The following is a 52,116-nucleotide window of genomic DNA, read 5'->3' as shown; positions in this document are numbered from 1 at the left end:
CATGTATTATGGTGTCTGGTATATGGTGACTACAAACTTGAAATCCTTCGAACCACATGTTCACGACTATCATAATAATCATAAAATAATCCGATACTAACAGTAATTTATATTTGACTAATATTAAAAATGACCAACTCTAGATAGCGCGCGCGTATTTTCAGTTAAAAAGGATAGCTCGCATTTTTTAATAAATATTTTACCTAATGAAACCTCCCCCACCCCACCCCTTTCTCTTAACTATTGATACAAACCGAAATTTCAATTTATGAATTTGATGCCACATTATCAGTTTTCTTATGTTGGAACCTCTATATATATGTTCTTTACAGGTTTTCTTAATGTCGATTCCTTCGATCGTGACCCATGGGGAAGTTATGAATATTGAATTTACAATGATATAAGTACACATCGAAATTTTGTTATAATATGTCCTTACCTGCCTCTGAATAAGAACATTTTTAAAAATCTCACATTTTCTACCTTTTAAAGGCGGCCTTGCCTATCATTTCAAACAATTGCAATGGTCTTAAATTGGGCGGCGAGTCTGGAAGTTTTTGTAGTAATTAGACGGAATTATAAATCTCTGAATGAATGAAGTATATCATCTTTATGTAACTTATAATACTGCTTTCGAAGGCGAATCAATATCTAATACTTGGTATTAGTCCAAATCATGTCAAACTTGGTCAACAATCACAATAAACACGGTCTAACGAATAAGGCGGGTAATATCTCTAAAGCGTATATGTACAGCACACATAATATCTAAATATATAGGGGAAAGTTGCATCACTACAATTACTTCATGAGAGCGATTTATCATGAGATGTTTCGAAGCTGCTTTTATGTGGCTATACATAGATCAAATAGATTGATCTCTCTTCTCGGAAGTTTTGTGTATATATACACATCTAGACTAAAGATCCAAATGGCTTTTCTTTAAAGTCAAAAGGGTTAAACACAAATCTAATTTCGACTGAATTTTCAGACCTCTTTATCCCCCCCCCCCCCAAAAAAAAAATGAAGCTTGGAGTTTTATTAAAGCTTATTGTACATTACGGCTAGCTAGAAGTGAGTTTAAGTTTTAAGTTTTAAAAGGTTATATGAGTAGATGTCAAATAGAAGACAAATAGGACCTACTCTTCCTTAATGAAAACTAGCGATCAAGATTGTAGCAATTCTGAATCTCTCAACACGTATGAAAACATGCAACAACAACGAAAGAAATGAATAATAATTTGTAGACATTATAGAAGTATATTTTTCATTTTTGATCTAAAGGGGGCGGGGGGGGGGGGTCCAGACCCTTCCCCCTGCACAATTCAGATTTCTTTTTATTACATTATATAGAACTACCAAAAATATGCCTCCGACCTCCCCCCCCCCCCCCCGGCAAACTTAAATAATCGTCGGACACCCCCCCCCCCCTCCCCGGAAAAACGGAAAAATATTCTGGATCCTCGCATGTTGCGATTCACCAAGGAAGTATATGTAGCCTATGTAGCCTATGTAGCCTATAGCCTTCTTTTAATAATCAGAGGTCACTCTGGTATGTGTTGATTGTGTAGGAAGATGTAAAACGAAAGGAATTGCGGTTTGAAATACAAGATTGTAATGTTTTAAACAAAGAAATTGATATAAAACCGTGGTTTGAATATAAGAATGTGTTTAAGGAATACCCAGATTTTAGTGGACGCCTTTGATATCATACATTTTCTGTAAAAAAAAATCTGTGATTGACCGTTCACGTTCTAGCTGCACTAACGTCATATTATTAATTTACATGAACTATTCATTTCAGATTTCAGTTTCTATCTTTATACATGTTTATAAATATATATGCGTCATTATTCATCACTTGACAACATATTATGACTATTCACAAGGTGTCTACCTGCAATCGTGATTATATGAATATAACTTGTAAAATTATTCTCTAGAATTTTTTTTTAAAAAGTTTAAAATTCAGGCGAAACGAGCACACACACACATGGATGACACATAAATAAAATCATGTGTTATTCAGGTGAGAATTTCAAGTGAAGTGAAATTTACGTAAAGCACAGTTTGTTGTGTATGAAATATACTCCATTGACGCAAACCTTCGTCCGATTTAGTCAACTGTCGATCTCATTCTCAAAAGACGACAAACATGTATAGTCTGTCTCTTCCCAGAAACACAAAGCAAGGCCTCCAGTTACCAGTATTCTATACAGAATAAGATCAAGCAAATACCAATCACTATTATAACTTATCCTAGGGGCCAGTTCCCTTCTGGGAATGACAGATACATCACAGATCATGTAGATCATTAGCATTTGAATGTTGAACAGCTGAAAGCACGAGAGAAGTGCTGCAAAGTCACACGTCAAAATCACTGATGATTTGCAACTTGTGAAATTTGATCCACGTACCACAGGCACCTGAGATTATATCTTTTTCTCATGATAAAAATATATACCCTATATCTATTAATATTTTTATTATGAGAAAAATATATAACGTCAGGTGCACCTGCCATGCATTTTCCTACTTCTGTAGATAACTGCCTGAGAAGCGATTACATAATTCATTATTTGTGCAACTTAGGTAAAATAACACTGTATATGCATTGTATCCAAGCAGAGTTCCCTTGACCGAATCATTGGTAATACACATACTCCTCAGTCCTCCTCATCACTGAAGCTACAATTTAATATAATAGATTTATAACTTTGTTCAATGAATTAGTCTTCCTTTTGCATGGTTTACAAATAAAGTTGAACAGATCAATTAACCACGTCTGGAGTTACATGTACTAGTAGATGACATGTGTATTCTTTATTTTGCCCCGAAGCTAACACATATAATCGGCTTTTCAGGAATTTATATACGGCATGTGTATTATATTAGGGATATGACTGTGTATTACTTGTAAAAATGGCAGATGCCATTACTTGAAGTGGGTGAGTACTGCAATTTTAAGCTGATAACTGATTTTGTCATTGTGCTTTCATCATTTATCACCAATCGGATTATTCCTATATTGATATGTCTTTGAGCCTGGATGCTTGGTTATTTACATACGTGTAGCTGCAATAGTGCACCAAGTAAATAATGGAAGTGTTATATCAATCAATTTTTACAGGAAAAAAAATGAGATTTTGGCATTATTTAAAGGCATTACGAACAAAAAGTTCATATCTTAAAGAGGCACAAATCTGGGGAAAAAATTAATTAGTTCATTTTAAAGCTCATTCCAAGATGCTCTCACGACCGACACTTTCAACAGATTATATAATTTGGAGCCTTGGGCCAATTGAATCTTTTCAAAGCCAAACTTGAGCACGAAGTATGTGACGGTTTCTTCGGAAAACGACACAGAAATTTATAGGTAGCAAACCTCTAAATGCAGAGGGAAAAAAATCGATACAACCTCTCAGGCAAAGTGATTTTTACAGCCTCCATAAAACTCGAGCCAAATGTCTGCTGTGTGACACTTTCATTAAAGACTCCGAGAAAGGTAGGTAGACAATTATTTATTTCTCACTGCAAAATTTTGTAAAGTTCATTTTAGAAATCTTTCATCGATATTAAAAAAAACCTGATTCACATTTTTTTGACGATAAATATTTAAAGGAAGGAAAATTGTGATGATTTCTGCAATGCGAAAAAATTCATTGCACTTGTAATCGAATTATTGAAATTTTGTCAGAAAACGATAATGGAAACCATAAATTTCAAAATTATCTAAATTATAGCATAAAAACTTCTTTTTCGGTGTTTATCATTTTGAGTCAATTCATTATAAATTCTTAATTCATAAGTTTTTTTTCATTACATAAATTGATCCTAATGTCTTGGTTATTGTTATTGTTTTAAATCCACTGAGTGGGTTCAATTTAACTGTAAGCTGATCGAAGCGTGATTGTAGTTTATAGCAAACACAACGGTCTGCTCCACACTCCTCCCAGCTTACATAATAGTCGAACAGAATAAACATATTATACCGATTTCACAAAACGGTTTGTGGACTCTGTCAATAGTGAACAGATGGATAAAGCATGCACTCACGCGCTTACCTGATTTTTTTCTATTGTTTTACTTAATGCTAAGTATTATTGCTCAATTTTCATTTATCGCAATCAACACAACGACAGCTGATTCCTAATAAAAAAAAAGTCTCATTTTATTTCTAGAAGATGACGTTTTGGATTTCTATCGAGAACAGATGAATTTCACGACGGCGGAACCGGAAACAGAATTTCATTCAGAACGAGTGACGACTCCATATCTATTATACAACTCTTTCTCACTACCAAAGAAAAAGTGAGTACTAATTTGTTTTGTGTTAACGTTTCGCAGTGCAGTATGTTTTTTATGTTCATTTCATTTCAACAGTGTTGATCTTTCATCTCATAAATATCTTCGTAATAAAAAGTAGAATTTGTAATTAAACTTATTTATTAAATATTGAATTATTTTGAGAGAGAGAGAGAGAGAGAGAGAGAGAGAGAGAGAGAGAGAGAGAGAGAGAGAGAGAGAGAGAGAGAGATTTCAGTAGAGTAGATTATCTCATAAATATTCATTGATACCATTAAGACCTTATCATCATTTCTCGGGATACTCCGCAAAATGATTTTACTGCGAGTAAAAAACCCCATAGAAATGGCCTGTATCCAGCGTCATTCTATTACGCTCCGGAAGCGTGACGTCTTAATTGTGTCGTCAGAGGATTTACTCCCGGAAATGTATGTCGAGGTCTGTAGAACTCCTGACAATCCGAATTCCATCCTTTCTCTCGAACGTTCAGAAGCCTAACACTATTCTGTACTTGCATTTAATTCCAATACTTCCTCATTCAAAAGACTTATTGTTCTACATTTAACTTCAAAGTGGGTTATTTGAATTCATATGTCAAAAAAATCCCATTTCAATATGTTATTTAAGCTTGATTACATTTCTTCTTTTACAAAATTTGTGTAAGAACGGACAATGACACTTTGAAGGTGAGTACGTTTTTTCTCTTCAAGAGAGTAGTCAACGTTTCCCGTGACGTTGTTTGTTGTTATTTATGTTTGAACAAACCTTAAAAAAACTGCTCAGTGCAATAAAAAAAAGTACAAGTCTGGTTGATCGCACCGTATTAAGTTTCGTATGCATAAAGTGTTTCACCTATTGACACAATGTTAATAGTGAGGTATAACATATATTTACTTTGATCATTTGAGAAGGAGAACGAATTTACCCGCTTACGTGGGTTACGTATTTTTTTTTTGCAATGTCGCTGCTTTCATAACCCACGTGAATCACCAAAGAAATTATTTTATTGCTTAAGTAATAGTTCTGAAAGATATGGACATGAATAAGTACTCTGCCAAACTAATATGCGTAAGTAAATTAATAGCACGTGCTTTGCAAAAGCCTACACGGCCAGTTCCTTAATTAGGTCGTACTTTCCGCGGTGTATCGTCATGTATGTATACAAAGATACACTAACCTGGTAATAGCCATCTATGTACGGGAACTTTAGCTAGGTAATACACTGAACAGGTTATGTTAACAATGAGGAACTCGCAAGCTGTTAGAACTTGTTTCCGATCTGTTTAATTGATTTCAATAAAATATCATGTTCAAACCAACTAGTTATTGGTATCTAAGTACAGATACTATAGCTAGGTACAGTGAACTGGTGATATAGCCTTTAAAGATCTGGCAACATCCATCTAGGCACGGGTATCATAGCATGGTACAATGAAATGATTTGGTATCTAGGTACGGATACTCTAGCTACATGTAGGAAGTGTAAACTGGTTTCATTTAATTTCATGACATCTTGGATTTTTTGAAACTTTCATGCAACTACTGAATTATACAGGGAATGAAGGATATAATCACGTGATTTGCCCGTATTTATGGAATTAGTTCGCTGAGAAAAAAGCCACAAAGGGTTTATTAAAATAATTTTGCGTACTTATGATGGTGAATTATACACAATCAGTTCATCTGTAATTAGTCTTATTAGATGTTAGATCATTATACGGAATTATCACGGCAACATCACGTTTACATCCTCTATACTGCATGTTTAAGACTATGTTTAACTTTGTCTAATTGTATATTAAAGGAATTCTACAGTTGTTACTCTATAATTAAATTTTGATTTATAATTTGCAAATTAAATCCATGACAACATACTTTGTGAAATTAAACAAAAACTATTTTATTTTCAACAAACAGCTATAATAATAAAAATAGCATACTGCAAGGACGATATCAGTGCCTCGACTGGGTATGAAATTATAATTCATTTATGATAGATAGTATCGTGAAGAAATCCATCACTATTGCTTCAAACTAGAGTCAATGTAGATTCACCAGTATTTAACAAATCTACAGAATATGGACTCAAAGAATATTTATGTCCTTCTCACAAGCACCTGTAAATAGCTGGATGAAATCGAGACAAAATGATTCCCGATAAAACGAAACGAAACCCAATGAATACCAAAAATAGTAAAACAAACAAACAAATAAACAACCCAAAACATTAAAAGGAACCCAAAATTGAAGCGAAAAGATTTAAAAGATCAGATTAATTTTCTTCATGTTAGTTTAATTTTTAAATTTAATGATTTGACGAATGCATCATTATAAATATTTGGTTTTGGATAAATTACGCAAAAATATCCTACTTTTCTGTTGCCTTAATTTGTGCAAATGTATGTAATGAGAAATATGAGTCTGAAGTCCCAAGTAAAAATCAATATTATCCCCAAACTCAGAATAAAAAAATCTTCAAACCATGATTTTCTTTTCGATAGAAAGTTAATAGCCATCTGCCTCGTCGTGCAATTTGCTGATTATTTTTTCAACTGTAGTCTTATGTAATTAAATTTGAATTTTCCTAGTCTGTTGATAAACATATTCCCTCAAACAGCAATTACATGAAATATATAATTTTCTTCTATGGCAAAATTGAAAACAGTAGTGGCGTGTAGACATTAGATGTTAGATATTCGATGCAATGTTCTATTATATCTAATTACGATATCATAACATGCAATGTTTTAATATTTTATTACATACCATTTTCATTATGATATTTACTGGACATAGAAAGATTATCTTCCATATAGAAAGGACTATGTGAGGTTTGGTCAAATATCTGCCCCCGATTTTAACCAATTTTTGAATAGTGTCGTATAAAAATAAAATCTTCACAAAACATTGTATAGAGGATGCCTATAACTTTAATCTTGATTTTAGTCATCATTGCTCATTTGCTGTTTATCTATGACGTCACCTAAATGACCTAATTCCCGCAAATTTGCAAACAAATGAAAATATTCTCATTTTTGCTCTATATTTAGCATTCGGAAGTATAGAGCGCAGGTCTGCTCAAGTGCGATTTTAACATATATTTTTCGTCAGATAGATATACACATTATACTAAAAAATTGTACTTGAGCAAGCCTGCGCTCGATGTTTCTGAGTCGAAAAACCATCGGAAAACACCCATATTTTGCTACAAAACATCAATTTATCAAAATAATGCAATCTTCATGACGTCATTTCTACATTATGGTGTCACTGTGGTGATAACCTTTTACACCTTTATTTCCAGTATGGTTTTAAATATCTTTCACCTTATTTTTAAAGCTCTTTCTAAAACTTTGTTTTTGGGGGCAAAAAATGCATAAAACCGCACATAGTCCTTTGCAAAATATATAGCATAACAATATTTCACAGCAAAAAAAAAATATGCTCTAGGGCGTCATAAAATTTACATAATTTAGATATCACTGATTGTCAGTTCTTTTGTTTTCTTCCTTCTTTTTTTTAAACACGACCTTTTCATCATATAGCTTTATTTCAATGCCACAGCGGTATATTGCACCACTGTAACACTTGTATAACACTAAAGATACAGCCATTCAAACAAAACACAAAGACTACTATAGAAACCAAAACAAAGTACAAAAAATGATAAGAAAGGGTTCTCGTGCATTATTGGTTTTGCTTTGGACAAAAGTACTTCACTTTTGTCATAAAAAAGTAACAAATCTTTCAATTTCCATGACAAATACATTACAAAAAAGGCCTTTTTTATGATAACGGACGTTGAGAAGAGGACCGGATCTCGAAAAGCCGTAAATATTCCTCCGTTCATAATCTCTATCTTTGTCATCATCATCCTCGTCATCACTGCATTAGGGTCCCCTGACCCGATCCAGCAGATAACGTAATGGACAGAGGTGATAGATAACGTAATGGACAGAGGTAATACGTCACTTGTCGTCTGCTTTCTTTCAGTGAAGTCGACGTGGTAGGGCTGGGAGTCGGTGTCTTCTTTTGTGTCCTTGGCGTTACCTTGGTGATCTACTGCATTACGAGGGCGTCCGGCTGTTACGGGAGTGGGAGAACTCCATCCGCAGAAATCAAAATAACCTACTTTGAGGATGGTAATACATTCACAGTACATCCACGAATGCATGTTGTATAAATGTATTTTTAAGTGTTCTCGTAGTTTATTGGATGGTATTTGTAAGAACACGATTTCATTTTATACATATAAATTGTTAAAGAGACAGTACAGCTAAAACACCCGACAATGTGTGTTTAACTTCAGATTTACCTATTGTATCGTTAGGAAATAAGAAACAACTTTGATTGTGACAGCTGAAGTAAATAAAAGTCCCTTTCACATACCTTATTAACGTAATTATGAGCTTCCGGAAATTTAAGGGTCGTACAAACCACATTAATCTTATATCATTTATTTGTACCACGTGGATTTTGATTGACAGTAATTAACATTGGCTGAAAACTACAAGATCTTTGCCCGATTACGGTCATCATGGAATACGAGATAAAATAGGCCCTGTAAACGGAACATATCATCACTTCCTCGATAATTTATAAATGGTTTACCAATTTCAGTTCATTTCAAAATGAAAAGACATAAATATGTCAAATAACCCCTCAAGGGGCCTCACTTACAAAATGAATTTAGATTGTAGCAACTCCTGTGTATAAAAACGCAAAATACATGCTTACAAAATAATAATTCTGGTTAATTTAGAAAACAATTATCACCTGGGAGAAGTAGAAAATACATATTTCTATCAACAAACCTGTAAAGGCGAATCTTCGCGAACCCTGCATGTGTTTTGTTTATAATCGTAAATACGCATGCGTAATAGCATAGAAGGCGGAACCCTGTAACACGTTGCGATGTATATATTTATTGGCTATACACAATTATTAATTTTGATGAAACAATTAAATTGATTTCATAAGAAAGAAATTTGTAATTTTTTTGAAAGTTAAATATACATTTACGAGTAGTACAAAAATACCGAACCCGATCGGAAGTTTTTTTCAAGTGAGTTTTTTAATAAGATGTGGTGTACTGTCTCTTTAAGGTATCACGTAATTTGTTGGATATTGAGTACAAAAAAGCAACAGACGTTTGTAAGATCGTTGTCAATCCTTCCATCCTTTGAAGTGGTGAAAGACTGAAGTATCAATTAATGTACATGTAACTCTAACGATAATTGCTTTTATATTTAGGTGTAAAAAGGTATTCTTTATACACGCAGTTCCAAGTTTTGGTGCAATAAAGTTAACGTTTAGAGGGCAAAAGTTATTAATATAAGAATACATCAATATGATTATTCTTTTGATGCGTAATCTGATTGCTCTAGAAAGTCAGGTGACAAGGCGAACAAAACGCTGTGTCTCCCGGAGAATACAGTAAAACACACTTATCATAACGAAGTCCCTGGGATGGGCGATTTTACTTCGATATAAGCGTTATTTGTTATATCCGTCATGTTTACAACATGTAATAACACGGGGAATGATATTCACTTCGCTGTAAGAGTCAATTCATTATAAGCGTGTTCGCTTAAAACGTGTTTTACTGTAAATATCGTATCATATCTTTGGAGAAATCTCGTGTTGTTTGTCATTTCAATTCTTTGAAGAAGCCGATATGAGCATACGATATAGACAAATATGATTAAATAAAAAATATTTAATCTTTTTTTCTTTATATCACAGAAAACAACAAACAATATAAGTATATAATCAGAATTTATGAAAGAAAAGAGAAAAAATTGCATAAAATCAAACAATTGCGACGTTATTGCTCTCGAAAAGTAAAGAAAAATACTAATCGACATATTCTATATAAGTATATAACTCTCACTGAAAAGCGTTTTGAGTACTAGTATATTATGGTAAAACATGTATTATTACAATTCTTTAAATGTATTACCGAGAAACTTCAGAACAATATTTGATTTCTAGACAATCCTTGAACATATACAAAGCCGAGTGTTCTTAAAAGGTTAATCAAATATCTAATACATAAATGTACCACAAATTTTCCGTTCTCGTTATTGTAAATTTATAAATTGACTACTGTTTAAGGGCAAGTCTCGCGAGATTCAACAAGAACTCCCCTACAATATTCTCATCGATAGATTATTTCACGCGCCCGTGTCACCAGAAGATGGAATCGCGTCACCAACTTCTAAATTGATATCCAGTCAAATAGCAGAAGACAAAAAGACACTACCAGAGGAATACGTTAATGATTTGCATTGTTCAGGAGTCTGGTGCATTGTGTACTAGCTGTGCCAAGCTTGGCGACCTGATTGTCACTCTATGATTAATCTTAATCGAAAAGCCCAAGAATGTTATTACATTGACACCGCAAAACAATTATTTTCATTATGCAATTCAAAAAAAATGTTTTACTCTCTTAGATGTTGCCCCCGAAGATGAATATGACAAAAAGATAAAAGCACTCAATCTTGAATTTATTTTTGTAATTATGTTGGACAGAATAGTTCTTTTTGTGAGTGATTTGGTACAAATGCAGTTTTCCGGGAAAAAGCACGTTTGATTGTTACATCACCAATAGCTTGAATGACTCATTTATAAAACATATTCCATATGACATTGTCTTAGAGAAAAAAATGATTAGAAAAAAGGTGACAACAATTAAAATACTTAATATGTAATATAAACTTCGAATGCTTATATATACATTTAAAAAAGGAAAAATAAATATGCCCAGCAATGATGTTCATCTATCGTCGAAACCCACGGGTTTTCTATGCGTTACACTGCTTTCAAAAGCAGTATAACGGATAGAAAACCCGGGGGTTCATACGATGGGACAGATCCTAACATTTCACAACCAGGCACATGTAGGTGCATATGTATTATCTTAAAATAAGAAGGCTCGATGGTATTGGTCATTTTTAGACTATCTTAATCTTCTTAAGAAGAAGAGTTTTGTATAAAGATAGGAAAATGACCAAGTTTCACAGCTAATATTTTTGGGTTAGTTTATGACCATTACTATCACATGTCAAAGTGTAAGGTAGATCTGATGGTTAGCTTGTTGACCACCCAGCCACCCTAAATATCTACGTGTTAGAGAATGCAGTACTTAGGTATAAAATGACAAAAAAACCTCATTGTCAGTGCTCTCAACAAACCTCATTTCATAAACAAAGAAAAGAATGATAACGTAAAGGTAAAATTGATTAGAACGAAGTACCCCTAATACAAATAAATAACTTATACTCCCAAGGTCAGATATGGTATTGTTTATGCTACTAACTGATTCGTGCAAGTTACCCTAATTGACATGTTGGTTGTTATTTTTTTCTCGAATTAATTTTCCAGATGCCATTACCGGCATTGCTGTTCCTGTAGATATGAAGAGTGAAAGCACTTCTGATGATAAAAGCAGGCCGACCCTGGATACGCTGGAAATACCACGCGAACACAACATGTACTCCCTCCCGCCAAACGTGTTCCCCGAGCCCAGCATGGAGACAGACTGTTTTATACATCAGGAAAAGCCCACGGAAAGTGACACAATTGTCGGCTTAAAACGAATGGGAATACTGTAAACCATGGACTATTTTGTCATTTTTTTTTCTCAGACACCAATTCACTTACATGTATCATTGTCAAATCCTTTGCATAGCTACGTTTGTTTATTTGTAACTGACTAGAAGGCCAGTGATAAAGCAATAACGCATAATATGACCTTAATTCTTCGACCTATAAAACGAATGTAAGACTTTTATAATGGATTTTTTTTTATCTGTTTGCGTATTTGTACAATCTTTCTAGATATTGTAGTTCATTAAGACGGAGCAAGCCGCACTCGTCGTACCGATACATGAATCCTGGGTCCCAAGGCGTTCGATCAATCGCCAGGCTCACATCTTGCTCGTCAAGATCACAAAAATCCCAGACTTTGCGTAAAATCTGCCGAAACACAGACACCTCGTCTTTCAAACCAGGCCCATTTTTATTTATTTCTTTCAATAATCTTTGTAAAAAATGAGAATACAACACGCCATCCCCTCTGTTCCAATTAATGATGTCGCCTTTGTCCCCATCCGTCAAATTTGCGACCAAATTTTCCCTACCCTTGTTTTGGGGAAAGTATAAAATATCTTTAAACGTCCAGTCCAATAATCGTTTAACTATGATTAGAGACTCGTCAAAATATTCCATTATCATAACAAACTGCAAATTATTTTCCAGTTCCCTGATAAACTGTCTGACATTTATCAGATTCCTAGGACTCTTCCATGGTGGAAACCCTAGATCAAAAAGTTGTCTGTTGTTTGTAAACGACAAATACACATTCTTTGGCTCGTACCTAGGGAGATACTTGAAGACAGAAGTGTTAGTTTTCATCAGTAGGCTTTGGATATACCCGTCTGTCAACCCAAAATAATTCACTGCCGACAACACATTGGTCACAGGGTCCCGGATAATAGTGAAATAAAACGTCTTCCTCTTGAATACTTTCCGAAAAGCTGCAGCGCTGAATATCACGTGGTTGCACAAAATATCAAACGTCATGTTTCCATGGGGATCATAAATGTGATCACGTGATAGAGACTCGCCTACGTCACCAAAATAGTTATAACGTAGTTGTCCAAATGTTTTATTTGGTAATGCGACCTTTAAGCTATGGTACTCTGCAAAACGTTGAAGCACGTTTGTTATGGTTGATCCGCCAGTTTTGTGTGTTTTCAGGAACACAATTGCATCGTATGCCCTTTTGTAATTATGGGGGACGTTCAAAAAGTCATTTCCTTTCATCCATAGGTAGGATATAAGCGTTGCAATGGAAACGAATAGGTACAATATTCGTCTGGAAAAAGTAAAACCTAATTAATACTCTTCTAGCCCTATCTACTCCTATACTACACATATTTACACTATTTTGAAGAAAAAAAAAACCCGTACAATTACTACTTCAATACATGATTTTTTAATTGTACTGCAACAGGAAAAATAACTTTGATTAAAACCCGTTTTATTTTCTGAAGAAAAAAAAATATAAGTGTTTAAGATAGAGACAAAATATAAGATCAATTTCATTATAACTTACAAATTGTAAAAGGGTAAGTTTCATTCATTACTCATCATGTATCGACAAACTGCTCTGAATCAAAACTATCTAGTTCAAAACAAAGCATCAATCAAACACTGTACTCTCGAGAACTATTTAAGAATTCTAATGAACACTGCGCCTTTCTACTTTTCTGATATTCAATCGTTCATGTTTCACGAGATAACGACATCATTGGGAAAACGAAGCCGAAGAAAAGCACAATAGATTTCTAATATAATATCGTCCTTTTTTGCGCAAAATGATTCATGGTTTAAAATAGATAAAAAATGGTTGATATGATTTGAATTTTGGTGTGCACCTGTATCTAGGGAAAATTGTTACTGCAATCCTTATACTGTAAGTTTATTATATCACACACATTACCCCGCTGAGGATATGATTTCATGGAAAACCACACATTAAAATGAACTTAAGACAACCCCAAAGGAAACTGCTTTACAATATGCTTTGATATCAATACCATTTTCAAAAAGATAAATGAAAATAGCACATATAAAAAATAATAGAACTGTACTTTATTGAAATTTAACAATAATGTTTTTGTTAATAACATAGTGAAATGTAGTTTTCTTTTCAATTTTACCTTGCACGACTTTTCCATTGCATAGTAGTATGAAACTGATGACTTGTGGTTGACCCAACAGGTGAACTGGTGATCCACGGGTGATTTGCAGGTGAAAATAAAGGTGACCCCAGGTCTAGAATCCTAGGTAATCAGCATTTCCTGATGTTATCACCTTTGTGGAGGAGATAGTGAACTGTGTAGTGACATAGGGTGCAGCTGTGTGTGTAAGTCTAGATATAGACAACCATGCACGGTATTGACAGCGTACAATTCACAGCTGGCATTGAAAGTACAACTTGTATCTAGTTTTGGGAGTTGATTTTAATCAACTCTCCTATGCAGTCACGCAGACAAACCGAAAGTGAAACAGTGTTTGGACCTCAGCACAAATCATCGCTGTTGACAAGACTTAGTTCTTGAAAATATTTGATAAATTCGATGTAATGTATGCTAAAGCATTATTTTTCAAGGAAACTTATTTATAAATACCTTAATAATAGTTAGATTTTAAATAGTACGAATAATTTAGGTATTTTTTGTAGTCGTATGTATTCCTACGCCAGAGTTCAATATAGTCTAGTTCAACTCGACGCTCGGCTGTTTCCGTAAATCTCCGACAAGCAGAAAGTCTCTCTAGCTTCTCGGAGATTTACGGTGTCAGCCGAGCGTTTGGTTGAACGAGACTAGAGTTCAATATTGCTTGCATTGGATCCATACAATTTTCGAGAAATGTTTCTATTACTGATACATAAATGTAGTTTGATTGAATTAATTTTATCTTTAAATATTATTTAACGTGATTCATATGGGGGTTTCTCGACATTCTTGTCGAAAAAGTCCAAAAATTCATATTATAAAATTGTGTGTAATTCAAATAAAAATTAGAAACTACATGTACTTGTCATGCAAAATAACATCATTGATTTTAAAATAAATAAACATGGACAAAATCAACTCTCGTCAGTTCTTCAGTACTTTGATTTTAATTGTAAATACAAAATGATTGTTTCATGAATAATTCTAGTCTCAAACAAATATTATCTTGCATTGGGTGTATTTTAAATTTCATCTTCCATCATTGTGTACACGTTAAAAATAAAAACTCCTTCATTTCAGAGCATATAGGTACAACGATTTATGTGGCCGTAATTTGCTTACCAGTATCATATTTCAGTTTTCATCACAGTACCTTAAGGGAATATCAAGGTAGAGTAAAACAAATCTCACATATGAATCCATATTTTTCCTCATCATTCTATAAGGAATATACTGCATTGTTAAGGCCATCGGAGTGTATTACAGATGATAAAAATGTCACTGACCTGTTAGATAGTAGAGACGATACTCTTTTTTTTACACTTTTACTAAGGACTTAGTAGTTTTGCAAAGATTAGATATGCTTCTGAAACAGTTGCTAGCACACTACCTTAAACTATTTTTAAGAATTTAAGAACGTTTTGCGGTATGCTTCTTTTGAATTTTGAAGTTTTCCCCTCTGTTCGCTTGTTTGTTAGCGCGATTCCTGTGGAAGTCCCAAACGGAATATTGTGAAATTTCAGTATTGTACACAGGGACAAACAATGCAGCTTACCATATTTGCCGATAATTCTGACTACTGTACTTTCCCTGGAGTTACGCCACTTCTGTTGTGCTGAAAACCATTATGTGTTTCATTCTCAAGCAGTATGCGAGCCGAAGGTATGATAGTTTGCTCTCCTTTATCTGGTTATAACTGTATCCAATGTTATTGCCAAAATAATGTTTCAAATGATCAATAACACGGCACGATTATTAGTGCTTTTGTTTTGTTGACTTTTTTAACATTGGATTCACTATCTCTTCTTTCAAGTGTCACGGTACTTTTCGTAGTAACACTGTTGACAACGATGTTAAAGGCAAATATATGATATTTATTATGCCTTAAATTGATAACTTTATTAACAACTGAATTTCCCTCCTTTTATTCAATTTATCTGGATACACATGTTCTTATATGATGTACAACAATTTTGTTTTTAGTACCGATTTTACCACAAAAGCAGTCCGTAGTAGAGAAATGTAACTATATAGACTGATATAATAAGATTCGATGAGATAAACAAAAAAGGGTTACGTTACATAAGACAATCTATTAAAATTATGAGCCCAGATGTCATAGAAGATTACATATATATAAGAAAGATTAGAATGAAAGTCAACACACATATAATTAATGAGCTGTGTCTATAGGGTGCTACACTAATATGTGCAGATGCAGACGTTAGGGATATCTAGTGTGTAAGCATGTACATATACTCAGCATTTTAGTCCTGTTGAAAATATGTTTATTTTTGTTACAAAAAGAATTTTTTAAATGAATAGTTAGTTGATGTGAATTGTCGTAAAATTTTTAATTATCATTTCAAAAGAGCACATTTTTTTAAAAATGCTTAGACACAAGTTTTTCTTCCTTAAGAACAATATCGACGTTTTCATAAATGATAATACATTTGATGAACATTTTGTCCAAAAATGTCACAGAATTAAGCAAAAGTGTGTTCATATTTAAAGGTTACATGTGCATATAAAATCCCTCTTCTTGTTTTCTGTGTTCAGTAGTTATTATTGTAACCGTAGTTATTAATAATGTCTTCTTCGCTCTTCAAGACTGTGGCGTACAAAACGATTATGAGGATGTAACAGGCCACTCCTATCCCGATAGAGGTCAAGGTCAATCCTTTGGCCCAGCTGGCACTCGATCTACCACCACTTGTATCCCCACAATCATAATTACTCCTCGCCTGAAGAAATATGATTATAATAATATTAATTATAAACTCTAATGAACATGTAATACAAGTGATAATATAAAATTACTAACTAAAGGATAATTGCTATTTTTACATCCCGTTAGAATCACACAAAAAATCAAGCTTATGTTTCATTGACTATCTTTAGGATTGTATAACTTTGTTTTTTGCAGATTAAAGGGTGCTGCTTGGGGGGTCAGCAAATTAGCCACCAGAACTACCTGAAATATTTACTTATGATTTGTTTCGCCATAAACTATCATTTAGTAAAGAAAAAAAAATCCGCTTTATTTTAGCTTTTACTTTTAATTTTGAGTACTTTACATTATAAAGATCTCTTTCTCAAAAGGAGATCAATAAGGTCTAAAATGGCCACGACCATCCAGTCCTCTTAATATCTTTTTATGTAACACTTACGTTGACGGCAGCAACTATGGCACAGATCCCAACTAATGGGCAGCAGAAAAAACAGCTCAAAATGGCGGGAACGAGCCAGTCATTTCCTCTGGGGGGTGCAGCAATGATCACTGGCCCCGGTGCATTATTTGTCACCTACATAAAAAGGATCAAATGAAAAGTCGCAATGATATTGAAAGAATGGTTCGAGACAAGACTAATATATTCACTTGGTAATCTGTTACTTATCTGGAAATGTGATAATTTGCAGCTTTTATTTTCTTAAAATAGTATGATGTGGTTTCACTATATTGGAGCTCCACTTCCGCCCAGGCCGGGGCTTGATTTAACGACCTATGGAACCCTCTCTCCTTGCAGTGAGCAACCAATGCGCAAACACTCGGCCATCTTAGCAAGACAAACAATCTTGCTTTCAATGACCAAAGGAACCTAGCGCGCTGGTCGTTCACTACACGTTCGTTTGAGACAGGCACGTAGCATCAGGGGGGGGGGGGGGGGGGCAGGGAGGGGGGCCTGGCCCCCCCACTTTTTCTCACAGCAAACAATTTTTTAAAATTTACATATACAAAAAGGAATTATAATGGAGTTGGCCCCCCACTTTTTTGGAAGTTAGTAAAACATTGATATGAAAATAAGGAAATGAGTAGTCATATTGAAGTTAACACCCCCCCCCCCCCCCCCCCACGGATTAGGAATTTCATGGTTTGGAGGGGAAAAAATTTTGGTAGGGAAGAATTTTTTTTTGGGAAGTATAGTTGAGTCTACCCCCCCCCTCCCCCCACGGATCAGGATTTTGAAGATTTTTGGAAACTTTAAATTTCCCTTTTTTTGTTTTGTTTTGTTTTTGTTTTGCTTGTCAAGAATTTTTGGATGGGTCTGGCCCCCCCACTTTCAAAAACGATGCTACGTGCCTGTGAGATACAGGTGGAATTCAGCTTAACGACATACGTTTGTACTTACTGATATTACATAATTCAGCAAATTTTGAAAACATTTATACTGGTTGTAAATTATGTGGAAAAGCGGTATGTTTACTTAAAATATAGATAAAGCATGTGTTTCCTAAATCGATATTAACCTGACAAACCCTAGATACGTAACGACAAGGAATCAGGTGTAAACATTTGTCAGTGGCAGCCCTTGAACATTATTTTATAGGTTCTTTCATGTCGTATAGTTTTTACGAAAATTCAACCCCCTCCTTAACTTTATATGATACCAATAATCCGACCAAACCTTCCGTTAAAGACCTAAATACCAATGTAGGCAACCATATGTATATTGTCGTTTTGCAGTTGTGTATTTATCTAATAGAGTTTTCTCGATTCTGTTCTGCATAATTTTAAAAAGATTTCGTCTTTAATTACCACAACTGTATTGTTGGTGTGATGGCCAAAACCGGTAGGCTGTTGGGCATAACCGGTAGGCTGCTGGGCATAACCGGTAGGATGCTGGGCATAACCAGCAGGATACTGGGCATAACCACCGGGCTGCTGGACATAGGGAGGAGGTTGGTTGTATCCTGCGTTGTACTCTAGAAGATAAAGTCTCATTATGATGCATCTCAACTATGATTTTAAAAACGAAGCATGGAATATCTGTATACTAATGTTAAAGGCACTGGATTTTATGATTTATGAATAAACATTTTATGAATTTTTAAAAACATGTAATATAATTTAAACGGAAATCAAACCATATACACAAGAATAGTAAGTCATATGAAATGGAAAATGTAATTTTTATTTTTGTCGATTTTTTTTGGCTATTTTGTGTCCACCAAACATGTTACTTTTCATACTTAATGTTAAAATGGCAAATTTAAAAAAATATCACTTTATCCTTCGGTGTTTTAATTCGAGCAACTACATTTAGGGGAAATATTAAATAATACATTGTTTAAAAAAAAGTTAAAATTATATATTAAAAATACACAATATCAAAGAAAGGAAGAACTTCAAAAGGATTTAGAGCATTATGTAATTTGGTAAAATTACGATTCGAGAAGATTTTCAATAAACTGATATCATTAAGACTGGTAGACCTACGTTTTGTGAAGACTTTCAATGTCCGATATCATTAAAAATGACCAATTTACGAACGGTAAAATATTTCTATTGACTGATATTATAAGGACTGGAAAACTTTAAAATTTGGGAAGACTTTTAATAACCAATATCATTATAACTGATAAGTATACGATGGGTGCAAATTTTCAATGACTGATATTATAACAACTGATACACTTACGATTAGTGAAGAGTTGTACTTGACTAATATTTTAAGAAGTGATAAGATTAAAAGCCGATGAAGACTTTCAATGACTGATATTATTAAAAACGATAAAGTTACGAATTTAGTGGACTTCCAAAGACCGATATCACTAAGACAAGTAAAACTACGATCGATGAAGACTTTTAATGACTGATATTATTGGTACTGATATGCGTTCAGTGAAGACTCTCAATGATCGATGTCGGTAAGACTGATACAACTACGATCGATGAAGACTTCAATGACTAGTACTGATATTACTAGAGATGATACACTTACGATTAGTGAAGACTTTGATTTGACTCGATTAATAGGAGTGCTAAACTTACGATTTGGGTTCGGACCTGTCTGCTTCGGGGTCTGGTCGTACCCTGCATTACTAGCTGAAATAACAACATATCAAAAATTTAGTCAGCATATCCATAGGCACGCAGTATTTTTGGTAAAGGTTATCAATATTGCAAAATTCGAAACAGGATGAACTGATGCCATCTGGTCAACTTGAAAAAGTCATCTGAAAACTACAAAAAAATACAGCATGTTGACTGGATAGCATGATTCTCCTACTTAGTCATCTTTTCAGATCTCTCACTTAATAAAATCCAGTTGACTGAATGGCAATGTTTAATCTATCCATTCTTAGTTTAGTTAATTACCTCAATACTTTATGGTTTAAAGGCAATGCTAAAATAAATGTCCAGTTTGCAACAATTATCATATATCACTACGCACATATGTACATAAGACTGATTTTATAAAAATGATATTTTTTTTATCACCATGTTAGTAATGTTAATCATTATTTCCGATCTCAGTTTTTTCCTGATTTATCATATTACAAGTTTAAGTTGAAAAAAAAAACATAAGGAAGTGAATGTTTATTTTTGTCACATTTTTCAGCAAATCCAAATTCAATCTATATGTTCCTGGTATTTTTTAATGACCAATAGCTGCGGGTATTTAATGCATATACTTTACAGGTGTAAATGTTCTTGCTTGCGTACAGGCAATGTTATAAATCAATTATAAATGCCATAGCCAGATTTAATTCAATAAGTAAAGATAATAACTGTTTTGTAGATTGACAATAACAAGATTGCTTTTATATTTCTGCTGTAGAATTTTTGAACGTCTTTCAAAAATGTTCAATGGATTGCAATTGGTTGACACTCTTAATAACGACATCTTCTCTGGACAATGAGTTATAAACACCTGTCGATATTGTTCTTTAGCGTTTTGTCGATCTTGACTCAATCACATAACGAAAAATAGCTTCTATTGCATCAGAACACTATTGCTTTACATTTTGATAAAACTTGGCTCAAGTTCAAATATTTCATATTTGTCTAGAATTTCGGTAAACTTTAAAAAACATTGTGCAGCGGACCATTTCGATTGAAAACCTAAAACTGTCATCTTTACTGATGCATTGCATTAACTATGATAAGATTTTTGTCATCGATCTTTTCCCCGGACAGAAAACCTGCATGTAAAGATGCATGTAGAAGTCTTACTTAAGTTAATGGGTTATCTGTTTGATTGATATATTGATTGATTCATAGCCAAATTTGGATAACTAAGTACATGTAACACACTGCCAATTACAGTCAAAATAGTATTATCCAATGTGATTTACACAAATTAAGATATTGACAAAAGAGATCTTTGATATCACATGAAAGCCACACGGATTCAGAGTTTCATTTTATCATTTTTTGTTGTGGAAAAAAGGAACAACGCAACAACAACAAAAAAACCCCAACCCCCCAACCCCCCAACCCCTCCCAGCCCCCCCCCCAAAAAAAAAACCAAAGTAAAAACTAAAAAATCCAACATCTGATGAAGAGCCTCCCAGAATAACTGTTAGTTGGAAAATCATCAAGCTTTCGTAATAAAACACTTACGGTCAACTTCGTACTTATTTCCACTGGCCATTTTATCAACTTGAATGATTAACAGATGCTCAAGTCCTGGTTTTTCTATATATGTAAATCTGGATGCGTCTAGTTTTACTGAACGCCGAGCTGTTTTGTTATAGTCTACTGCATGCGAACCCGGAAGTTTTAAACATAAAGATTTACCTGTGGTTCATTTTACCTGTTCTTTGCCAAAATATAAATCTTTTATCTGTTTGAAATATCCTGTAATGCGATATCTCAGGTTTTTAAAGTTTTTTTTGTAATATACCATTTGAAACACAATATCCCATTTTTTAACAATGCTTTGTAATGATATTGAAAGATTGAAATTTTAAGATTTATCAAACCTGCAAAAAACTATAGTTATAATGTTTACAGTAAACAGTTCTGAAAAATCTCTCCATAGCTTTTCAACTCATGGCCTGGTTTAAACAACTCACCGGTGCAAATTCAACTGGTTATATGAAAGGTAAACTATATGATTGAATGCGTCAATACATATATATTCTTCCACTTGTACATTATATTTGAAGTTAAATTCTTGTTGGCTGTTGTTGTAATTAATTATAATTAAGACACTAAATGAACATGACGGCCATAGTAAAAAAAATGAAGTCAACGCTGAAATAGACCTGATCGATATCATTATCGCTTAGCGAAATTTTTTCAATGATTTTTAACTTGATGTTTGTTAAAATCATACTTTCTATTTGTAATATATTATATCCTTATACACGTGTAATAAAGGGGTTGTATAAACGCATCACGATATTTCATTCCTTCCAATATGTTACATTGCACGCAAAGAAATATAGATAGCTGCTTTAGAAATGAATGAAACCTAAGATAAATGACAGAAATTGCTCCTATATGGAAATCCAATAAAACACCAAACGAAACAAAAAATAATTTATACAAATATATTTCACGAAAATACTCATTTCAGAATCTTTGCGCCTTATGTAATAATGTATTCTTGCATACTAGTATGCCCAAACATCCACAAATAAAAGTTTATCGTGCAATATCAACACTCTACTTATGTTTGCTTTGGAGATAAGCGACGTTCAATTTTCTATGAATAAACTTTGATAATTCATGCGCCATGAGCAAAAATATAAATGTCTTCACGTGATTTAAGTACATTCTTTGTAAGATTAAATGGAACTTTCAATCTTACATAAACAATTTGATAATTAGGTACTTTTGAACAATTATCATCAAATTCTATCTACTTCTTAATGAAAAAGATTTTTTTCTCTACAGTTTCTGGCACTATATTTTTACTCGCGGAAGCGAACTTAATAACATGTTGTTAATATAGCTGTTCCATGTATTTTTCATATCCCTGACTGAGAGCGTATGTAATGACTTTAGTTTAAAGGGACTATACACATATACGTCATAAAAATAGACAATGAATATACATATATGATAATTTGTCTGCACCGCTTGGTGTAGTACAGAACGACGACATCCAAAAATAAATATTATATGCTTTAATGACACCGTGGATACATTATGTATACGCTGAGCTTATTGTACGTGATAGAAAACAATTATAATCAAAGTAGTGAAGAACTGACGGGAGTTGATTTTGTCGATGTTTATTTATTTTAAAATAGATGATATGTTATTTTGCATGACAAGTACGTGTAGTTTCTAATTTGAATTACGCACATTTTTATAATATGGATTTCTCGACAATTTCGACAAGAATGTCGAGAAACCCCCATATGAATCATGTAAATAATATTTAAAGATAAAATTAATTCAATTAAACTATGTATCAGTAATAGAAATATTTCTCGAAAAGTATATAGATCCAAGCAATATTGAACTTTAGTCTCGTTAAAACAAACGCTCGGCTGACACCGTTAATCTCCGACAAGGATTCACGGAGACAGCCGAGCGTCGAGTTGAACGAGACTATATTGAACTCTGGCGTAGGAATACATACGACTACAAAAAATATTTAAATTGTTCGTACCATTTAAAATCTGACTATTTTCAAGGTATTTATAAATAATTTTCCTTGAAAAGCAATGCTTTAGCATACATTACATCGAATTTATCAATTATTTTCAAGAACTACGTCTTGTCGGCAGCAATGAGTTGTGCTGAGGTCCAAACACTATTTCGCTTTCGGTTTGTCTGAGTAACTGCATAGATCAACTCCCAAAAAGGAGCTTCCTGAAAATTCATATCATCCATTTTGATTGTTAGATAGAGTTCTTGGCATTTTCTAGGAGTACATATAAGTAATGTGCACGCACTGCAATACTATTCTTTCCGTGCAAAATAATTGGATATTTACAAAATACACTTCTGCAAACTGCTTAGTAAATTTGCGTGCCATTAAACATTTCATTTATTAGCAACCGTCCAATCTGGTTGCTATGAGTGGCAAACAACAGATTGCAACTTTTTCGACATGTTTATTTACAAGTACTCATGTACATTTAAAGATTGCAAATAAGAAGGCAAATCAATACTTTTATGAACATGCTTTAACGTAACCAATCAAGCCAAACAGGAGCAAAGTGATAATACAATGTTTAAAAAAGCTTAATATACTGACACACACTAAGATAAATCGGCTCATCTCCAATATAAGGATAAGGTAGTACCTTAATTTATAATATACATGGTCCATAAATTTGGCATGGATTTTCATATCATTTGTTTTGCACTCATAAAAAGGAATGTTTTATTTAGGGGTATGGATGTAAAAAACGTTACTTATTTACAATGGGTTTTTTATTTTAAATTTTGTAAAATTCAAATTTTTTTTCATTTATAATAAACATTTTTATCAGTAAAATGCCTTTTTCGCGGTTTATGCTGGTATGAAGGTATGTGTCAAAAAGTTGTCGTTTGCAGAGTACAGAAATAAATTTGAATGCAGGTTAATACATGTAAGTAACTAAAATTGAAATATCTATTTAAACTCAGTAGATAGTGGTTCGGGAATAAAATTGGCTATCTAACTTATAGGACAAAAATGACTGAAATGAATATACATAAACATATGAAAATAAATCATTAGTATATACTATTCAAAACTAGATGCTGTCATTAGACAGTAATACCCGCACCATGTGTTTGCCCCTAAATAACACTGTTTTGTACCAGTTTAATTAAAAATGAAGGCTACATGCAAGCTCCAGTAATACAATTAAAATTTATAATTTTCATAACTGAAGGATGAGATCCCTTCCCATATGATAATACACATCGTGACATGAGCAGCACTTTATGTGCAATTTGGGGTAGAACTGTTTGCAGTGAATTTTCAGTTAATCAATATCTTAACATTTTATGTCATAGAAAGTATAATGGTCTATATAATTATTACAAACAAAATTAAAAATTAAGTTATACCCCCTCCCCGTGGCGGTTGCCGGTTTTAGATTTGCTTCTGTGTGCCTACATGAACATCATTGTGTGCACAGATTTAGAGAAGGGGTGGGAGTGAGGGGTCCAGACCCCCCCCCCCCCAATGAAAATTCATTTATATCAATTGTAAAATTACCAAAATTACTGGATGAAATTTAAATTTTTAAAACCTTACTGCAAATCTATAGAACAGTCCCTATCATATCCCAAGATATGATTGTCTATCCATTAAATCATAAGAGGAGCTCTTGGATCGATGTTTTTTTTTTAGTGATAAACGTCAATTTTCTGCTTCTATTTGACTCCCTGGATGAAATTTAAATTTTTAAAACCTTATTGCACATCTATAGGACAGCCCCAATTATATCCCAAGAGATGACGTAGCTACTCCAAAAGTTGTAAGAGGAGTTCTGGGAACCATATTTTTTTTGCAAAAAAAACGTCATTTTTTGCTGCCCACTGATCCCCTTATTAAAAAAAAAATTCTGGAACCTGATCACGCCTCAGTATGACACACCCAATCATATTCTAGATCATTTGGCTACTGCCAAAAAAAGACGTTTTTGAAACCAGTTTTTTGGTAAAAAAAAAAACACGTCATTTTTCAGCCATTAAATGACCCCCAGGACAAAATTGAAAATTCCGAAACCTTATTGCGCATCTATAGGATACCCTAAAACATATTCCAAAAGACGATTTGTCTACTGTTGAAAATGTAGGAGGAGTTCGAGGAAGAAGGTTTCTTGTGAAAAAACGTCATTTTTTACCAATTATTTGACACCAGGACTAACGGAGAATTTTTGAGACCTTTTTACAAAACAACATGATACCCCAAATGAAACTCCAAGAGTTCAGTTTGCTGGTTTATAAGATGTAAGAGCAGTTTGAGAAAGTAAAATGTGACAGACGGACGGACGGACGGACGGACGGAACAGGGTAACAACAATATACCCGAACTTTCTTTAGAAAGTGCAGGTATAACCAGACAAGGTTAATTTGGAGAGCAAATCCTACGCTTTTAACACAAGAAACGCTTTGATAAGGAACCGTAATAAGGATATAAAACATTTTACTCGATTATGCTTATTTCAGTTAATGAGTTATCTCTCTTTTTATTGCATGTCCTATTGCGTTTTCCCTATCGCGTACAAGTTATACAGAACAAATACCATTATGATATAATGTTTTTGTAAGATATATACTGAACAAACGTACCGACGTGCTTTTAAGAACATTGAAAAATTTAAAGAATCTTACAATACGTCTTATCATAAAAGACTTGCAGACACAGGGACGTTCCCTTAAACACAATGAAATAAATAGAATGATCTCAAGTTTCTCAAGAAGATAATTTCACTTACTCTATTGACTCAAAGTTTCATATCGACAATGATATTCCTGATTGGGATGTTTTAGCAATGCATGCTATTTGATTAACTAACATAAAAACAGCGAGTCCATGTTACGTATTCCTGATCTTATTAAATTTCTTAAAACTACCACAAGATGAACTTCTGCGCCATACAGTCAACTGCAAAGTGACAGAAAGGAAACCAAAGTTGACCGACCGGCGTAACTTTGGCATTTAGTTAGTTTAGTTACGTTTCTAGACCCCTCAGTTATCATTGAGTGGACTAGATGGTAAAGGTTCATCTTCCTTGTTACTAGTTCTCAAAGAGCAAAAGTTTATTCAATGTAGGTTAAATAATTTTCTGTATAATATGTACAATGCAATTTTTACTTTTCAAAATTATAATCTATTGCATGTGTATAATTTATATATTGAAAATAATTTTGAAAAAATCAAAACAAGTGGTTCTATCCACATATTTGATAATGCTTATTAAAGTTGACCATTGGCTGTCGATAAAAACATGGCAATAATAACTGCAGCTTTATCAGTCTGGCATTCGCTACAAATCACAGAAGTCATTTATAAACCCTGAGAGGACAGACCAATTCTAGGCTATCTACCTTGCGTAAGCGAATTGATTAGCAAGAAAGAAATATCAAAATTTCATTAGATGGGATTATGCATATTCCAGATGATATGTGTTAAAAAAAATTCTAAGGACATCAATACCTATCGTCAACATACCGGTTTCAGCTAACAATTCAACAACATATTACCAAGTATAAACCAGATTTAACATAGTAAAAGTAGACGTTGCGACTTTAGTCACAATTTGACAGACAAATGTAGTTTGAATACTGAGATGGCCATTGTTTTCAGATACAGTCTTCCATACTGGTAACCCGTAGGATAGCATGTTCTACATTGGCTTTGGATTGCAAAACTGACGAATAACACAACCTAGCCTCTTCGTCAACATTAACTTTAGAAACTTAGGGTATTTCTCGCCACCTTCATTAAATATGGAACGATTTCTATACATATTTTTCCATTTAAATGCTAACACCAGTCAAAAGTAAGCAAGAGCAAAAAATGGATTTATTCCAAAACATGGTTACAATGTTTCAATCTTCCCTGTTGAAGATTATGACAAATTTATATTACCAATTCATGTTGCATGTGTCTGATTATTGTTGATAAGTTTCCTTTTTATCACTTTGATACATATAAATAGAATCAGTGTTAACTTCCTCTCAGGAGTGCTATTCTAGGCTGCTAATTTCTTTGCATGCATTGACAGCGGACAAAATCGGTACTAATTGACACGCATTGGAGGAAGCCATGCCTCGCTATCAGCATGCTCATAGGATGGTCACTGCAATTAACTAAAAGATGTTCAGTTATGATGGCAAGTGATGGAAGTCTGATCTACAGTATGATTTCATTTAATGGAGATATAATTCGTCTCTGATCACTCTGACCAGAAATGTCCTTTTGTAAGACAATCAACTGCATTTTCCTAACGTTCTATCAATGTAGTAAGCTATCACTAAATTATAAACAACCGACATAAGACCATTTGCAATCAAACATTAATAGCTCTGTGCGTTAATATGAGATGAATGATATTGAGATAACTATAAGCATAGTTAAGGAGGCTGAACGATCAACTTACCCATCAGATCTACCTTAATTTTGAAACCGTGTTTTCTTTAGCTGTTAACTATTCCTAGTATTTAGTTAGGAAACATAATATATTTTTTAACTTTGACATTTGAATGTTTTCCCATATCTTTTTCAGCAAAACGAACTTCCAATAATTTCAAGCTTTTCTCCAATTTATCCAGCAGTTGTCGTAGAATTCAGGGACTTGGACATGTTAAACCACAATGACAGACTTTCAGCGTGTTTATTGATGTAAATTCTTATAAAGATGAAAATCCATTTAACATTCAGATAGCGTACAAAAAATGAGTTTTTGTGAATTCGTAAATACTACAAGCATTAAATTTGGAATTTGATAGAAACCTTGTAAAATATGAAATGAAGGTACCTGATAACAGATTAACAAAGATCCAATGATAAAATTGGAAAATGAGAAACACACACTTTATTAAAATCAAACACGCCGGGAAAGAAACAACGTGATTTTTTTTTTTACATGTTTTCCGATTGATAGTCAGTTGAATTGTGTCTTTTAAGTTTATTAATGCCTCTCACATAAATAAAGAACTATTAATCAAAGCATGTATTTATTCTAATATATATGAAGATGCATCTTCCAAAGATGTTTCATATTTATTTATTTCATTGCAAGGAAAAAAATCAATTTTTTGATTAGTATTTGTAGAACAACATTTAGAAAGTAAATATTAAACAAAAACATTTGAGGTAGAATTTAATACCCATGTTTTCTCCCCCTTTCTGCACAGCTTATTTTCAAAAACGCAAAAAACAACGAAAGGATTTGAAACAGTTTTAAAAAATACTTTAAGTGATAGTCGCATATTCCTCAATTATTTATACAGGCAACAAAGACAAGATGTATATAGATTTTGTATCGTGTTTTAATTCAAATATTTATAAAGAAATAGACGGTTAACGGTACATTGTATCAATAGCAGGCTCAATCAAATCACAAAAGAAAAATTGTTCCTGCAATAACGATCGTCGTTGTCATCCTCATCATCATTATGATCGTCATTATTATTTAATTTCAATCGATACATCACATTTACTAAAAGATCTCTTCACGCTCTTCATTTCCATAAATATTGCACTAACCGTCGCCAAAACACAACGTTAATGTCTATTATCACAACATAGATAAACATTAATAATGCATTTGTTTCTGTCTATGTTTACGTGTTAACTTGATCTTATGCACAAGCAACAGTAATATTTTTTGTCTATTTATAACACACTTTTTTCGCCAGTTGAAAACAACTTCATTTGAATCCATTTTTATAATTTGAAACGTAAAAAGCTCAAGGTGTTTTATGGCCACGGCATTGTATAAATTGTGAAGAGCTTTCGATGTTCTTATTCTAAATACTCGTGAATTCGTTTCTTTGAGTTGTATGTCTGCTTGATTACTTTAATTCTTTCATTTAAAAAATTTAATGTTTTTAAAAAATAAAAAATAAAGCCACAAATTCTTGGTAATGAATCTTGCTATAGCAGGGTTTTGAAATGCTTTTACAGAACCTTATGACTACAGGTTGTATTTTTGTTTACATTAAAATTATCATAAAAGAAAAGAGTTGCAATGAATTGAAAAGAGATGTTAACAAACGATTTGATAACTATTGAGAGCTATTCAGTTACCAGTACATCGGCGTCTAAGAATAAAGTGAGATCAAAGGGTATTCATCGGTAAAACTTGGCTATATTGATTTCAGTATGTTTCAATATTTGAATCTTTTTAACCTGTTGTAAAACCAAAAATTCAAATCAATGTAGCAATTGAATTACTTTTTCGAGAACAAATAAAAAGAGCATACATATTACTGTTTTAACAACGCAATGTCTCGCAAGATTAAACACAGTAAGACATTTTCAGCAAAGTAATTTTTACATGATTGATGAATTTTTATTGTTTTTCATTTAAGATGATCAAAAGCGATGCGTCTTGAGACGACATCATATCAGAAAGCTTCTGTGAAATAAATTGCGTATCTATTTTCTCGACAGATTACATCTTGTCTTTTTCGGAATTTATGAGTATGAGACGAGCTCCATCATGTAGGTGTCTGTGATATCTGATGTTATAAATATTATGTAACACTAAGGTCTTTTAAAAGTACTTAAACATTATTTATGGTGTGCTGGAATAAACCTCGTGATTGTAACGGGAATTTTACGCTTTAGTTCAAAAATAAAATCAATGTTGAAAAAAAAATTGCGTTGAATAGCTGCCCAAAATAGAATTGGTATTCTTAATTGGTATTCTTAATTTTTCCGTTCATTTTCACTTACTCGCCAATGTGAAATCGTAAGGATTCTAGAAATGTGAATAAGGACTATGACGTCATCATTGTGTCTGATTTTCCCAAGTACCCTGTAAAAAATGTAAGACATTATTTGAAGTTGCTTTTATCTGATTTTAATTTTCAATCGCTTTATTTCAAAAACCATATGCAAAATCTGCAAAACAATATTTTGAAAAAAATATATTTTCAGTTAGCAAGGACACCAAAATATAAAACATTGAAAGTTTAATTATCAAAATTAGTTCCTGTTTCTTGATGTTTCAGTGTTGATTATTTGCATTCAATTTCCAAGACCAGACATAAATCCCGAAATCAACATCCAGAGACTGTTCTTGCAACATAGAATGACAATAAAGCACACCGCATCCCTTACATGGCTTACAACCAAATGAGGATTGTCGGAAGCAAAGGCACGACTCCATACAAGACAAAAATCGTTAACACGGAAATCTCTAGATACTTGTTACAAGGTTCGGAGAAATTTGATGTCCCCTCTGATCTCTGATTTCTTCACTCGTCTATTTAAAAAGAATGTGAAAGTGGATATTGACGGATATTGTAGACAAAATGCGCTGATCACACAACAAATTTCGACTTAAGCTTGTTCAATATATTGATGCAAGTTTACCGAGCGCAGGGAAGAAAGCACAGCTGTTATATAATCTCTTAGGCTCAAAGAATGAATTTATGAAAAGGAACATATTACATTAAATGGTCGTAGAGCATTTACGTTGTGGGGCTCACATTTTCTGGCTCTGGGGCCAAAAAACTTAAACGATCTCACTTTTGATCTCAGTCTCACTTTTACACTACATGTTCCTTTTGTAAAAGTGAGACTTAGATCACAAGTGAGCTCATTTAAGTTTTATGGCCCCAGGGCCTGATGAGTGCACCGTGTGCCTCCCGAGTTAATCTAGTTAAACTTAAAAATTGCGTCAGCTCAGGTGTTATCTTATCAGCAACACTCAACCCGAGTATCAGCATTCAATCATTTTCAAAGTTTCATTATCAATTTTGAAAAATGGTTTCTACAGTAATTAAGTAAATAAAGTTATGTAAAATCTAAACAGTAGTCAATATAATTACAGAATATTTTAAACAAGTGAAGATATCACTGACTGACAAGTTTGGTCATTCAATACAACCACGCCTACATTACTACTTCTGGCCAGAGAGACAGATCTCGGGAATACCTCATTATTTTTTTTCAGACATAGTACACTTCTCTTTTGAATTGTGCACACTCTTAGTTTGGTTTTGTCTCCTCAAATATTCTGTGTGATATGTTCTATATATGGTGTATGATAAGATATTTTAAGTTAGACTAAGTGGTGTTTCGTTTTATTTGAATAACATCGGAATAAAATGTACACTTTTATTTGATTGATATTTTTCTTTCTTTTATTATACATCAATTTATGTTATTATATAAAGGGACATAGTCACAATTTTGGTCAAAAATTATTTTTTTCGATTTTATTGTATACCATGGTTCAGTAAGGCATGTTTGATAAGCAACCAGAATTTGGGTATCATTTGTTGGGTCATGAGCAAGTTACAGAACATACAATTCTTTGCTACATGAACAAAGCTTTTGTTTACATTTTGAACGTTGAAGTGAAAATTTCAGTTCTAGACCTAAGATTAATGTGTTAAACGTTATGAACTGTTTATTTTTGCTTATAAATTGAATATGAAGATAGAAAAAACAGTTGGAAAAAGATTTTTACAGGTATATAGAACCTATGTAAACAAGAACAGGGCACGAGCCTTGTTTACATGACAAAGAAATGCGGGCCCTGTATTTTGCTTATAACTTTACGATTGACTCTAAAATTTTGGTTGATTATTACAAATGCATTACTAAAGCATTGTAAATATTAAAAACAGAACGTAGAATTTGACCAAAATCGTGACCATGCCTCTTCAGTTTTATCTCTTATTGATACACCTGTATATGTACACCCTTAGTTGTTTTTGTTTTGCCTTTTCTATTATCATATTTCTGTATAATATGTACATCCCTGGTTGTTGTACCCCTCTTTTTGAATACAATGTTTAATATATACATTCTTATTGGTTTATATTGTTGTATAATGTGAACATTCTTGGTTGTCGTTTATTCGTGAGGGTCAATTTCGTGGTCAACCGAAATTTTCCTGGTTCGTGGGGATGTTATTTCGTTGGTACTAAGCGCAATTTGAATAATTAATATTAAACAACTGATTGTGTATAGGTTCGTGGGAATGTAAATTCGTGGGCAAAGGTTAACCAAGAATGCTGCGAACATTGGCCCCCCACGAACAATGATGATTCCACAGTAAACTAGGAACTGTGCCTACGTTTTGTATCCACTTTTTAAAATATACTTTCTGTTACGGCAGAGATGTGCGGTTATGGATCGACCCTCTCGTAGATAAAACAAGGTTGACTTGGTTTTGACTGATGAAGTTTAATGTAGAACAAAAATACGGGTATTCCCGCCGCAGAGTCACAAACAGTACCAAACTTCACCGTGAAACTGTAAACAATTACACAGAATTCAATATACTTGTATTGAAAATTAATATTGGAATAAGTAAATGATCTTTACACAAAATATAAATGTATTTACCTCCTTGTGCCTTATTTTCGTAATATATGAGGGTTTTCCTGACTTTGCTGCACCATGTGCTTACCGCCAAATAAACAGAATAATGTAACAAGATATAAAATTACCTCACTTGACAAAAGAGTTCTACCTATGGTAGCCTGTACGGGCGTAACATGGCTCCCCAAATTAGTGAATAACTAATTTTAACATATATACAATCTCACAACTAATAAAATGTCCATAAAGAAACACTCAAATAGGTTCCTAATATGGCTCCTCGGTGGGGTCTTCCCCGGTCTCGTTCTCCAACAACAAGACTAACTTGTGAATAGGTCTTTCAAGTGTTGAAAGCTGACCGTTCCTCTTGCCTTTCTTGTCCAGATTGCTGTCTCCTATAGCTAATCTAACACTACGGACCAACCCATCCTCGCTTGCATATGTATCTATGACACGACCAAGATGCCACTGATTCCGGGGCAAGTTATCATCCTTCACTATAACGACATCTCCAATTTGGATATTCCTTCTTGTTGACGACCACTTTGTACGCGTCTGAAGAATCTGAACATATTCCTTTCTCCAACGTGTCCAGAATTCATTGGCCAAGTATTGTATGCGGCGCCATCTCCTACGGCAATACAAATCTGGCGTCTGGAACTCACCAGGTGGTGGTAAGACAACCTTAGACTTCATGGTCAGAAGGTGGTTAGGGGTGATTGGTTCAGGGGCAAACGGATCATGCAAGTTCGAGATGGTAAGTGGACGACTGTTGACAATAGCCATAGCTTCGCAGAAAAGGGTTCTAAGACCCTCATCATCCAACTGAGATCCAAAGTCCTGCAATAGAGAAGAAAGCACATTGCGAACTGTCCTGATCTGCCTTTCCCAAACTCCGCCCATATGACTCGCTGACGGAATGTTCATTTTAAAACTGATATAATCACATCCTTCTGCTGTTAGAAACTGCTTCAGGCGACTGTCGTCTAGTTCTTCTTGAGATTCTCTGAGTTCTCTCTCAGCCCCGACAAAGTTAGTACCTCTATCTGATCTCAATTGTTTTACTGGTCCACGTATCGACAGAAATCTGCGCAGAGCATTGATAAATGAACTGGTGTCGAGAGAGTTTGCGGTCTCTAGATGCACCGCTCTTGAAGACATACATGTGAACAAAACTCCATATCTCTTCAATTCTTTTCTCCCTTCTTTGATGTAGAATGGTCCGAAGAAGTCTACCCCACTGTACGTAAAGGGTGCCTCTGCTGCAAGTCTGTCAGCAGGTAGGTCGCTCATTTTCTGATCCAGTGTTTGACTGCGACATTTACGACATTTCACGCATCTTGAAATGAGACTGTACACAGCAGAACTGCAGCCAATAATCCAATAACCATTTGATCTAATCTCATTGGTTGTGATACTTCGTCCTTGGTGTCTGCTGCGTTCATGAAAGTGTCTGATGATAAGCCTTGTAACATGCGACTTCCTTGGTAAAATGATTGGGTGCTTAACATAAGACGTAAATTCTCCCTTCTGCAAACGACCCCCAACTCGTAAAACATCATTATTATCCAGAAATGGATCGAGTCGGTAAAGGGAGGATGTTTTTTGAACAGACTTCTTTCTGTTAACATCTTCACATCCCTTGGTGTTGTTCAGAATTTTCAATTCTTCACTAAAGGCCTCTTTCTGGACTAATCTCACAATGGCCAATTCTGCTTCCTCTAATAAAGCTACAGGCAATCCTTGCTCCTTTGAAGGCACTGCATCTGTTGCCTTCTGACAAGGAATCTTTCTAAGCAACGTCTTGAACTTAAGACAGTTTGCTATGAGTCTCTTGGCACGATTCCAATCAGAACAACGTTCTAAATAGTCAATTAGTGACGTATATTCAGTAGGTTCCACCTTCGTCTCAAACACCTGGCAACGCTTAACCTCAGGATCGTCCTCTGATATACTTGGCTTGCTAACAGGTTGACCAGAAAATGGTAAACTGGACTCCCATAGAAAATTGGGTCCTCTGAACCATTCCTTCCTGTTTCGTAACTCAGCAGCTGTAATTCCACGTGATGCTATGTCTGCTGGGTTCTCTGCTGAACTGATGTAGTTCCACTGATTGGGTTCCGTGCGGTCACGAATCTGTTGAAGTCTGTTGGCGACAAAAACGTGAAAACGCCGAGAATCATTAGCAATGTATCCAAGGACAACAGTACTATCTGTCCAAAACCATTCAACGACATTGCTAATTTCGAGCTCTTCTAGAAGTTGGGAGCTGACTTTTACAGAAACGAGAGCAGCAGTAAGTTCCAAACGAGGTACAGTAACTTGCTTCAGTGGCGTGACTCTGGATTTGGCCATAACTAAAGAGCAATGTACTTGTTGCTTGTCATCTATAAGACGTAGATATGAGCACTGGCCATAACCAATAGTGCTTGCATCTGAGAAATGGTGTAGTTCGGCCACAACGACATCTCCAAAGTTCTCAGGTTTCAGACATCTCTTGATTTCCAAGGAACCAAGCTTCTCGAGATCTTCCCTCCAACATCTCCATCTGGGTCGCAAGTTCTCTTGTAGAGGACTATCCAAATCTGTTTGGTTTCTACACATTTCCTGCAAAATTTGTTTCCCAACTAGGACAAAAGGCGCAATGAATCCAAGTGGATCGTATACGGAACTTAACGTCGAAAGAACACCTCGTCTAGTAAGGGGACGGTCCTTCGGGGTAATCTTGAACTGGAATGCATCTGTCTGAATACACCACTGGATACCTAGAGTTCTCTCAATGGGAAGTTTGTCCTGATGTATGTCAATACCTGCTAGTCCCTTTGCCCTATCGTCAGCTGAAATGCTCTCCAAAACTTCCTTCGAGTTTGAGAGGAATTTGTGTAATCTCAAACCACTTCCACAGCATAACTCTTTGCTTCTCTCTATAAGGCTAATGGCTTCCTCTGGAGTAGCGACCGACTTCAGTCCGTCATCAACATAGAAGTCTCGTTTGATAAAGTTCGCAACATCAGATCCAAACTGAAGTTCTCCATCAGTAGCAGCTTGTCTCAGGCCAAAGTTGGCGCATCCTGGGGAGGACACTGCTCCAAACAGGTGTACCGTCATCCGGTAAGTAGTAGGATCCTTACTGAAATTGCCGTCATCCCACCACAGGAATCGTAGATAATTTCTGTGCTCCACATTCACCTTGAACTGGTGAAACATCTGCTCAATATCGCAAACAAAGGCAACAGGCTCTTTGCGGAAACGACACAAAACTCCAACAAGCATATTCATCATATCAGGTCCTTGTAGCAGATGGTCATTTAATGACTGGCCTATATACTTCGCACTGCAATCAAAGACTACACGCAACTTTCCTGGTTTTTGCGGATGATACACACCATGGTGTGGAATGTACCATGCTTGTCCACTATCAACGTTGATTTCCTTTTCCGGTACTCTTTCTGCATAACCCTTCAAAATCAATTCTCTCATGAAGGAAATGTAATGCTCGCAATACTGTGCATCCTTTGCAAATCGGTTCCGCAAATGTTGCAGTCGCTGTAATGCCATGTCTCTATTATTGCTCAGGTATGGCATAGCTTCTCGGAAAGGTAATGGCATTTCATAATGCCCATCCAGCTTATGAATCCCCTTTTCCATGGCATCCAGAAATTTTCTGTCTTCATAGGAAATGTGTTTAGAGCTATTTGAGTTCTCGCTAAAGTCCACTTCAAGCATCCTAACTACCTCTTCAGGGTTGATTACTTCCTTTATCTTGTTCCTTAAGGAAAATACAACATGGTCTGGCCCCGCCATCACCAACTTTCCTCAAGTCAATACTCAGCCTCAAATCTGAGGTTTGACCTCAAATTTATGCATGTTTCTGTTGAGGATTTGCGTTGAGGAATGAGTTGAGGGATTTGAAAATTTTGGTGACGGTGGAGCCTGGTCTTGAAACTTCAGATCTGCAAAGTTCTGTAGGCACATCGCACGCAACAATACGATGACTAATTCCTATGGGGTCCTCATCCCATTCCGTTGAACAGTCATTCTCTACTATGCCTATTACACTCCACCCCAAGTCAGTGCGTTGACCATAAGGTCCGTCTACGGATGGAACGATAACATCTCTAGGCGTCAAAGCCTTCACGCAGTTGTAGCCAATAAGTAATCCAACCTCGCAATCAGCAAGAGGTAGAAGTTCATCTGCAATAACTTCCAAGTGAGGCCATCTTCTTGCAATTTCCGGTGTCGGAATATGAGATCTGTTGGCAGGCATGATCTCTCTTGTGTACGTTTCCGGTAATGGTATCCTATGTTCACTGTTGAAACCACGCACAAGAAGTCCTCCAATCTTACAACTATCTACAGCTTTATTCTCTGCATACATGGTAGAAAGCATGAGCTTCACAGGTTTTCCTTCAAGTCCAAGGGCCTTTGAAGTCTTGTCTAGAATAAAGGTGGTATCCGACTGTGTGTCGAGTAGTGCATAAACTAACCTCTCTCTATCTGGGTTCTCTTTATGTGAAACATACACTGGAAGTATCATGGTACTTTTACTAGATGCTCCAGAGTGATTCATGAGTGTTGTTCCTGATGAACTCTCCTTTGACACTACTGTCTTAATATCCTCCACCATCTGGTGCTGTCCTCGTTGATATACGTCCCCATGTAAGGATGACGGGTGGAACTTGGAACAAGTTCTGCATCTTTTTCTCTGACGACACTTCCTTGATAAATGACCCGCATGTAAACATCCAAAACAAAGACCTTTCTGTTTCGCATACTGTTTTCTTCCTTCCAAACTCTTCGTTAAGAACTGTTTACAGTCATCTAGTTCATGATTTCCTTCACACAAAACACAATTTCTTCTTCTGTCACTCCTATTTGCAACATTCACATTTGCAACCTGATCCTCATCAACATCTGTCAGGAAAGACCGTTTTCCATAGTCAGCTGTACCTCGCTGTCGTGCCTTGAAATCAGGTCGTGGTTTACTCGGCTCTGTATGGGCGAGTTCAGACTTCTTCACAGACTCTATCGAGGTTATAGGATCTGTTGCAATCTTAGCTTCTTTAACTATGAAGTCCATGAAGTTCTTAAATGGAGGAAATTCCATCCTCTCTTCTTTGTATTGAGTGGCAATTCTACCCCATCTTGTTACTAGCCAGTCTGGTAGTTTGCTTAGTAATCGTCTGTTTTCTCTCTCGTCGTTGAGGATGTTTAAGCTCCCAATGCCCTGCATAGCTGTGTAGCACTGTTTGAGAAAGTCGCCGAATCTCTGCAGCCCAACACCATCTCTTGGTCCTACCTTCGGCCATTTCTCCAGTTTGTCTCGGAATGCATTGGCAACAAACGCATTACCATATCTTTGTTCTAATAGTCCTTTCGCCTCCTCATATGCATCATCTGTCGACAGTAGAAAATAGTTTTCTACAACGTCTTTAACTGATCCACCCAGATACTTCTTTAAGTAATGAATCCTTTCTGATGCTGGAATCTGACGTTGTTCTATGAGTGTCTGAAATGATGCCTTCCAGCTAGGGTACTTCAAAGGATCTCCTAGGAAAATTGTAGGTTCAGGAGGAGGTAAACGACCTAGACTAACTTGCTTCGCTAGTGAAGTAGCCAGATCTAATAAGCCTTGCTCCGTAGGTCTAAGACCACTACTAGGCGGTGTAGGATTACTAAGTGACTGCAAGTCTACGTTGCTTAGCGGAACTCTTGATGCATTACTGGTGGCAACATTTTCCTGCTGTGTTTGTGGAGAAGTGAACGTAGGCAGCATGAGGTTCCTATGCAGAATTGGAGGCGCTTGAGACACTGGTTCTATCTTGGCCTTATCCTCTTCTGGCCTGACCTGAGTATCAATAAATCTTTTAACATGCTCCTTGGAGTCAAGCTCCGGGACGGAATGTTTAAAGTCACTGTATAAGAATGGTCCAGTATCCTCCAAAGTCTCAAGTGCTTCTAACTTAGCCTGGGCTATATCAAGCTCCTTCTGGACTCTGATCCTTTCAAGGTCTGCTTTGTGTTTTGCCTCCGTGTCAATATACTTCAGTTTTGTCTTCAGGGCCGCTGCCTCTATGACTGTATCTATCGACTCTCTAGAACCCCGGGACGTATTGGAATGCCTCGATGACCTTGATGTACGACTGTTGTGTGATCTACTCGAAGCCCTGGAAACCGAGTCACACTCTAGTTCTCTTAAACAGTTTGAGATGTCTCTCATTAATGTATGATTATCTCCAGAAGTAATCTCTAATCTTCCCTGATACTGATCTAATAAGTCTCTGTACTTCACATCTTCTTCATTGGTAAGTGTTTGTTTCAGCCTATCATAAATTTCACTTAGAGTAGTCATAATGTTCATAAGAATGTCTCTTTCTCGTCTAATGTGCTTGGTATCACTCGAATCCGAGATAAGAATTTCAATAGAAGAGGCACACTTCCGCCATCTTGAAACATGAAGCTTAAAGTCTGAGCATATCTTATCGACTTGCCAATCTAAACCTTTCGGGGTCATCTTGCGATCACGCGGCCTTAATGTGTAGGTCTGGTTTGCTTGTTCAGAGTCCTTAGCAGCTCCTTCAGAGGTTTCTTCAGTATTTTCTCTGTCGTGATCTGTGTTCGCTTCGTTCCTTGATTCGGGAGAAATAAATGAAAATGCATCTGTATAAGGCGTCCCGTCGTCCGACATATTTGTAACACAGAGAGTAAGACTGCACTTACAAACAATAGAATGCTAAATCCCTGTAGCTATTATGCAATAAAGTGTTGCAATAAAATATCTGAACCTTCCCTTAGCACATGAGGTAAATACATGTACACATGCATAAACACTGACTACAAAACATGTAAATTGTAAAACATGTAAAATAAACGGTTGCAATAAAGTGTCAATGCAGTTCAGATCTACAGAACAGTTCTGATGATTGTTCATATGCACAGATATTATTGCTATAGCAATAAAGTTTAACCAGTTATTTGCACATTCAAACACAAAATGTTATGTTAAAAATTGTCACCTTATACCGCAAACGTGCCGCCATACAATTTTAAACCAGTCAATATCATCAATATAAATCGCAATGTTATCACTATAAATCGCAAATATTTCGTTCACAGTTACACATCATCAAAGAAACATCATATGTCGCAGTTACGTTCAATCACAGCATCGGTAATGGCGTCTTCAGGCTTCCATAGGTCACACTCACCGTTTTACGATTCCTCGGAAGGAGTTTCACTGTTACGGCAGAGATGTGCGGTTATGGATCGACCCTCTCGTAGATAAAACAAGGTTGACTTGGTTTTGACTGATGAAGTTTAATGTAGAACAAAAATACGGGTATTCCCGCCGCAGAGTCACAAACAGTACCAAACTTCACCGTGAAACTGTAAACAATTACACAGAATTCAATATACTTGTATTGAAAATTAATATTGGAATAAGTAAATGATCTTTACACAAAATATAAATGTATTTACCTCCTTGTGCCTTATTTTCGTAATATATGAGGGTTTTCCTGACTTTGCTGCACCATGTGCTTACCGCCAAATAAACAGAATAATGTAACAAGATATAAAATTACCTCACTTGACAAAAGAGTTCTACCTATGGTAGCCTGTACGGGCGTAACACTTTCCTAAAAATCTACAACGTCGAATGACTTTCCTTTGTCCAGGAAGCATACAACTAGTTTTGTTTTGGACAGGTAAGATGTTTATTTTTAAAAACATTTGAATGAAAAAAACTGTAAACGTATCAAATCTAGCATTCACAATATTTGGAAGCAATTTTCCGATGATATACTGTGCTATCAAATTCATATTTTCCTTTGGAAAACTATTTATTCCATAGAAATATATTTCAACCTGACACATGAGATACATCAACAACAAAACTAGTTACGAGCTCATTAGACAATTGTCTTTTATATATCAAAAAGGAATTATTTGAAAAATTTATTTAGACGGGTACATATGTGTTATCCTAGCACTTTCATAACCTGTAATCTTGGCTAGCCTAAGGTGCCAAACTCACAGTGTTTCTCTTTTCAAATTTATTTCTTTCAATAATATCTTGCATTGGGGTGTATTTTAAATTTCATCTTCCATCATTGTGTACACGTTAAAAATAAAAACTACTTATATCAAACGTAAGAGTCATTATTTGGAATATAGGTACAGCGTTTTATTATATCAACACACGTACATACTAATTATTTATTTTAACTATCATCTCTTAAGGTAAAAAAAAAATGTGGCCGTAATTTGCTTATCAGTATCATATTTCAGTTTTCATCACAGTACCAAAGTAAGAGTAAAATAAATCTCCCATCTGAATCCTTATTTTTTCCTTATCATTCTATAAAGAATATGCTGCATTGTTAAATCCAGCGGAGTGTATTGAAGATGATAAAATGCTACTGACCCGTTAGAGAGTCGAGGCAATACTCTTTAGGACTTAGTAGTTTTGCTAAGATTAAATATGCCACTAAAACACTTGCTAGCGCAATATCTTAAAATATTTTTAAAAGTTTAATAAACTTCATCTGTTCTCTTTTTGTAAGCTCGATTCCTGTGAAACCCAAAACGGAATATCGCCAAACCTTTAGTACACAAGGACAAACAATGCAGCTTAGCATATTTGCCGATAATTCTGACTACTTTCCTTTCATTGGAGTTACGCCACTAACTTCTGTTGTGCTGAAATTATTATGTGTTTCATTGTCGAACTCTCTCTTTTATCTGGGTTTAACTGCATCCAATGTTATTGCCAAAATAACTTATCAAGTGAGCAAAAACTCGACACGATTATTTGTGCTTTTTTTGTTTTTTTGTTGACATTGGAGACACTTTCTTTCTTTCAAGTGTACAGTACCTTCAAAGTAACACTGCTGACAACGATGTTAAAGGCAAATATGATATTAATAATGCTTTATTGATAACTTTCTTGGCACAAACTGAATGTGATATATATGATCATGTTAAAAAATCCACTTGTTTTTATGCCTCAGTGTGCAATTGTAATATAGTAAACTGTTATATACCATGGATAAATAGGGTCTGCCTATGTATCTCTACACCCGAAAAATGTGTGATTGATAATGTTGTCTACAGGGTTAGGCAAGATACTACATGTACATTTATTTAAAGTAGATCCAGTGTTCTGTGATGTCACACTTTTTTGTAAAACTTTGAATTCTTTAAAAATTGTGCAAGGTAGTTTTATTTATTTTATGTGAATTTTATCACATGGATGTAATTAGAATTAATGGTAGGTTCAAGATATTTTCGCACTTAATTTTATACTAAATTTCCAAATTTTTATATATCTTATCTATGCAAAGAGGGAATAACTCTTTTTCTGACTTTTCTGTCAGTTGTATGTCTAAATGCTATTTTTTTTTCTTATTTCAACGATTAATTTTAAAATGTTTTTGTAATTTTAGTTTTCTGATAATGTTGACGTTAAAATTAAACAAGAAAAACAAATTTCTGCCTACAAGATTTTACTTTTATCAAAAAAGAAATACGGTTTTCTAATGCTAAAATATGCTTTAGTTATGTTTATCTGGGATCTCAAAAAGTGTGATGACATGTATATTTTTTCAAACATTTGATGACATTTAAGTCTATTAAGTCGAAATCAGTTCGGTTTTTCAACTTTCCTCAGAGAATTTTACGAGTAGGGAGCGACCTTAAATCTCTATATATTGCTAATTAAGCCTTATTTGTACACCATTTTTTTACTTGCTTTATGAACCTATGTTATTTGTATATACATGTGTGCTACACTCAAACATTATCTGTGGAATCTATACAACTCTAAATACTCTTTAAAGTATTTTGTTTCATAAGCAATATAAAATTAGATGAAAGAAATAATAACCATAGTATTTTAGGTAAGACAATGTGCTGCCTTGTAGATAGCTAATTAGATTTTTGTGCTTGAAGTTATTGTATACTTTGTTTGTTCTTGTCAATAAATAAATTATAAAAAAAAAAAAAATAAAAAAAAACTTTCTAGGCACTTGAAGTTCCCTCCTTTTATTCAATTTATCTGGAAACACATGGTCTTATCTGATGTACAACAATTTGATGGTTGATATTACTGATTTTTTACCCAAAAATAAAACACCAAACTCATTATATATATATATATATATATATATATATATATATATATATATATATATATAAGATGAAATAAATAAATTTAGGTTGTGTAAGAGAATTTATTAAAATAATGAACCCATATGTCATAGAAGATATCATATATAATAAAGATTAGAATGAAAGTAATTAATAAAAAAATATACACACAATAAATGAGCTGTGTTTATAGGGTACTAGACTATCATGTATAGATGCAGAAGTTGCGGATATCATGTGTACAAGCATGTATATATAATATTCCGCATTTTAGTCCTATTGAAAAAATGTTCCTTTTTGTTACAAAAATGTTTTAAAATGAATTTATCATACTGACGTGATGTGAATTGTCATAAATTTTTGTATCATCACTTTAAAAGAGCACTCAATTTTTATTGCTCAGACATTAGTTTTCTTTCTTATCAACAAAAGCAACATTTTCATTCAGGAAAATACATTTGATGAACATTTTGTCCAAAACTGTAAAAGCTTTAAGCAAAAATGGGTTTATATGTGAAGGTACATATATATATAAAATCCATCTTCTTGTTTTCCGTTTCCGGTTCTTTTGGTGATCAGTAACCGTCGTTATATGTTTTATGCCATAGGTCTTCTTGGGTCTTCCATACTGTGGCATACAGAATGATACAGATGATGAAAAAGGCAACTCCTATACCGATGGAGGTCAAGGTCAATCCCTTCGCCCAGGCGGCGCTGGATCTGCCTCCGCTGACATCCCCACAATCATAATTACTCCTCGCCTGAAGAATATAATTATGATATTAATTAATTATAAACTATAATGAACCTGCAACACAGTCAATAATTGCTGACAATATTTAATTTCTAACTAATGGATGCTTGCTATTTTTACATCTCGTTAGAATCACCAAAAAATCCAATGTTTCATTGACCATCATTAGCATCATATGACAATTTTTTGCCGATCTAAAGAGGTTGTATGGTCAACAAAATTAATCAGCAGATCAATCGAAAATTTAAACATATAATTTGTTTAGCTATCAACTGTAATTTAGTCAAGAAAAATCCATAAAATTTAGCTTTTAAATTTGAGTATTTTTCTATATCTTTATACAGGACTCTTTTTTTAAGGAGATCAAGACAGTCTGCAAATAGCCACGACCATCGACCCCCCCCTTAATATCTTTTTATGTAACAATCACGTTGACGGCAGCAACTATGGCACAGATCCCAACTATTGGACAGCAGAAAAATGTGCTCAAAATGGCGGGAACGAGCCAGTCACTTCCTCTGGGGGGTGCAGCAATGAACACCGGTCCCGGTGCATTATTTGTCACCTAGATACAAATGATAAAAAAGGTTGAAATAAAACTGAAAAAGGTTTCGAAACAAGACTATAGTCTTTTAATATATTCACTTGGTAATTTGTTGCTTTTCTCGAAGTGTGATAATTTGCAACTTTTATTTTCTTAAATAATAGTATGCTGTGGGATTCACATATATTTTTAAATTATACACATAAAGCACGGGGTAAACCAAATATTCGAGATCCACCTCACGACCTTTAGAGCCCGATCTCCTAGCAATGAGCGGCCACCGCCCTAACAACTCGGCCATCTAGGCAAGACAAAAAACTCTTGCTTTCGATGGCGAACAAAATCTAGCGTGCTGGTTGCGCAAAACACGGTCGTTTGAAATACAGGTATACAGTTGAACTATGTACTTTTATACGTACTTTATTACATAATTCAGCAAATTTTGAAATCACTTATACAGGTTGTAAATTATGTTGAAAAGTGGTATATATACTTGAAATATAGATAAAGCATGTGTTTCCTAAACTGATATTGACATGGACCAGGAATCACGTGTAAATGATTGTAAGTGCATGGCAGCCCTTATTTCTTGAACATTATTTCTTTGGCCCTTTCCTTCCATAAAATGTTATGAAAATTCAACCCCCTCATTTTTATGTGAGGGCAATAATCACAGTTAAACCTTTCGTTAAAAACCAAATATACCCATGTAAACAACCATTTTGTCGTTTTGCAGTTGTTTATTTATCTAATAGGTTTTTCTCGATGTGACTGTGGGAAACTGTTCTGCATAATTAAGATTTCGTCTTTAATTACCACAACTGTATTGTTGGTGTGATGACCATAACCGGCAGGCTGTTGGGCATAACCGGTAGGCTGTTGGGCATAACCGGTAGGATGCTGGGCATAACCGGTAGGATGCTGGGCATAACCACCGGGCTGCTGGACATAGGGAGGAGGTTGGTTGTATCCTGCGTTGTATTCTAGAAGATAAAGTCTCATTATGATGCATCTCAACTATGATTTTAAAAACGAAGCATGGAATATTTGTATACTAATGTTAAAGGTACTGGATTTTATGATTTATGAATAAACATTTTATAAATTTTTAAACAACATGTAATATAATTTCAACGGAAATCAAACCATATACACAAAAATAGTAAGTCATATGAAATGGAAAATGTTATTTTTATTTTTGTCGATTTGTTTTTGGCTTTTTTGTGTCCACTTAACATGTTACTTTTCATACTTAATGTTAAAATGGCAAATTAAAAAAAATATCACTTTATCCTTCGTTATTTTAATTCGAGCAACTACATTTAGGGGAAATAATAAATAATACATTGTTTAAAAAAAGGTTAAAATTATATATTAAAAATACACAATATCAAAGAAAGGAAGAACTTTAAAAGGATTAAGAGCATTATGTAATTTGGTAAAATTACGATTGGAGAAGATTTTCAATTAACTGATATCATTAAGACGGGTAGACTTACGCTTTGTGAAGACTTTCAATGTCCGATATCATTAAATTGACCAATTTACGAACGGTAAAATATTTCTATTGACTAATATTTATAAGGACTGGGGAACTTTGAAATTTGGGAAGACTTTTAATTACCAATATCATTATGACTGATAAGTTTACGATCGGTGCAAACTTTCAATGACTGATGTTATAACAACTGATACACATACGATTAGTGAAGAGTTGTACTTGACTAATATTTTAAGAAGTGATAAAATTAAAAGCCGACGAAGACTTCCAATGACTGATATTATTAAAAGCGATAAAGTTACGACTTTAGTGGACTTCCAAAGACCGATATCACTAAGACAAATAAAATTACGATCGATGAAGACTTTTAATGACTGATATTATTAGTACTGATATGCGTTTAGTGAGGACTCTCAATGATCGATGTCGGTAAGACTGATACAACTACGATCGATGAAGACTTCAATGACTAGTACTGATATTACTAGAGATGATACACTTACGATTAGTGAAGACTTTGATTTGACTCGATTTATAGGAGTGCTAAACTTACGATTTGGGTTCGGACCTGTCTGCTTCGGGGTCTGGTCGTACCCTGCATTACTAGCTGAAATAACAACATATCAAAAATTTAGTCAGCATATTCATATGCACGCAGTATTTTTGGTAAAGGTTATCAATATTGCAAAATTCTTGACAGGATGAACTAATGCCATCTGGTCAAGTTGAAAAAGTTATCTGAAAACTACAAAAACTGGATTGCATGATTCTCCTATTTTGTCATCTTTTCAGATCTCTCAGTTAATAAAATCCAGTTGACTGAATGGCAATGTTTAATCTATCCAATCTTAGTGTAGTTTATTACCTAAATACTATATGGTTTATAAATTCATAGACAGTGAAAATTCCGAATGTTTAAAGCATATTCGTTTCTACAAGGAAATAAAACATGAATTTAATTGATAAAGTACCTTAAAATTCTGACAGTCATACGTCAAATTCAGTTGCTTTAAAACTAGCTAGTTTTGCAGCTTTTCTCAGTATGTTTATCACTGAGAAATAGAATCACAGGTGTTTATGATATTGTGATTTTATTCACAAAATATGTTCACAATGTTTGATGAACGTGCTCGTATAAACACCTGTGTTAAGACAGTTTCAATATTAAACACTTTTTTTAATTTCCAGTTTGCGACCATTATCATAAAGCACTGATCACTACGTACATATACTTAAGAATGAAATTTTTATCGCCATGTTAGTAATTTTAATCATTATTTCCGATCTCAGTTTTTTTTCCTGATTTATCATATTACAAGTTAAGTTGAAAAAAAAAACATCAGGAAGTGAATGTTTATTTTTGTCACATTTTTCAGCGAATCCAAATTCAATCTATATATTCCTGGTATTCTTTAATGACCAAGGGCTGCGGGTATTTAATGCATATAGTTAACAGGTGTAAATGTTCTTTCGTGCGCACAGGCAATGTTATAAATCAATTAATGACATACCCAGATTTAATTCAATAAGTAAAGATAATAACTATTTTGTAGATTGACAATAACAAGATTGCTTTTATATATATATATATATATATATATATATATATATATATATATATATATATATATATATATATATATATATATATATATATATATATATATATATATAAAATCCAAACGTCTTTCAAATATGCTAAATGGATTGGTTGACACACTTAAAAACGACTTCTTCTCTGGATTAATGAGTTACAAAAAACCGTCGACATTGTTCTTTCGCGTTTTGTCAATTTCGACTCAATTACATAGCTTCTATTGCATCAAAACATTATTGCTTTACAGATTGATAAAACTTGGCTCAAGTTCAAATATTTCATAATTGTGTAGAATTTAGGTAAACTTTTAAAAACATTGTGCAGCGGACCATTTCGATTGAAAACCTAAAACTCGTCTTTACTGATGCATTGCATTAACTATGATAGGATTTTTGTCATCGATTTTCCCCCGGGCAGAAAACCTGCATGAAAAAATGCATGTAGAAGTCTTACTTAGGTTAACGGGTTATCTGTTTGATTGATAAATATATTGATTATTAGCCAATAACTAAGTAACACATTGCCGATTACAGTCACTAAAGTATAATCCATTATGAATTACACGAATTAAGATATTAACAATGGAGATCATATATATCACATGAAAACTGCACAGATTCAGAGTTTCATTTTATCATTTTTCTAGAAAATTTGAACAACGCAAAAAAAAAAAAAAAGAAAAAAAAATCCAAAATCGGATGAAAAATCTCACAGAATAACTGTTAGTTGGCAAATGATCAAGCTTTCATAATAAAACACTTACGGTCAACTTCGTACTTATTTCCACTGGCCATTTTATCAAGGATTTCCTGTTTTTTCTATATAAAAATCCGGATGCGTCTAGTTTTACTGAACGCCGCAATGTTTTGTTACAGTCTACTGCATGAACACCCGGAAGTTTTATGCATAAAGGTTTACCTGTGCACCCCTGCGAATGTTATTGTCATTCAAATTTTAGACCACGTGGTTTTATTTGACCCTTTAAGTTTCGCAGTAAAAATCGTACCTCGTGTATAAAGTCTATTTCACAGTACATGTATCTAGGTTCTTAATATAGTAGTCAAATATAAAATCTAGAGGTTTATTGATTTTAAACTTTATCTTCATTAATTGGTGAATAAAATGTGATCTAGAAAGAAATGCGACTATACAAAAGTTAGTTTTTGTCTGCTGTTGCAACAACTAACATGCTTAAAAGAGATCCCTCCTGAGGATTAATTTTCGATCCGCGCCTGACCTAGTAATAACATCAATAGTGAAACAGACTATACCATTTTATGCAGAATGTTCCTTGAAAATGGCTCGATATACTAAGTTTTAATGCAAAACAGACACCCATTATTTTTTTTTAAAACATGGTATTGCACACCACGAGCATCAAACATGGCTATGATTTTATTAAGCAACCCAATGGTTATATTTTCAACCACTCTACACGTGTTTGAAATAAGACATACATCTTGAAAGCTTTTCCCGTTTTAATATAAATCACAGTAGGATATGATATGAAAAACGACCAGTACTTACGTATTTTGAGAATATTATCCGAACACTTATACTTCCGCTCGAAATTTCACAGGAAGTGAACACATATCGGTGAAGTCTCGTGAACTTTCATTCGAGCACCTCTGGATTTATTACTTACTTAGCAACGATAAAGAAAACATTCCGAACACATTCGCAGGGGTGCTGTGGTTCATTTTACCTGTTCTTTGCCAAAATATAAATCTCTTATCTGTTTGAAATATCCTGTAATGCGATATCTCTCTAAAGTTTTTTGTAATATACTATTTAAAACACAATATCCCATTTTTTAAAAACATGCTATGTCGTGATTTTGAAAGGTTGAGGTTTAAAGATTTATCAAACCTGCTAAAAACTATAGTTATAATTTTTAAGGTGGATCTATACACCGCTTTTTGATGACGCAGTACGCAAAAAAGTAACTCTGGAAGCATGCAATTCCGGTACTGACTGATTTAAACTGAGGCGAATTGTATGGGGACCGCTCTTTTGAAAAAATTGTTTAAGGTATCACACCGGTAATTGTTTTCGCTATATAATTCTATGTAGGGAAAAAAATCGTAAAAAATCGAAATATTTTTTTTGTGAGAAATAAAATACATAGCAATGTTCTATGATACCTTACTCATTATCTAACATCAGAAAATGGGCATGCGATACTGCATTTTCTCAAGTTTTCTAGCTGCGAACATGCCCACCCCCAAAACCACGTGTTTTCAAGCTGTTTGTAAACAGACTGCGCGCACCCCAGGAAGTCGGCCTATATGCCCTTTAAGAAATAGTTCCCGTTAAAAGTGAAATCAAATTTACAAAGTACAGAAATTTCCCTAATCATAGATATCCATTTTATTAAAATCGAATATGGGAAAATGCAAAATGCGGGCAAAAGAAAAAAATATTCCTTATAAATGTATGGAACTACAATTGACTAAGTTCATTTTCATTGGCCGATTACCGGTGTGATACCTTGAAGACAACTAATATGTCTTTAATCAATGCCAAATTAGCACAGCAGGTCTGCTAATTACTGTGGTTTCATCAATATTCGTTGAAAACCAATTTTCGTGGATTTCGATGTTAAGTTGATCCACGAAATTTAATGTTCATTGAAGTTCAATTTCAACTAAAGTTTTGTATTGATAGGATCATTGGCCACGAAATTACGTATCCTTGAAACTGTGGTTTTCAGAAAATCCACGAAAATTGATACCCACGAAAATTAATGAAACCACAGTAATAATGAACATCATATCACTAGCAATTACGAATAGGAGCAGATAAGCCGGAGAATATGAGGATTGATCTCCCTTGGGGAATAGCTTGCATTGCTCTCCATTTCTTAGTAAAATATGACCAATTAGTGGTACAAGTTAAACTGTCATAATTTGGTAACGGTGGGAGATATTTACTTGAAATTACCTACATTAGTTAGACCGATATTTGTTCCGATAATTTCAATAAAAAACTGATTCTGAATTGAATCAGAAAAATTAATATATTGCTAATTGCTTCGAAAAAACGTATCGTGAAACATGAATTTTTAAATAAAAAATGAAATTTGAAAGTGTTAATAGAATCTGCATCTGGTAAATTTGGTGCCAAAATAAAACCCATTAATTACATTTTACAGTTTGACCACGGACGGGACCCACTTGCTATTAGTGATTAAGATAATGGCTTCTTTATCGGCTAGGGGTGTTGTTCCTTGTGTTGTCTTCAAAGCCAGGTCTGGTCGTTTGAAAAGGTCAAATGCTGGTTAAAACAAATAAATAAGACCTGAGTCTAGGTGAGTAGTATTCAGGGTTAAATGTTCATAGAATCATACTGCAATTATCGATATAACTGTTCACAGTACATGTAAAATGGGTAAAGAAAAACTTAAATGGCTGTCCAATTTTCAATTCAGAAAAGGGAGTGTGCCACACAACAAGGGAAAGAAATCTCAAGGGAGCAATTATCCTGAATCGAAGAAACCACAGACAGTTAGGCTAAGTAGTGAGCTATATGATGAATTGGTTACAATTACTAACAATGGCCAGTTAATGACTGTTAATGACGCAGAGGGCAGGGACAGCAACATGATGATTCTAAGACCCCGGGGGAGAGAGCCCAGGACCATTGATTTATATGGTTACAGTGAAGCTGCAGGAAGCCCAGAAAGTGAAACTTATAGACTTTTACACAATAAAAAGACTTCCGAGTTATGGAACGATTCATTTAAGGATCATCGATCCCTGAAACCAACCTGTGAGGGGAGTCTAGATTGGAACTACTCTCGCGACCAAAAACGAGGTCTGGCATGGATAACATCTCTCCGCTGCGACATCTGCGGGTACCAGAGTCCTCCACGTAAGCTGTATGAGGAGGTAAAGTCCCCAGGTCCAGGGAGGAAAGCGGCACGCCTCAACTTAGCCATGTCGGTGGGTCGTATGGGCACCTGTCTGACGACCGAGGGGATGCGCGGAATGCTCCTCTCAGCCAATATCCACCCAGGTTCAGCCAGTAGCATGCAGGAAACGGCGAACAAAGTCGGAGAAAAAATACTGGAAACAAATCAACAAAGTATGAGAGGCATTCGTCAAAAAATTCAAGAAAACACTACAAAATGCGGGCTTCCTGCAAACTCAACTATACGAGCGGAGGGGGACGCCAGATACAACAATTCAACATTCAGCGCAGTCGGTAAAACCCCTTTTCAGGCAGCAACTCAAGTGACTTACACTATGTGTGAAAACGTAACCAGTAAAAAAAAGTCATTGCAGTGTTTTGTGGAAACAAACTGTGTAAAAAAGGAGAGGTCCTGCGGAGGAGAGGGGCGAATGTTACCTGTCCAGACCACCCAGACTGTACTGCAAACGTAGCTGCAGATACCAACATCGGAAACGAAAAAAGGTGGGCGGGAGAGTGCATCCGTGAAATCCAGCGGGACCCCCATTCTCTTACCGTTTCACACCTCACAACGGATGGAGACAGCGCCGCCGCAACAGGGGCTTCTGAAATACAAGGAAAACCTATAGAGAACCTGAAGGACTTGAGACATTTCTTTGAATCGCAAAGGAAACAGACTAGCAAAGCGCCGTTTAGCGCCTCGATGTTTCCTGGCAGAACGAAGACTGACCGTGAATCTGTACAAAAACGTTTTGCACAGGATTTAAAAATGCGTTGCAGAAGTGAATACGAAAATGCATACGATCACTATGGTGGTGATATCAGGAAGTTGACGCGCGCAATGTCCTATGCCGTAGACTCTATTCTCACCTGCTACCGCGGGGAATGTGGCCGACCTTGCCAGAAACAT

At 34.7% G+C, this 52,116-nt stretch overlaps 6 protein-coding genes across 6 annotated transcripts; 1 reads left to right on the top strand and 5 right to left on the bottom strand.

Moving 5' to 3' along the window:
- The first annotated feature begins 3,312 nt into the window (after positions 1–3,312).
- LOC128158893 (uncharacterized) lies at positions 3,313–12,087 on the top strand. Its single transcript, XM_052821866.1, has 4 exons — positions 3,313–3,505; positions 4,182–4,311; positions 8,299–8,447; positions 11,692–12,087. The coding sequence occupies exons 2-4, from the start codon at positions 4,214–4,216 to the stop codon at positions 11,919–11,921; spliced, it is 477 nt and encodes a 158-aa protein (XP_052677826.1). The 5' UTR covers positions 3,313–3,505; positions 4,182–4,213; the 3' UTR covers positions 11,922–12,087.
- Positions 12,088–12,114: 27 nt separating this feature from the next.
- On the bottom strand, positions 12,115–15,814 carry LOC128158890 (galactose-3-O-sulfotransferase 2-like). The gene is made up of 2 exons (XM_052821864.1): positions 14,034–15,814; positions 12,115–13,186 (listed from the first exon to the last, which is right to left on the bottom strand). The coding sequence occupies exons 1-2, from the start codon at positions 14,054–14,056 to the stop codon at positions 12,115–12,117; spliced, it is 1,095 nt and encodes a 364-aa protein (XP_052677824.1). The 5' UTR covers positions 14,057–15,814.
- A 146-nt stretch (positions 15,815–15,960) lies between these two features.
- Positions 15,961–21,558, bottom strand: LOC128158891 (proline rich transmembrane protein 1B-like). Its single transcript, XM_052821865.1, has 5 exons — positions 21,400–21,558; positions 19,825–19,878; positions 18,589–18,755; positions 17,222–17,356; positions 15,961–16,795 (listed from the first exon to the last, which is right to left on the bottom strand). The coding sequence occupies exons 1-5, from the start codon at positions 21,428–21,430 to the stop codon at positions 16,607–16,609; spliced, it is 576 nt and encodes a 191-aa protein (XP_052677825.1). The 5' UTR covers positions 21,431–21,558; the 3' UTR covers positions 15,961–16,606.
- A 10,982-nt stretch (positions 21,559–32,540) lies between these two features.
- On the bottom strand, positions 32,541–36,553 carry LOC128159206 (uncharacterized). The gene is made up of 2 exons (XM_052822266.1): positions 32,774–36,553; positions 32,541–32,680 (listed from the first exon to the last, which is right to left on the bottom strand). Exon 1 carries the CDS (start codon positions 36,551–36,553, stop codon positions 33,017–33,019), a length of 3,537 nt encoding a protein of 1,178 aa, XP_052678226.1. The 3' UTR covers positions 32,541–32,680; positions 32,774–33,016.
- Positions 36,554–36,608: 55 nt separating this feature from the next.
- On the bottom strand, positions 36,609–40,361 carry LOC128159205 (uncharacterized). The gene is made up of 2 exons (XM_052822265.1): positions 40,229–40,361; positions 36,609–40,135 (listed from the first exon to the last, which is right to left on the bottom strand). Exon 2 carries the CDS (start codon positions 39,435–39,437, stop codon positions 36,609–36,611), a length of 2,829 nt encoding a protein of 942 aa, XP_052678225.1. The 5' UTR covers positions 39,438–40,135; positions 40,229–40,361.
- A 2,604-nt stretch (positions 40,362–42,965) lies between these two features.
- On the bottom strand, positions 42,966–48,213 carry LOC128158889 (proline rich transmembrane protein 1B-like). Its single transcript, XM_052821863.1, has 5 exons — positions 48,058–48,213; positions 46,251–46,304; positions 45,013–45,179; positions 44,083–44,217; positions 42,966–43,659 (listed from the first exon to the last, which is right to left on the bottom strand). Exons 1-5 carry the CDS (start codon positions 48,086–48,088, stop codon positions 43,474–43,476), a joined length of 573 nt encoding a protein of 190 aa, XP_052677823.1. The 5' UTR covers positions 48,089–48,213; the 3' UTR covers positions 42,966–43,473.
- Between the last annotated feature and the right edge of the window lie 3,903 nt (positions 48,214–52,116).

Source organism: Crassostrea angulata, chromosome 8 (genome assembly GCF_025612915.1).
Source record: "Crassostrea angulata isolate pt1a10 chromosome 8, ASM2561291v2, whole genome shotgun sequence".
Lineage (NCBI taxonomy): Eukaryota > Metazoa > Mollusca > Bivalvia > Ostreida > Ostreidae > Magallana > Magallana angulata.
Note: the sequence above shows the minus strand (reverse complement) of the source record. Positions and strands in the feature narration are given on the sequence as shown.

Coding starts and splice junctions, on each gene's coding strand:
- LOC128159206 (XM_052822266.1), bottom strand. CDS start 36,553: ATGGCGGGGCCAGACCATGTTGTATTTTCCTTAAGGAACAAGATAAAG.
- LOC128158890 (XM_052821864.1), bottom strand. CDS start 14,056: ATGCAATGGAAAAGTCGTGCAAG. Junction 13,187..14,033: donor CAATGGAAAAGTCGTGCAAG/GTAAAATTGAAA, acceptor TACTTTTTCCAG/ACGAATATTGTACCTATTCG.
- LOC128158889 (XM_052821863.1), bottom strand. CDS start 48,088: ATGGCCAGTGGAAATAAGTACGAAGTTGACC. Junction 46,305..48,057: donor AAATAAGTACGAAGTTGACC/GTAAGTGTTTTA, acceptor TTGTTATTTCAG/CTAGTAATGCAGGGTACGAC. Junction 44,218..45,012: donor ACACCAACAATACAGTTGTG/GTAATTAAAGAC, acceptor ATTTGTATCTAG/GTGACAAATAATGCACCGGG.
- LOC128158891 (XM_052821865.1), bottom strand. CDS start 21,430: ATGGCCAGTGGAAATAAGTACGAAGTTGACC. Junction 19,879..21,399: donor AAATAAGTACGAAGTTGACC/GTAAGTGTTTTA, acceptor TTGTTATTTCAG/CTAGTAATGCAGGGTACGAC. Junction 18,756..19,824: donor GACAGGTCCGAACCCAAATC/GTAAGTTTAGCA, acceptor TTTATCTTCTAG/AGTACAACGCAGGATACAAC.
- LOC128158893 (XM_052821866.1), top strand. CDS start 4,214: ATGAATTTCACGACGGCGGAACCGGAAACAGAATTTCATTCAGAACGA. Junction 4,312..8,298: donor TTCTCACTACCAAAGAAAAA/GTGAGTACTAAT, acceptor GCTTTCTTTCAG/TGAAGTCGACGTGGTAGGGC. Junction 8,448..11,691: donor AATAACCTACTTTGAGGATG/GTAATACATTCA, acceptor TTAATTTTCCAG/ATGCCATTACCGGCATTGCT.
- LOC128159205 (XM_052822265.1), bottom strand. CDS start 39,437: ATGTCGGACGACGGGACGCCTTATACAGATGCATTTTCATTTATTTCT.